We start from the raw sequence: 72089 nt of genomic DNA, 5'->3' as shown, positions 1-72089 counted from the left end.
CAAGTCCCTCACCTGCAATCTCTAACGCTACTCTCACAGTGGAGACAACAGCATGTGCTATAACGTGTGTGTGTGTGTGTGTGTGTGTGTGTGTGTGTGTGTGTGTGTGTGTGTGTGTGTGTGTGTGTGTGTGTGTGTGTGTGTGTGTGTGTGTGTGTGTGTGTGTGTGTGTGTGTGTGTGTGTGTGTGTGTGTGTGTGTGTGTGTGTGTGTGTGTGTGTGTGTGTGTGTGTGTGTGTGTGTGTGTGTGTGAGAGAGAGAGAGAGAGAGAGAGAGAGAGCGAGAGGGCTCTAGTACAACACAGTATCATACATACATATTCAGGTAACTTAATCCATATGCATTCACATGCACTTCTTTATACAATACATGTGTTGGTGCTTAAGATACATGAGGTGTATTTGCATACTGAAATGAAACCATAATGTAATGATATTTGCTGCACAGAAGTAGTTGAGATGGAAAAATAGGTCCGCACGCATAGGGTGATTTTTTTGGCCACCTGTTTTTTTCTCAATACTTTCTGTGTCTATTTTAAGATTCTGCCAGGTAACAGGCTGAAATAATGTCCGATGGGGCTCATATATTGAACTGTTTATTACACCTATACCGAACCTGAAAATGAAAATGAACTGAAACAGAAAAGAGTATACTATATATTTGAAAGAAAACCACATACAGAGACAAAACACATTTTGTCTTTCCAATTCTGACTCAAGGTATTCAAGCAAATGGATACTTTTAACATTCAAAAAACATTTTGACTTCATTCCTGGACAAAAACAGCAAAAAGGGAGAAACACTGTACGATGCAATGTTTTCATTCAGGCCTTAGACACATTTTTTCTGCCTTTTTTGTATAGAAAAACATGTTCATTCATTCACTGGACATAAATTCAGCCTGTTACCTGGCAGACTCCTAAAATAGACTCTTGAAGGATTAGGAAAAAATAGGTGGCAAAAAAAATCCGCTCTATGCACGTCAAGTTATTTTTCCCTCTCAATTATAAAAAGCAACACACAAAGACAAAATAATTGAGTTGCACGCCAAATACATGACACTTGACTGACGGTTCAAACAAAATTGACAAAAAAGATTCTACAAATTATACTGAAACACTGCAGCACAGCATACAATACTGCCATTCCCAATCATAATAACACTGTTCACAACAGAAAGACAGAGAGGCACAAAACAAAGTGCCAGCGATCCATCTGTGGCTGACCTTGATAAATAGCTTGAATAATCTAATACGCAGCCTGGTCATGTGACAGAGAGAGGAGTTTGTGCTTTTGGTGAAGAGAGTGAATCTGTAATTGAGGGAAGAAGCCTGTTGCCGTGGTGCCTGGAGCAGGGACTGATGCACTGGACTGCCATCTCAAACAGGTGGTGTGTGTGTGTGTGTGTGTGTGTGTGTGTGTGTGTGTGTGTGTGTGTGTGTGTGTGTGTGTGTGTGTGTGTGTGTGTGTGTGTGTGTGTGTGTGTGTGTGTGTGTGTGTTAGAGCAATCAGGCAAAGTCAGCAAAAATCATGTATTTTCTCTCACCCTTACGTTAGAATAGAATAGAATAGAACAAAGAATACAATATCATAGAAACCTTTATTTTCATTATACAATGTAAACAAGATTAAAATTAGCTTATCCTTGAGATGCATACACAAATAAGAGACATCCGCAAACAACACTCATCCAGCATTCATACCAATAAGTTATCAGCTTGAATCTTGCCAGTGTTTTATACAAATACCTTTATAAAATATATTTCACTGCTAAAATCGGCGTCGCACAGGGTTGTATTACCGTTACAGTTTTTTTCGATTGCTAAACCACAGTGGGCACAACTGGAGCGACAAGTGCAAAACTCTAACAACACTATGAACCGCAGCGGTTCATGTGGACCAAACTATAGCTCATTTTTCATTGATTAAACACAATTTTCAAAACTCTACACACCTATCTCATGGCTTAACCACAGCCTGCACAACACTGTGGATTTCCAGCACTTTTTTTCAAACGCTAACACACTACTGCCACAACTGTAAACCACACATTCAAAACAGAATGAATGCCTAGTGCATTTCAAACACTGCAGATTGCAATTTCAACTGAAACACTAAGAAGGTGTCTTGTTTTAGACTTGTTAGTGAACATATACAATATAAAGGGAAAGCTCAAAAATATATATTTATTTGTAAATGGACCAATGAAGACAGGTTGTTGGAGGTAGAAGAGTGGCAGTGAGAGTGTGGATGTGTGGAGGAAGACAGAGCTGTAATGTCTGATGAAATACAGTAAGGGCAACACTGATAGACCCTGTTGTGAATCATGGTCTCTCATTGAGAGAGGCAGGGTTGAGAGTGCAACCCAATCTGCAAAAATCTAAAGTTGCATCTGTAATATGAATTTTCCAGCAAACAAACAGCTTAGAGTTGCATCCTTACAGTAAATGACAACGTTACAGGATAGATTTCTGTATTACAATTATAGAATATTTACACAGATAAATACTACATTTGGAAATGTTTTCAATAAAATATTCAAAATGTGTATCTATTGAAGCAAACTTCAGATTTTCATTGCTTTTTGTTTTCCTAAAAAACTGGTATGTTATAAAATAAACAATTTAATGTGAAATAATTTCACCCTTTCATCAAAGAAAATATTACGTAATTTGTGTGAAATAACTCAAATTATTCAAACTGTAAAGATTAAAAGTTTGTAATTTGAGTATTACTCTGAGCATATTCTGAGTGACAGTGTGTGTTATCTCAATGAGGCTGGTTCATAGTGTTTGCTGCACTGAGCCTATTTTGCAGGTGAAGTGAACTGTTCAGCTCCAGTGACTGTTGGTAGTGCAGACTGTAGTTAGAGTTTTGCACATTGAGCTACAGTTGTGCCCACTGTGGGTTAGCAATCGAAAAAAAACTCTAATAGAAGGCAGCCAGCCAACACAGAAATGACATAATACTGTACAGAAAGGGAAGATGCAGAGCGTTGTTTGAGATGTTTCAGCTTCTGCTGTTTATTGGAAGCAAATCGCTCAGTCTAGCTGGAAATACTCTGGTCCAATCTGCCAGTTTTGATGTGTTTAATCGATTTGTCTGTGTGCTCAAGGTATTGCTGTTGATTACCGGCAGGATAACAGCACCTGTACAGTAGTTGTCTGTCTGTCTGTCTGTCTGTCTGTCTGTCTGTCTGTCTGTCTGTCTGTCTGTCTGTCTGTCTGTCTGTCTGTCTGTCTGTCTGTCTGGGTTCTAGTGGAAGTCATTCTGATCTCAACTATCTTGTTTGTGTTGTGATTAAGGGTTGTTGGCACTCTGGAATACTCACATGGCCAATTCTCTGCAGTAGATTTGCCAGTTTGTTTTCTTGGTACAGGTCCAGGCTCTGAACTGTAGGAAGTGAATTAAGGTAATGTTTAGTTTGGCACTTTGGTTTTTATCACACGGACATGACCGGGATGTGACTGTTTGAGGTGATTTTACAAGAGCACTACAACTCAATCCCCCAACAATAAAAGTTAGTTATTACCATAGTAACAACTATCCTTCCTGGGGTTCCACAGAAAAGATCAAACAAATAAAAGACAACATTACATGAGACTCCACAGATAATTCATTCAATTTAGTGCAACAAGTATACTTTATATACAAGTATATATTTGAGTATAAACCCAAGTAAATCATACAAACCTCAGGTTCAAATAAGGATTTTTCTAGCAAGATCAGTTCCGTGACACTGTTGCACTAACTAAGACCTGAAGAGAAGTGCCCCCATCATTGCAAAGTGCCCATTATCCATTAGACACACAGGCGATCAGGGAAAGCCTTTCAGCAGCTCCCCAGTGACTGAGTTAAACACTAAGCAGGAATCCCAGTCGTCTAGCAGCACAGGATTTAGACAGTATCCAGATGTGACCATGTCCTTTTCAGAGCATTGGTTTCTGGTCGGACTGTAGAAATACTGTGAATTCAAATGCACTTATAGTTGGACAAATCTAGCCGCTCTTTTTCCACAATCTTTATCAACATTGCAGTCGGTTGCATAATTAAATTGCTCTAGAAAACTAGGCTTCTGTTGCAGCTGAACATGAAGCTCTACAACACATTGTACACATTCAGACAGCAGATGGCAGTAGAGTTACTCTAATGGATTCGACCTTATCACAGTTTACTCACTGATCAACTTTGCTTAGCACACACACGCACACGCACACACACACACACACACACACACACAAACACACACACACACACACACACACACACACACACACACACACACACACACACACACACCGGTATGACTCACTGAAAAGAATCAGAAGAGAAATCAATGTTGAAAAATATTCGGGCCATACTCCATGAAGTCTTTCAAAAGATGGAAAATCCAGATATTTTGTAAATTGTTTAAAACTACCATTTGGCATAGCTTTCCTGATCCTGCAAAACGTTGTTTCCAAGACTGTATTTATATAGTGCTTTTGTTTGATCCAAAGTGCTTATTTCGGCCTCTCATTCACACTTTCACACACGCACTCACACACCAATGGCAGCAGGGTAGCATGGCTGACCAACCGTCGGGAGCAATTTAGGAACTTTGGTTTCAGTGTGTTGCCTATTGACACTTGTTGGCAGAAAGAGCCGGGGATTGAACCAGCAACCCTGTGGTCAGTGGATAACTAAACCTCCTGAGCCTGTGCTGCCCAGTTTAATGTTGGGTCAGTGCACAAAGTGTTTTCTCCATTGTGGTTAAAACCTTTGTGGTTTGCTAGTACACAAATTACAAGATATTTTATGAACGTGTATTAAATCATTTAAATTAGTTTAAGCGTACGCTACAGGTGAAGAATGTGTAGCCTCAATATTTAAGACATCATGATTTTAATTGAAAGTGAAAGGAAAAGAAAATAAGGCAAAAAATGAACGCGTATCTACTCGTATAAAATAAATTGGATAGCAGCTTAACAGGCATACTTTTGTTTTATATTACAGTTGTTTTCGACTGCTAAACCACAGTGGGCACAACTGGAACGACAAGTGCAAAACTCTATGCACAGCACCGGTTCATGTGGACCAAACTGTAGATCGTTTTGCATTGCTTAAACACAATTTTCAAAACTTTACACACTTATCTCATGGCTTAACCGCCTGCACAAGCCTGCACAACACTGTGGATTTCTAGCACTTTGTTCAAATGCTAACCCACTGCTGTCACAACTGTAAACCACACATTCAAAACAGAATGGATATCAGCATAGTGCATTTTAAACACTAGTGATTGCAATTTCAACTGAAACACTAAAAAGGTGTCTTGTTTTAGACTTGTTAGTGAACATACTGTATATACAGTATAGGGAAAGCTCAAAAATAGGAAGACAGGTTGTTGGAGGGAGAAGAGAAGCAGTGAAACTGGATGTGTGGAGGAAGACCTAGAAGACATTGAGCTGTAATTTCTGATGAAATACAGTAAGGGCAACACTGATAGTCCCTGTTGTGAATCATGGTCTCGAATTGAGAGAGGCAGGGTTGAGGGTGCAAGGCAATCTGCAAAAATCTAAAGTTGCATCTGTAATACGAATTTTCAAGCAAACAAAAACATAAGATTACAGTAAATGACAACATTAAAGGAATTGATTTCTATATAACAATTATAGAATATTTACACAGATACATACTACATTTGGAAATGTTATCAATAAAATATACAGAATATGTATGTATTGAAGCAATTTCTGATTTTGAATTATTTTTGTTTTCTAAAAAAATGGTTTGTTATAAATTAAACTATTTCATGTGAAAGAATTTCACTCATTCATCAAATAAAATATAACGCAATTTGTGTGAAGTAACTCAAATTATTCAAACTGTAAAGATTAAAAGTTTGTAATTTGTGTATTGGGGTTTGATGCCAGTGTTTATGCTCTGAGCATGTTCTGAGTGACAGTGTGTGTTATCTCAATGAGGCTGGTTCATAACGTTTGCTGCAATGAGCCTATTTTGCAGGTGAAGTGAACTGTTCAGCTCCAGTGACTGTTGGTAGTGCAGACTGTAGGTAGAGTTTTGCACATTGAGCTACAGTTGTGCCCACTGTGTTTTAGCGATCGAAAAAAACTGTAACTAATATAAAAGGTTGTTTTTGATATAAGTGACCTTATAAATAATGTTTATCTAAATCAGATTAATCCGACTATTCTAATACTAAATGTAAAAGGCTTACAAATCAAAATACCACAGCACAATGACGTGTAACATCCGACCGTGCAGTTGTGACTATGTGTATTTACATGTGTGAGGCAGTGTGAGACACAGAGCAGGCCAGGCCTATATATGCAGTTTAAAGGGGGCCACCTGAGGTGAGAACCTTCACTGCTCTAGAACTGAATCCTGACCCTGAAGAAAAGGTTATGGGGACTGGAGGTGTTACGTTGACCTTTAGTAAGCCCAGGTCTCCAACAAACCCAGTGTGTGTGTGTGTGTGTGTGTGTGTGTGTGTGTGTGTGTGTGTGTGTGTGTGTGTGCGTGCGTGCGTGCGTGCGTGCGTGCGTGCGTGCGTGCGTGCGTGCGTGCGTGCGTGTGTGTGTGTGTGCGTGTGTGTGTGTGTGCATGCGTGTGTTTGTTGCAGCGTCTCCCTTTGAAACAGTGGAGAGCCCTAAAACAGTCTGGATGCTATTGAATGCCTTTGTCTTTCTCCCATTCTCCCCTCCTGGCCGTGCTGTCTGTTTTTACTTTGTGTTATTCATATTCGTTCCATTACGACCCTCCCTCTCCTCCTCCTCCCCCCTATGTCCGTCCTGAAGCATCCCACAATGCATTGCGTCGAGACTGCTAGGCAGATGTTATCATGGAGCCATTTGAATTCTGAAGAAGGTGAAGAAATGTTGGACAAACTTGGACACTGAACAGAAAGCTAGAATACAATCCTCGAAACTGAACAATTGAACATGACAGACAGATAGATAGATAGATAGATAGATAGATAGATAGATAGATAGATAGATAGATAGATAGATAGATAGATAGATAGATAGATAGATAGATAGATAGATAGATAGATAGATAGATAGATAGATAGATAGATAGATAGATAGATAGATAGATAGATAGACACTTTTTGGTGGGATATATATTAAATTAATAAATGTTAAACTGTTAAACAACCAGCTTATTCTATAGATCCTGAAATCCTTGCCCCAACCCACATGACATAGCAGCTGGCTGAGAGCGGCCTCATCTGGATCTGCCATCAGTGGCTTGTTAAATGCAGTGTGCGCGCGGGGCGGGAGCATGGCGGCATGTGGTCCCACACAATCCATAATCAGACACTGGGAACTGTGCACACAAGCTGCAGGGTCACAGAGCTGTGTGAGTTTGTTTAGTGTGTGTGTGTGTGTGTGTGTGTGTGTGTGTGTGTGTGTGTGTGTGTGTGTGTGTGTGTGTGTGTGTGTGTGTGTGTGTGTGTGTGTGTGTGTGTGTGTACTTGTACAACTATTTTTGTGAGAACCAATTTCAGTTTTAGTCTTATGAGTGAGGACATTTCTGGAAAGTGAGGATATTTTCGGCCGGTTCTCACTTTGGGACAGGCCTTCAAAGGGCTCTTCGAGGGTATGCATTGGGTTTAGGTTAGGGTAGATGTATGGGCATTTAATTTTGAAGGTTAGGGTTAGGGGCTAGGGAGTGCATTACGTCAATGATTGTCCTCACAAGTATAGCCTTAAAAATGTGTGTGTGTGTGTGTGTGTGTGTGTGTGTGTGTGTGTGTGTGTGTGTGTGTGTGTGTGTGTGTGTGTGTGTGTGTGAGTGAGAGCATATATGTCGGCTACATGCCTATGCTGGACCAGACTGTGATATAGAAACGTTGTTCCCTTACTCTCTCTCTCTCTCCCTCTCTCCCCCCTCTCTCTCTTCCTCTCTCTGAATCCTGTCTATGTAATTGATCCCAGACTGGACATTTCAGTTGCCAGGAGCGATCCATATTGTTTTTATCTTTTAGACAAGCCCTCTACTGCTTCCAGATGGGGAAGTCCCTCCAGGGTTCAAGTTTGTTTTTGAAAAAAAAAGTAATGCTTTAATGTCTTTACCTTACAAAAAGCCAACGCAGCGAGGGGAGAAAAAACCTCCATGAGTGAGATACAGCCTTTCACAGCTTTGAGTCCCTCTGTGCCCATCATAGGGCCATGTACCGTTGATGGTTTGTCGTTTACTTACTGTTGATGTTTGTTTATGTGGCTACTGTATGAGTGAATGGAAGAATAACATTATTGTGCACCGGTGGTGACACCTGTCAGTGGTTTGACGTTGTGGAAAAGGTATGAGCTTATGGAACGGAGACTTGGCCGGTGCAGATGTGAGTGTGAGTGTGAGTGTGAGTGTGAGTGTGAGTGTGAGTGTGAGTGTGAGTGTGAGTGTGAGTGTGAGTGTGTGTGTGTGTGTGTGTGTGTGTGTGTGTGTGTGTGTGTGAGTGTGAAATGACTGCAATGCAAAAACTTCCACTGTATGCTGGTGTTTATCAAAACTGTGTATGCAATTTAACACTTCAGACTTGTCTAATATCACACAACACATCTACATGTGACTTTCACAGGGAAACTCGGATATTGTCCATTGATTTTTCAGATTTTGCATCACTTTTCAACTGCAACCAAAGAACTCTATTAGTTCTTAACATATTCTTAAAATCGAAACAATGCTAGGAGGTCCCAAAGCAACAGTTATATGGGAAAAATTACTAGACCGCTTTGTATGCAGTCACCTTTCCCACCCAAAAAGCTTTCGTGACCCCTTCCATATAAAATGCTGAAAGAAAACCACTTCCGAATGAGCGAGTATCCATTTTGGAAGCTTGTAAAGTAGCGAAAGGGAACAGAAAGATGGGAAGAATTAGTGTCTCGCTGAAGGTGGGTTTTTTACCTTTTGTTTTACATGAGGAAACATCTGTCACATGTTACAATGACGTGGTTTGAGATTACAAGGAAATGCCCAGACAAGTCAGTAATACAGAGGCATGTGAAGAAAAATGTTGTTCATTAAAAATGGCATATACATACATTATAATTATTATTATTTACACTACTGCACCTTTTAGTTAAAGCCTTATTCCATTGTTTACTGTTCTTGAGTATAGGGTCATTTAATTTTAGAAGCTTAATAGGAAAAGGTCTATAAGCTTTAAGTCTCTACTGTTAAAAAAACAGCCTCTGTGTAAAGCTATACTGCATAACATTTTCATGAATGTCGGTTACTCAGAATTCCTCATGGGGTCGACATAAATTACCCACTATAGCTTTAAGAAAGCAGCAGATTGATAAGCACCATTTTTCATCCTGAGTCACTGTGTTACATAAAGTGTCTTAACATCAACTATTAAGAAGTCACTGATCCATAACTCTCCTGTTGTGCAAAGAAAATATGAAAATATGAGGATAATTCTCTCCATATTATGCATCTGTTTGATATTAAATTCAACACAATATCTTCCTGTTCTCTTGTCTGCTGGCCAGGATATTTAAAAACATGGTGTGTAGGTTTTAATCCCGCAATCACTCATTCAAAAATGATTATGAAGCTTGAATGGTAAATATTGAATTCCTTGGCGTTATTTCACAGCAACAAATTAAATGTTAATGAATGTGTCGGATCAATATGGCTGATCCCCAGTTGTAGTGGATCAGACTTGAGTCAATAGACAGGTTGGGTTACACACACAGGCACAGGCACACACACACACACACACACACACACACACACACACACACACACACACACACACACACACACACACACACACACACACACACACACACACACACACACACATACACACACACACACATAAGCACATTCAGACTGTACATAATGGGAGATGGGAAGTGACTTGACATTAGCTGAGATGAGGTTCCATGAAGTCACTATAGATTATAGATACATTTATTCCTGTAAGGTTTGAACCCTTTCTAGTCGGAACACATGTTTTTATGTCAAGAAATTCACATTCAATACATCAATACATCATACTAATCAAAGCCTCTGGAAACCTGGTCTAGAATTATAAAAATCAACATACAATATCAAAGCTGGGTGTCTCATAAAGCTTTCACAAAATCTGATTGAAAATTGAAATGTTCAAAAATATTGTAAAACGTAGTTTAAAAATAAAAATAAAAAAATTACTGTCTAGACCGTCTGACAGGACTGTGTTGGAGTGGCTTTATCAAACGGTCTCCAGGGCAAAAACAGTCATTGTTTTTTATAGAACTTTCGGGAAGGGAACTGCCATGATTGGTTCAAAATACTTATTGTGTCATAAGAACCAGAGCATAGCCCGCCTCATCTAAACCGAATTTCTGTAAAGTTTATCAGACTTAAATGATAATATCTTTCTTTTGGATTGATAAATATGCCTAACTATTTTCAGATGTTTTGCTATCACGCAACTAACTCCCCAAATGACATACTGTAGTAAGAAAGATGTTTTTCTGGATTTGGGTTTACAGGGGGCTTTAAGTTGGAGAGGCACCTATCCGCATTTCAACCAGACATAAATAGCCTATGTTCAGTGGCACAGGCGTTAAAAGACTCCTGTTTATAAATAAATAAATAAATAAATAATGGCCACATATGAACGGCACGAGGGCTGAGAACAAGGCTACTGATCAGATAAATGATCGATCAAACGTAACATCATCAGGAAATGATAAAAACATCCCGATGGAGATTTCTATGGAGTGATTTTGCTTTAAACTGTACAGGGACGCGTTGTGGCAGTGACTCTTTCTTCAGTTTGAGCTGCAGCGTGAAGTGAAAACAAACTCAGAGTACGTTACAATTCTGACCAATGAAATGAGTTCGGGGCGTGGCCCCATCGTGGTTTCCGGTGGAGGTCCGTTTCTCCATGGGTCTGCAAATAGGTACTTTGCGAATTTGTGTGTGAAAGCCCAACTTTTGCATTTAAGAGAATGGAAGACGCTGTTGCTAACTTCATAGAATGTTAATGCATTTTAAACCCTGATTTTTTTATTTATATATATATGATAAACATAAAGTAAAATATTAAAATAAGACATCTTTGCATATTAAAACTTCATGTGGGATCCTCACACACTATGTCTCTGTTTGCACAAGTTAGTGGTGTGCTCATAAATGGCACACTGGATTTTTTTCTTTTTCTTTTGAGAAAAAAGAAGGATCTAAACCATGTTTGACAACTTCATTACGCAAGTGGAAACAAAATAGTAATTTCACTGTCATGTTTGAAGCATTTTTTTTTCAAGCTAATTTTTGGTTTTTAGTGAAGCGACTTAACATTTAACTTGTCGATGTGCCACAGTGCTGGCTTCTGTTGAGAGGGTTGAGATAATTTACTGTCTTATACATCTGGTGATAAATTGGATAATAATACAAAAGGGTTTCCCCCCAAATGCACCAGTATGAACAGTTTGAACAAGAAAATGAGGGTCGCAGTGACAGTGAAATATATTATATGACACACATAAAGACACACACACACTATATATATTCAAAAGCAATATTTAAACAGCAGTGTTTATATGCTTTAGCCAAGCCATGCCATACTGTACACGTAACATTACTGATCGCTTTGGAAAATCTAGATAGCCTATGTTAGATTTCAAAAATTTGAAATTAGAAAATTAAAAGTCAGGATTCAAGTCTCCCTACCATCAATAGCGTCTCTCAAACAACGTAATGATAATGGAAATGAATGGCTTACAAATACGAATTAGCTTTAACACTATGTGTTGTTTTTAAAATGATAAACAGATAAAGTGTGCAATGTTTTACCTTTGGACAGAGCCAGGTTTGTACCAATATCAATCAATCAATTAAACTTCAAAAATCACGATACACACTTAATAACGTTGTAGCACAACTTGCTAGTCAGTGTTGCCTTCAAATATTGCCCTTGCAGCTTTGTGAAACATGTCAAAGTAACCACAATTAAATATGTATTGAGCAAACCACTGTGTGAAACTCACTCTCCTGTAATATTATGATATTCTTAATTAAATGACAATTCAACTTGACAAGGCACTGCCAAAAAGAATCAAAAACGTGAAAGCCTGAGGTGCTCGATTATTACATGTTACTCAGCTGCCACGCTGTTAAACAATGAGGCCTGCTATGACAGACCACCTGCTCAGAGAGGTTTGTGGGTATTTGAGCTACTGTACACACTAAACAGCTGAACCAGGAGCAGTGTTATTGTGAGGTCCCGTGGGGAGAAGGGGGCTGGAGAAGGGGCCGTGTTTAGAATGGGTGGGTGGACCTCGGCAGTAGCAATCACTACTGTCTGTAATGACTGCTGGTTTTAATTTTGACAATTTTTTTTTTTTTTTTTTTTTATGATTTATTTTTATTTTGTTTATTATTTATTTTTTAATTAATTTGTATTTGTCTGTTTTTGTCTTGTGGTCTCTAGTATGTGTTGTATCACTTTGTGGTTCCATAGTAGTGTAGGTATGCTATTATACTGAAATAAATGTGATAAAAAATAAATTTATCAAATAAAAGAATTCCATGGAATAAAACCAAATAATGGGTGTGGAGCCTAGGCTATATCAGACAAGGTGGTCCTGTTGAAAGGGTTGCAGAGTTAGAGTTTGCTTTAGTGGCTGTAGTATACTAGTGGCATATCTCTACTTCCCGGATCCTGATGGACAGTGGTCAAGTCCTGCACTCAGTACATAAATACTCCACGCTACATTAGCCACCAAAGCCTTTCCATATGTTGTTTGCAGAAGGCCTCTGTGGTGCTCAAACTCCAATCCCCATCTGGCTCTTTGCAGGTCAGCTCTTCCAGGACTACACACACACACACACACACACACACACACACACACACACACACACACACACACACACACACACACACACACACACACACACACACACACACACACACACACACACACACGTTCCTCTGACATGGACCCGCTTTCGGCTGCACACAAAGGGGGGAGAGTGCCAGGGCGACTCTGGGCTCCTGGTGGTTTACATAGCCAACCTAGCATGTCCCAAGCTACACTCCAGACCAGCACACTGTAAAAAAAAAAACTGTACAATTTAAGTTAACTTTTTGCAGTGTGTCTGGTATGTAAGTTGAGAGGTGGTATTGTCTTGCTTTCTATGCCAACAATGTTGTAAATGAATACATTTTCAAAAAAAAAAGTACAAAAAAAAAAATGTTGGCCTCACACCAAGTGTTAACATTGTATCTTATCTGAAACCAACAGTAAAGCTTTTGCCAGTGTAGAGAGACAACTTCTGTTCAATTCAATGTGTTTTTTTTGTTACAATGAGTGTATAAATCCCCCAACAAGGAATAAATAAACACATTTGTTCCACCCGTCTCATGAGCACTTCATTCAAGTAAATTGTTTACACAAGCTGTTTTTTTTAATTGGGAACCAGTTAAATAATCTCCACCCATATGACATATTTTTTTTTTGTTTTCATTCAAACAAGATGTGAACACTAAACTTTAAACTGAAGGAATTGCTGTGATGTAAGTTTGTGCAGCACAAAATCTTCATTAAATCCAGTTTAGTTTGTACAGAAAGCTAAGCCAGATCCATTCAAAATGTATATAAAAAAGCCCAAACTGAGCAAACAGAGCAATGCATTTAAAAAATGTAAAAGTAAGTATTGATATATTATTATTTAAGAATATTTTACTTGTCCACTTACTTTAGCCACGGATGGCAAAATAAATGTACCGGTAATATATCAATGTGGTATAAATGTTCTCATCATACTCTTGGCAAGAAAATTATAAAAACGCTATTGCTTTGAATATGTGTATGAAGGTGTACGTACGGTGTATGATGCACTATGTTAATACTTATGTTCAAAGCAAATCATTTGATTGAACTATTTTGAGTATTGTTTCAATATTTTTCTATATTTTAAACTGTTGTAAGTGGAATTTTGAAACTTGTTGTGAGATGTTTTGATTCTAGCACACTAACTTTGAACTAAGATATTAGTTTGAAAAACAATTTGTGCATGGCCGCAGGACTAGAGACGTTATCCGTGTAGCTTTTCTGTAAAACAATATTTTGTGGCTGTGTCCTCCTGGGGCTCAGTCTGAGGAGAGGGGCCCCTTCCTGCTGCCCTCATCCCAAGGCCGGTGCTCTGCTGTGGGATTCAGGTAGAGGCCCTACGGGGAGCCCTATGCCGGGGCTACACACACACAGAGACGCAGAGACACAGAGACACACAGACACAGACACACACACACGCACACACACACACACACACACACACACACACACACACACACACACACACACACACACACACACACACACACACACACACACACACAAGCACAAGCAAGCACACACACACACCAGAAGGGAAATGAAGGTCATGGAGGTTGGGCCCCTGTGCTTTACGAGCACAAGCCCAGCTCACCTCCGCTCTGCCCGCCTGGCAGATAAATGATGATAGAGCAGATATATATAGTGCGCTGGCTAATATATGTTAGCCTGTCTGTGTGCAGCAGCCTCGCTCCACCTCCTCAATGTGTGGTCCCTACACTGATGTTTGGGCCCCTGGAAAGGTCCAGTCAACTTTCCCCCTTTACCCTATGTTTTACTCGTATCAATGTGTGTGTATGCGCTCATTCCTACATAAACACATACATGAATATGGAGAGAGACTATTTATTTGATCAATTATTAAAGGTGCAATATGCATTTTCAGGGGAGGGGGATTTGTTTACATTTGCAGAGCCTGTTAGTTTACAAAAAACATGTAATTCTTTGTATTGAGTAATTGAATAATCTTATATCAAAACTACGCACCTCACAGACAAATGATAAAGACACTGTGCGTGCAAGACTGGCAATAAAAAAAGGCATTCCATCCTTTTGTTATAAGTTAAAGCAGATATTTCGGTTCAAAATAAAGATAATCTTAGTAAGTTTCTTGGCCTCCAACACCATTGGCCCTAGATTGCTTTCCAACATTCTCCCCTTACGGTCACGACTGCCAACCAAAGAAAAAAACTACAAAGAAGAGGAGGAGAAGGAAGGCTCCTAGCTGCAGCCATCTTGAGATGTACGGGATAGCTTCACTATCAAATATGAGGAAGTCGCCATTGTTGGACCCTGGACAACTCTGATTTAAATAATGCACAAACACAGGGGCTTAAAACAGTGAAAATAAAAACAAAGTAAAGGAAAATCCGAAACACATTAGACGATAAGTAGAACCACACATCCGCACTGTAAGCCATCCAGCACTAACAACTCTTTTCTCATCCAGATAGATCGAATCATTGCGCTAGTAACACATTCCAATACAGGTGGTCCTCTCTCTGCGAAAATGAGAGGTTAGCTGGGGCTTTCAACAATGCCAGTGGTAATGACTGATCTAATCATAGGGCACGCTCATGGAACCCACCTGTTTTGCCATTTTTTTTTGCTCTCACATAAAGTTGCCAAGCGCTGGCTGGCAGTCTGGGGCGGGTGACACATGTTGGGGGTGGCAGCAGCAGTAATGTGTTACCCAGATCCCTATATAGTCCCATAGTTATCTGGGTCTGATTCTGTTCTCTCATCTGCTGCCAAGGACAAAAAAGAAAAAAAATTAAAAGAAGAAAAAGAAATTGCCTGAGTTTGGCCTCGGCCAGATCCGCTCAATGGGGCACTGCACCTGAAAGCTTTTACAGAGGCTAAGAGGGTCCAGATAAGACGCAACCTTCCCCCCTTTTGTCCACACACACACACACACACACACACACACACACACACACACACACACACACACACACACACACTAATCGACCGCACAGCCAAAACATTTTGTTTTTCAAACGACTCACATTTTCCAGTCGCCCTGGTCTTCTTCCTTCCCAATTTCTTTCTTTTTTTTAAAGTTGCGAGCAGCCAGGCAGCAAATCAGGCAGGCAGCCAGCAGATGTGGCAGGCCCTAGTGTGCAGGACACTGCAGCCCAAATAGAGGATGTGCTTCACCAGAAAAGAATTTGGTCATTTGCTCTCTCTCCAACGGGACAGGACGTACTGCAGGTCCCATTAATGACAAATCACACCCCGTCTCTCCTTTGTCATAGCGCGGCCATTCAAAGCTGGTGTAGCAGCTGCGGGACGGTGGTGCCAGCAGCCTCATTTTCCTGGCGAAAATAAAGCATTATATACAGTACATAATAAGTGATGGGGAGTAGTGAACTACCTGTTCTTAAACTAGTAGTTTAACTACATTTTGCAATATAGCTTGCAAATTGATAATACACAACCTAGGTCTGTAAACAGGTAGCGGATCATGAGGAGATGGTCACGGATTTTGACAAAAAGTGATTTTAACCAACAAGCGTTCTCCAGAGTCACTGGCAGAATCACATGTAACTCTCATTATTGTGTAGCTGCTTCATTTGCAACACACATTGGTCTTTTCATTCATAATCCCCACAGCTCAACAGTTTCCATTGCGACATTCTTCTTCTTGGCAATTTGATCAGAAACACGAAAAAACTATATGAAATGCGTTTTACTAGCTTGTCGTGTTTGCTCTGACACAACTTTGAACTTGAGTCTGCCAGTCCACTCTGCCCTCAGAAACCATGTTGTTTTATATTGCATTTTTATTACATCTGTCTGTCTTCCAGCGGCCTTCTAAATATACTCTCTCTTCCTCCTCTTCCTCTTCCCCCCAAAGAGCACTGAAGTTACTCACTAATTAGAGCCTTTTCCCCTTTAGTCTGGGTCTGCCTCCAGTATAAGAGCAGAGGTTTATAGGCTGCATGCAGGGCAGCAAAGCACTGTTCAGCCTAAGCCCCATGTCTCAATGCTGGCACCAGACCCACACATAGGCCAGGGGCACTGCAAGCAGCCACTAATGATACAGACTGTTGGTCTCATCCTGAATCTCTTGTCGAATCAGCGTTTTTTCCGTTACAAGAGATACTTGCTTGAGTGAGTGTCCTGGTCCGAAAGGCTTTAAGGATTTTGACACTCATATCCGTTATACGTGAATTATGCAACAACAACAAAAAACTCCATGCATTTTGAATGTCCATGTGCACTGCAACCATGATGTTTGTACAACTATACTTGAGAGGACACTCATTGACATAATGCATTCCCTAGCCCCTTAGCCTAACCCAAACCAACACAACAAAATGCCTAACCCCTACCCTTACACTAACCCTAACATACATTCTATTCATACCTTGACCTTCATATCTAGTGTTAACCCTCAAACAGCCCTTTAAAGGACGGTCCCCTAAGTGAGAACCGCACAAAATGTCCTCACTTCTAAGGGTCAAACTTGAATTGGTTCTTACAAAATAGTTTTACAAGAATACACACACACACACACACACACACACACACACACACACACACACACGGATCAGCTGATTGTATTCTTACTGCATATATGGGGCAATAATAATAACTCTCAGGTGTTGTTGCATCAGAACCAACTATCCGACCTCGCCGGGCCCTGGTTTCCATTTCACGTGAGAAGTGATGGAACTTTTATAAAGGCTACCTACCTCTGCCTATGTCGGTTTAATCAATAATATATGAAGCCATGGCCCTGTCACCCTACACCTGGACCAGACATGAGCCCATGCATGATGCAGTCATCAGGGGAGAACCAGACAGAGAGAGAGAGAGAGAGAGAGAGAGAGAGAGAGACAGAAGCAAAATGGAGCGACACTCACTGGGGAGGTGGAAGAAGCATTGATGAATAATTTAAATAGAATCCTGTGTGTAGTTTGAAAGTAATTCTGTCTTTCAGTCTCTCTGGATGTGCACAGCCGTGTGGACAAGCTTCTCACCGCTGTGATCAGCTTTAAAAAGCCTCCTGACTTGAGATTTCAAGTTGAAGTTGTTTTTTTTTTTTGGCACCGCAGGGTCTGAGGATGATTTCGTATTGCTTCTTGGTCGTTTTCTGGCTGGCTCCTACTCTTCAAGGTACATTTTTTGAATGGTATTGAAGCAGAATTGAATGTGTGTGATTGGCCTACACACGGTAGATCAGAAAATGATTCAAAAACAGAAGATAATTAGCAAATACAAAACTGAAGTCGGAACACTCAAATGTTCATTATATGTGCTGGTAATATATATTATATTCTTTGTTTCTAAATGATTACCTTATTTTAAAATTGAAATATAGCAAAATAATCAATGTTAAAAAGGTATGTAACGTAGGTGATAGGCTAATGATTCAGCCTACACGTTAGTGGTCCTGTTTAGTTTCTTGTTTATCTTTTGTTTTCAATGCTAGTATCATTAATTTAATGTTTATTTATTGTGTATTTAAGTCTTGATGAAGTGTATTGTCTATAAGTTGTAAAATGGCTGAAATAAACTAAACTAAACTAAAGGCTCATTGTACTTTGAGATGGATACGTTGAGATGGCGACATGTTGAGGCGAGTTACTACACACTGTCTCTTTATCACAAACTGCTGTCAGTATTATGTCAGATTGCTAAACGCAGCCTGAGGGAGAGACAGCCATAAAAACTGATCCACCATCACACAGGCCAGAGGCAGATAAACTACGAGAGCGTTTAATTATGTGTTGTTCATCCTCAAAGGGACTAGGCCGTCCATTCCCAACCAACTGTGAGGTCTCGTTAAAACGTTTTCTGAAGACACTAGGCCTACTAATAAACGAGTGCCAATATTGAGCTTTGTTGTTGTTGATGTGTCGAAAACAACTAGTTAGCGATTCTGGAGAACACTTGTTGTCCAAATCACTTTTTGTCCAAAACAGTCAATATCTCCTCATGATCTGCTATACTTGTGTATGCTGAAATAAAAATCCAGTGTTAAAACACAGCATAGGCTCTGTAAACGGGCATGTTACTATCGACATGGTCCCCCTTTGTTTACATACAGTTTCCAGACACAGTCTGTACAGGTAAGCGGATCATGAGGAGTTAATCACTGATTTTATTGCCCAAATAGGGACACCATTTCTAAAATGAGCTCAAGCTATACTCTATCTGTTCCACATATCAGTTGCATTCTTTATATTGGCACTATGAAGAACTGGATCAAATTAAATTCATTAATAAATAGTAACTGACTCCATCCATCTCTTGTTACAGGTCTGGAGATACTTGACCCCGAGGAGGTGGAATACATTCGCTCCAACGCCACAGCGACGGTGGGAGGCTCAGTCACTCTGGACTGTGGTTCCACCCTGCCCACCATCTTCATATGGGGCTTCACCAAACCAGGGAGCGATAGCAACGTAGCATTGGCCTATAACTACGGACAGGGACCCAAGCTGCAGGCTCAGTCCAGCCACCTGGGTCATATGGCAGTGGCCGTCAACACTTCAGCCCTGCTCATAGAGGAGCTCCACAGGCAGGCAGAGGGGATGTACACATGCCAGGCCCTGTATGACACAGAGGGAGGGGCAAGGGTCACTTTCTACTTCACCCGGCTGGATGTGGAGGAGGACTACTGATGTGGTGTTTTCTGACACACACACACACACACACAGACGCGCACACATACACACACACACACACACACACACACACAGACGCGCACACATACACACACACACACACACACACACACACACACGCACACACAGTTCCATTAGCAGAAAAAGTGTGCACTATTCTATTCATGTGTGTATTTTACTGCTCTAAAGAGTGTGGTTATCTGTAGTAGTATGTATGTAGCCATTCAGATAATGTTGGTGTTTTTTTGCCCAGGATGTTTCCAATATCTGTCCCTGAGATTTTCATGGAGGATTCAGTGTTAATACCTAGGCTGGGTAAAATGGTGTGTTGCTAGCTATGGGTGGGGACCCTTTGTTTACATACCAGTTTACAGAGCCTAGGCTGTGTATTAACACCAGATTGTGTTGAAGTGAAGGCAGAAATCTCAGAAGCAGATAACTCAGTACTTGGGCAATTAAACCCCAAATTACCAGACTAAATACTAGAAGGGTCAAGTGAGAAAATGCATTTTTTAAAACATTTTTTGTGAACATGCTTTTTAGCACTGGACTGGAAAGTTATACACACTACAACACTTTGATTGGTGAAAGACTGCGCCAGTGTCTCCGGCGATCTTTGTAGCCGTATAAAGTTACAATGCGTGACACCAACGAGACCTGAGGTTGTGGTGTCCATTTCAAATACTTCACCACGCAGTCTCTGTATTGTGTGGATTATTAAAACCATCTGGATGCTGGGTTTATTAGACAAGACTGTTTGTATTTCTTCTTGAAATATATTATTCCCTTTCTTCTTTATTCTATGATTTTTTTTTTCTTTAAGGGTATTAGACTGTACTGTCGAGTGTTTGTCACTTTTCAGAGCAGAGTGAAACATCTCAACTTTTTTTTAAAGCACAATACTGGCGGCTGCAAGATCTCATTCCTGTATGATTTCCGGGGAACATTTTTAGCTCCTATTGAAGTGACAGATACCTTGACAGAAATGCTTGTACTTAAAACAAATGTTCTGTTGAATAATTCATCAGTGTGAAATCAACACAGCGTTACTCGTACAGTATATTTGCACACAGATACTCCTGGATGATTAAAATGAATGTCTACAAAGCTGATTTATTGTTCAGCTAGTGCAGCTTTCAGAATGTATTAGGACTTGTGCTGTGAACACCTTTTATATCATTTCTGAAAGTAAGCTAAGCTCAACAGGTCTGACCTGTTTCTCCTCAATAAGACCATTAGTTAGTACAGAAGGATCTGTACAAAGAAAAAAGAAAAAAAATATATTAATTGTCTGATTTATGATACATTTTCTTCTTAAAAACATGCTAAAAAAGCATTTTTAAGACGTGTAGACCTACATAGTATTTTCTAGATTTATACAATGAAAAAAGGCTGTATCCACAACCACGATACTGTATGTATCCACGTAAAAACGTAGGACAATAATATGTTGAAAAAATGGAATTGCGATTTTCAACTCTGGCTTTATCCAACATCTAGCTTTTTGTTTTTAAGGAGCAGCAAATTGACTTACAATTAGTTAGATGTTGCCAAATCTGCATATTTATTCAAGCATCTGTGAAAATCTTTTTTTTTACAAACACTTGTTGTTTTAATGTAAGTAATCAGATGGCAACGTTTAATGGTGATGCTAAGGGCCAGTTTCACAGACATGGATTAAGCCTATAGTCCAAATGTCATTTTGAATGGAGATTTTTCCATCTATGGTACAATTTAGTCTACAACTAGGCTTACCCCATGTCTGCGAAACAGGCCCTAAATGTTTTACCCTATTCACCTACAATTACTCGTCTTAAGACTTGACACTGATGACAAATAAAGCAGATATCCTTTTGGGGAACGTATAGACTATTAGCCTTAAACCTCTTGGTATGAGCTCATCATTTCAACAGGGAAACCACTTGAATGGTGCTGGAGATCATCCAACCACAACATGCTTCACTTGTGGTTTGTGACATCTCAAGGATGAAAAAAAAAACGCCTAGGGGCTGAATCAAGCTAGTTCACAACACACAGCCCGATTCATAAGAAATGCATTAATTCATTCATTCATTCATTCAGGGGTGTGTTGGGGATGGGAGAGAGAGAGAGAGGGGGGAGAGAGAGAGAGGGGGAGAAGGAGATAGAGACAGAGACAGAGACAGAGAGAGACAGAGAGAGAGAGAGGAAGAATGGTGGGTGGAGGGGGGAGAGGAGAGGAGAGAGAGATTGGCGTTAACAGGTCGGATCTGCAAGCAAAAGGGGGCAAGAAATTCCAGTGCGGACAATGAGTTTTCTTGTTCCCATGGGGTTTTCCTTAATGAAGGGGTGTAGCTGCGTGGGTAGAGGGTGCAGGGCCGGGCCCAGGGAGGGAGCGAGGGAGGCAGGGAGGGAGGAAGGGAGGGAGGGTGGCGACTGATAGACGTGGGAGATGGAGAAGCAGATCGTTTAGAGACAGACCCTGTCCTTATCTCCTCCTCATCGGCCCGGCCTTGCATCTGTCACCATCCCCCCTCCCTCCCTCCCTCCCTCCCTCCAACGACCTTTCCGCTTTCGTTTCCATCTTCATTTCCTAGTCCACACACATTATTTTCTCCCTAATGGTGGAGAGAGAATGATAATGGGCCGTCCGATGAGCCACAGGATGGATGTAAAGCAATAGATGAAAGGAGCCGTAAAGGTGGAGTCAGCGATGATTTTTAGTCAAAATCAGTGAATATCTCTCCTAGCTACCTGTCCGTAATGTGTGTGCATTGGGTGGGGGGTGGGGGAAAGATCCAGTGTTAAGGCACAGCCTATAGGCTCTGTAAATAGGTCTGTAGATAAAGGGTCCATTGAGAAAGGGGACCCACACTGGTTAGCAACATGCCCGTTTAAAGAGCCTAGGCTGTGACTAGGCTAAGACCTGATTCTTTTTCAGTGCACACAGTACGGACAGGTAGCGGATCATGAGGAGATATTCACAGATTTGGATAAAAAAGTGATTTTGACATAATTTAAATCACTCTCCAGAATCGCTGACTTCACCGTTATTGTAAAATGTCCAGTTCTTCCATCAAGTGTCTGTGAATCCCGTTTATCGATGCACAGTTGAGAAACAAGATGAGATCAACACACACATTTAAAACACCGAAAATTCACAGAGCTGGTTTCCTGGGAAAAAGAACTTTGAGTTGAAGTCAAGTCAACTGCACAGAATGCGGCCGGTTCTCAATCAAGACTAAAAATAAAAGCCGGAAGAGGTTGTGCCACGCCTCAGCAGCACTGGAGTAGAAAGACTGTGTGCCAGGAATATCCCGTATTATACTAGCAGGGAGAGAGATGCCAGGCGAGCCAGGGCCTGAGCACTGGCAGCCCTATCTGGCGCGCACACACACACACACACACACACACACACACACACACACAAGCAGGCAGACACACACACACAAACGCGCGCGCGCACACACAGACACACACACACACACACACACACACACACACACACACACACAGGCAGACACACACACACACACACACAGGCACCAGGCATGGAAAGCTTTGAAACCGCAGTCATCCTCAGTGAAGCACGGCCAGCGCTGTCATCTGCCCAATGCAATCCTATCAACTCCAATCAGCCTGCACATCACGAGATTATTCTAAAAAACCAACAGAGGATTTTCAAGCCTACACACACACACACTAGCAGAAAAAAAACACACGCACACACACACTTTTTGTCAGCCAACACAGGCTGAAATCTGAGGAGAGTATATTACAACTGTTTTGTGAATGACTTATCTGTATGGTTCTCACATCAGGAGCGTCACATGGACAACTTCTGACTTCTGACGATAGAATTACTCACTTCAACACAATATCTTTCTCTTTATAATACACCACTGCCATGTTCTCTGCTCCAACTGGCATTCCACCCACTAAGTTCCCAGAAATCATGTAACGTTAGGTCATTAAACTAGAGCAGATGGCCATGAGTGTTTTTTCCAAATTTTTGGGATGATTTAAGAAGGGGTCAGTTCACCCAATTCACAAAAATAATTAGCCAATTAGCGCCTGGTGGCACACAGCCACACAGCCAATGGTTTCATATGCTAAGGTTTTGAGTTTTAAAGATTTTAGACTCCAACTCAGAGGGATATTTTGTTTCTACAGCCTTGTGTGTTTCCATGAACAATGTCCCTTTTACTCAGTAATTCACAGATGTCGATTTTCACTAATTGGGACAACTTCTTTGTCAGGAGAAAGACATTAAATACTCTTTCAGGGTGAAAAAAGTTTTTTTTTTTTTGGGGGGGGGATTTTGGGTAAACTGAACCTTTAAAAACATAAAATACCACATTGATGAGAGAATATTAAGAATAGCAAGATGGAGGATTTGCAGCAATTTTGATTTAGAACTGAAAAATAGTGGATCTTTACATCTCTAGTTTGTAAAAAGAGAATTTCACCTGAACAAGATACTTGTCTGTGTGACATGAAAACTAAAAGGGATGGAACTTATATAATATTCTATTATTAGCAGAGGAGGAGTTTGTTTGAACTTTTTGCCAAAAAAATATTTGTGTTAGAGGGCTGCTCAACACTTAACAAGTCTGTTTTAATGTAACATCTCCACTTCCCAAGAGGATTGAGGGCCAGTAGGTCAACAGTGCATTTTGTTCTTAAAGTGATGAGCTATCAAGAATTCACTGAAGCACAGCGCAGCAGTCTTAATGTGAACAGTGAAGGGAGTGTTCCAACCCCTCGTTCAGGGGTCACTGACAGGGGAACAGCCCATCACAAGAACCACATCAAAGAGCCCTGACAGAAATATCCATGGGTTTGGAAACAGGCCCCAGAAATTCACTATGCAGTTGCTTTTCTATATACTGGTTCCCCATACAACACATTTGTAAGGTTTCTCCTGCCATCCATGTACCTGTGAAATGCTATTTTTTTTGTCGATTGTTGTCTGTCTCTGTTCTCATTGCCCATTTTAGTTTGGTATTTAAGTAATAATTTATGTAATTTTAAATTTAATTTTATGTCTAATGTATTATATCCCCTAGCCCCTGAGTTGCTTGTCAGGCTGCCATGGTGAATAACAACTTGTTTCTAATGACTTCCCTGTTTAAATAAAGGTGAAATAAAAAAATAAATTAATAATGAATTGGTTAGTAGAAAAGACTTGAAAATACGTCCTCATTTACTCTTCCATAGCTTCTCTTTATATTATTACAAAACTTTTACACAGACAAATTGCTAATCTCCACACACATCTGGAGTGGGAACAAAACAACAACAAACAAAAAATAAAAAGTATTTCTCATCCAAAAAAAAAAAAGGCATAAATAATATAAAAGACAAACTTTTTTTCCTTTAAAACAACAGATACATTCATATGAAATAATATTTTACTACTAGAAAAAATAAATAAGTCATCTAAAGAGTTCGTTTTTTGATCTTCTTTGTTTTGTTTTTTATGAGTCCAACCCTCCAGTGGGATACGGTTAATGTCTTTGATCAACGTTAATGTCTTTGCGCTTTTGCTCTCAAGTCTTATTTTCCCACGCTGTCTTTCTCATCTTAGTCCATCAAACGTATTGTGTCCTTTGTCACCGTATCTGGCAGTGTCTTTGACTATCCCATAGCTTCCTTTACGCTGCTGATATATCCAAAAAAACGGTCTCACATCCGGTTTCTGTGAAAAACCTCCACGTGGGTGTGTGTGTGGAGGGGGGGGGGGGGTGTAGGGGGGCTGCTGCTGTGCCCGCTTAGACCTCCTGTGGCCCGGGCTGGATGAGTTCTCCTGCCAGGCTGCTGCTGGAGATCCAGCCAGGCTTCTCGTCACAGTCCAAGTCTGTTCCCATCCCATGTGTGAGGAGTGAGAGAGTGAGAGTGTGTGTGTGTGTGTCTGTTAGGACCAGACTGTCCCAACCAACCACAGGCCCCTCCAGGTCCACACACTCCAGATCCTCCTCAGCTGAAAGGAGGGAGAGAGAGAGACAGAGAGAGAGAGAGATTATTTATCATGCATACTAATGAATGATTGAACGATTTTTTTTATTTCTGACAACAAAATATTACAAAACAAAAAAAAAGCACAGAACATTTTTTAAAGATGGAGTCAGCTATTCTGCAGAACGAAAATCACTTTTTTTCAAAATCAGTGGATATCTTCCCATGATCCGTAACCTGTCCGCACTGTGTGCCTAGGCTCTGTAAACTGGTATGTAAACAAATGCTATACAAACAAAGGGGGGCCACCATAGCTAGCAACATACTACATATTACAACATCTATTTCATTAACCATCATTGACATGACTGAAAAGCAGAAGGAAAAACGTATTAAAAAAGACAAGCGCCGGTTCTGGAGAGGCCTACAGTGTAATTTATGATTTTTGCTGCATAGTTAATCTGCTCACAACATGGTAATGGGATTGGTCATGAGATATAAATCTACTTGTTTAGGCATGAAGAAGAAGAAACTGACAGTTCCATTTCAAAGTATTAAAGCAACAGTTTAAATATGAGGCTATAGCCAGGAGCAGGTTAGCTTAGCCAAACGAACACAGACACTGGAATCAGCTAGAGCCTGATTCGGTCCAAAGATTTTTGCCTTTAAATGATTCCAATTAATATTTTCTTGGCCAGTACAAGTGACTTCCTGGAGGCACAGATGGTTGGCTAGCAGCATCAGGGTAACAACAATCCCCCAGGAAGTTATTCAAGGCTGTTACGATATTAATGGTATACTACGCTAACCCAGAGTGGTGAAAATATCATCTCACTCAATCTATTTTTTGTCCATTTTCTTTTCTTTGTATTATCAACCCTCATGAGTCAACTAATTGGTGTTTTGATTCAAATATAATCCAAACACGATCAGGAGATTTTCCGAAATACATTTTGTTTCCTGTATAACAGAGAAGTGAAAAAAAGTAGACAAGAGAGAGAGAAAAAATGGTGGAGTATGAAGAAGACAAAATACTTGGAAAGATTATTGGGGACATTATATGGTATTAAGTCTCTGACCAGTATTGTCTGCTGGACAGTTTTCATTGTTCCCGACCAGACAGCAGGAATGTTGCGAGGGCGAGGACGAGGACTGTGTGTGTGTGTCTGGCTGGTGGTGGTGGTGGTAGCCTGTGTCGGGGCCCTGCTCTCCACAGTGTGTGTGGCTGTCTGTCTGCAGTGAGACCTGGCCTAGAGGCACCATCTCCAGCCCGTCTTGCCCCTGCTGCTGCTGCTGCTGCTGCTGGCACCCAGCCACACGGTGCATTAGTGGCAGAGTGCCGCTGGAGAAAGTGCCGTTGGTCTTGTTGTAACATCTGAAAGATGGAAAAAAAAAAATTCAAAAGTGGGCCGTGTTTTGTTAATAAGGTGCCCGGGCATTTCTCTGAGTGTTTCTGAGTCAGACTTAGCCCTACCATTGTGGTTAGTGTGTAAGTGTTCTCTGCAAATATATGTGAGTTTGACAAAGACACTCACACACATACACACACAGACACAGACACAGACACAGACACAGACACAGACACAGACACAGACACAGACACACACACACACACACACACACACACACACACACACACACACACACACACACACACACACACACACACACACACACACACACACACACACACACACACACACACACACACACAGACACACAGACACACACACAGGACAGAAAGAACTTGTGTTAATGCAAGACAATGAGGCCGAAACAAAGTTGTTTCAAGCATTGGTTAATTTGATATGTTTTGGTTATTAGGCTTCAATAGGCTACATGGGTTTGTTCATACTAGTAAAAATAAAAACGTCAAACATTTACATTTTGGTGTTTATTTCACTAAAACCTTGTCTGTTTGCGTCTGTATAGTTCTCATATTCAACCATCTTTATTGGTCATTACGTTTTTTTTTCAATACTCTGAACCAATAGTCTCAACTTCTGAAGCACTTCCACATCAACTTTTATTACAGAAGGATTTGTTCATAAACGCTGTTAATTGTCTGATTTGTGATAAATTGTATTCTTCGAAAGCATGCCCGAAAAAACTGAAACATAATAACAAAGCAGTGTGCAAAACCGTCACATCGCTAACACAACTGCAGCATTATGACACAGCTGCAAAAAGCGTTTTCAACTATTGAACCAGAGATAAAAGGTATGTTTGTCACTGCCTGTAAATAACTGTGACACATTGTGGTTTGGTTTTCTCTGAAGATCCCGAGCGTAGACAGTTGCATGCAGCGATATTAACCATATTTCCCACAAGTCAGCTTCTCTCTATCGGTTACGTGATTGGATCATGTGATCAAACACACACACACACACACACACACACACACACACACACACACACACACACACACACACACACACACACACACACACACACACACACACACACACACACACACACACACACACACACACACACACACACACACACACACACACACACACACACACACACACACACACACACACACACACACTTTCCCCATGGCAGCCCGAGGTAAATAAACACAGGGCTCATTAGGTCTGCTGGCTGGGTGCACACAGGGTAAACTGTGATGCTCGGGACCCTTAAGAACATAAACAGTACTAGCGGGGATGTGTGTGTGTGTGTGTGTGTGTGTGTGCGTGCGTGCGTGTGTGCGTGCGTGCGTGTGTGCGTGTGAGACTTTTGCTCAGCTGAAATATGAGTGATGTGCATTTCCCTGCGATAGCAATTAGGCCCATCGTTTTCTCACCAGAAGCAGCAGGTTGGTTTACAATGAGTTCCACACAGATTGTATGTTATGCTGCACACATATGTTGCACACCTAAAGTAGTATGATAATATTTCTACAGAAAGACACTAAATAAGTGTTGTTTAATACAAAAGGAGCTCTATTTTGCACTAAAATCAAGAGAAAATGACATCCACAAATGCAGTGCTATAACAGAAAAAATACGTTATTCTCCTCTTACCTGTTATTGTTGCAGAGGTTTTGACAGCTCATACAGTCCGATGTCTCTGTTTGGGGCAGAGCTGTGTACATGCCTCCACCCTGAAATGAAGACACAAAATACACCTTTAGCCAAAACCAATTGAATTTGCACGTGACAATTGTACATTATGGAAAATATGAATAAGTCGTCGATAATTATGCAAGGCAAGGCCAGGCAAGTTTATGTATATAGCATAATTCAGACACAAGGCCACTCAAAGTGCTTTACAGGGGCAAGATTAAAATACATAATACACATTAGAAAAGCGAATTAAAAGAAATAGAACATTCAAAAGCGAATGAATATGAGGTAGTTAGACAGGTAGTCTGGAGTGGGCCTGCAGCACTCACATTATGGTGGTGGTGCGGATGTGTGTGTTCACAGTCCCGCGTGCTGTGGGGCAGGGTGCCTTCGTGACTGTGTGTGTGTCCCGGTGTGAAGAGGCTGCCCGAGCCGTTGAGCATGCCCAGTCCGTTGGGCAGTTTATGGTGGAGGTGGTGGCAGCCCTGGGACATCCCGTAGCCCCCGTGGACTCCACCGTTGATCCGCCCCGACCCGGGAAGAGTGGTGTACTCTAGAACGTGGCCATTCATCTCCGCTGGCTGGTACAGGTAGCCAGGAGGGTCATACTCTATAGACGAGAGGGGAGGTAAAATGGTTAGGGTATGTTTCCAAATGCAGGAATGGAACTTGACACATTGTTTGAACTGCAATTGTGCTGTAGTTTGAGCATCTGTCAATACAAATAGATCTTTTAAAAATAAGAATGGTTAGGGTAAAGGCAGTTTGAATATCTGATCGAGTCTAGTTTAAAGGAATATTTCACCCAAACAAAAAAAAATGTACTGTGGTATCAAAGAAAGCTAAGTATTCAACCTTCATCCAACCTATGACCCAATCTATGTATAAGTTCATTATGAATTAAATAGTGTAAAACTAATTTGTCTGTTTGTAGTTGTTTGATTGCCTATAAACAAGTGGTTTATTTTTTTTTCTCCACACTATTTTACCCTTTAAATATGAAATAAATGTCTCCTTTACGCATCCGAAGAGCCAATGTTATTCTTTTTTTTAAGTGTAGAAAGTTACTTATCTTGGTAATGTAAAGCAGCTTGAGTTAACATCACATAATGCACTTACTGTATATATTTACATTTACAAAAAGCAAGTTGAAGACACTACACATGACTTTTGATATAGTACTGAAAACTAAGGTATTTAAAAAAAAATCGCATGTTGAGATTTATCACACAGAAAGTCAAGCACCTGTGACTCAACTTGAGCTGTGTGCCAAAATCTTTAAGCTACACAAACCCCCACACTATATTTACGGTTCCAAAAGGTCTGGTAAAGAGTCCATCCAAAAACGGCAAACCCTTTAGCAGGCGCTGTGGGATCCATATATGCATTGTGAACACTCGGAATAAGCTGCACGTGCTCACTGGGGGCCAACCATCTTAAACATCACAAAACTATAATGGAGTTAACCCTTTGTAGGTTCGCTGGTGCGGCAAGCTCATTTTAAAGTACAGTAAAACGAAAAAAGTGAAAGACGCTGTATGGTAGATGTTTTTTTTTTCCTTTTTTTCAAGATTTTTTTTTGCATTTTCAAGAGAGAGAGGGAGGATGACCTGCAGTGAAGGTCCACGGGTCGGATTTGAGGCCGCAACGAAGGCTGGAGCCGATATGGTACGCGCTATATCCACGATGCCACCAGAGCGCCCCAATAGATGGTTTTTAAACTCATTATCGTAAAGGAGTGTGAGGAGCATACTTCTTTTATGCTAGCCGAAAAATGCAACAAATATCGAAAATGCAATAAATGCTAGCCATGGTTCCCATGTGCCATGTATTTACGCTATGCATATCAATACAGTATTTGGCCGATCAGATGTGGCCAATCAGAAAAAGATGTAAAAGGGGGCCATAAAGATGTTTCGCTAAAGTGATCAATACATAATAAACAATAAAAAACAATGTTTTTGGAATGAAAAAAATGCAATACATTTTTTCATACATTTTGCTCAGCATCTGCATAGTCTACTTACTATCTGGGGTCTTTGTCGGCAGTCAACTCAGAGCAGCGAGGCACTGTATATTTAACTATTTGTTCATTTATCGCAAGTGATATTGCCTTCGCAACATTCACTAATATAACGCATATCGTACGTTTTCCTGATATCATACCGCCCTACAAGCCTTTGCTCATGACTTGCCTGTATATACACAGCTCCGGGAAAAATTAAGAGACTATTCCAAATGTTCAGTGTCTCTTGTTTTACTCTTTAGATGCATATGTTTGAGCAAAATTAACATTTTGATTTTATATTATAAACTACTGACTACATTTCTACCAAATTCTCAATGAAAATATTGTCATTTAGAGCATTTTCAATAAGTAATGTAGAGATAAAGATTTAAGAAAAATCCAGACTGGTCTATTACTTTTTTTTCCAGGGCTGTATATAAAGGTTAAATCAATAAATAAAAAACTGGGTTGGAACTCACTGTGCATGTTGTTTTGCTGGCGGTTCCTCCACAGACACATGGCGATGAAAGCAAGCAGGATGAGCACCATGACTCCCAACACACAGCCCACGATGAGGTAGAGCAGCCCTCCAGGGGAGCTGGGCGTCTCTGGCTGGTGGGGGCCGGGAGGGGTGACTGGGTGCTGGCTGGGAGAGCCTGGGGACTGACGAGCTGGAGCAGAGAGAGGGAGGAGAGGTTAGGTTAGATTAGACAACTTTATTGATCCCAAATAAGGGCATTTACTGTTTACCCCATCCACACAAACAACATCCAAAGTGTTACAACTCTAAGCTCCTTTAAATCAAATCTGAAGACTTTTCTGTTTCCCTTTTAACCTGTGATTTTTCTTTTATTTAAATGTTTTATTTCTCATTCGCTTTTCTAATGTGTATTCTATACTTGATGTATTTTAATCGTGCCCCTGTAAAGCACTTTGGATGGCCTTGTGTCTGAACTGTGCTATAGAAATAAACTTGCCTTGTCTTGCCTTGTCAAAATAAAACCCGATAAATAGACGAACATAGGTCATTGAAGGATTAGCAAGGAAAAGATAATAAGGATAAAATAAGTAGCGATAAAAAGAAATCAAATAAATAGCGATACAATAGATAATAAATAGACATTGTTACATGTATTATCATGGAAAGGTACTGACAGAAAAAAAAGTTATTTGAAATGACTACCATCTGAGTTTAAGAGGGACATGAGGGCCAGCCTGTTACCCTCAAGCAAAAAAGATAACACCAAACGCTATAACGCAAGCCATTGTTGCTGGTCTCGTAAAAACACAGGCACATATACCTTGTGTAATTATGTCAATCGTACCCGTCATTAAAGTTACAGCCTTCACAGGAAAACATGCCCGGACTTCTGATAAAGTGGAGGCTTTGCTTGACGTGTGAGTCATGAGTCTTGCGCGGTGCAATTGGTGTGTGTGTGTGTGTGTGTGTGTGTGTGTGTGTGTGTGTGTGTGTGTGTGTGTGTGTGTGTGTGAGTGTGTGTGTGTGTGTGTGTGAGTGAGTGAGAGAGACAGTGTGTGTGTGTGTGTGTGTGTGTCTCTGTGTGTTTTTCTTACCTCTGGTCTCACAGATCATGACGTTGCTGTATTCGCTCTCCCCTCCATCGTTATAGCACTGCATCTTGATGTCATAGGACGTCTCGGCCTGGAGATGACCAATCAGGTGCCAGTGTTTCACTCCTGAAGGCGGGACAAAGGGAAGGCAAACATGAAAAATCACTTCCTGAGTGCCAGTGTTGACTCACAAATAGCTATTCTCTTTATGTCTGAAACTTCAATGGAGGTAGTGTTTCTTTATGCACTCTCTCACGCACACACACAGGCGCACTCTCTCACGCACACACACAGGCGCACTCTCTCACGCACACACACACACACACACACACACACACACACACACACACACACACACACACTTCTCTCTTATTCCGTCAGTCCCACGAGGGCCCAGACAGTTGCTTTACTCTAGACAAGTTCCATATATGGCAGCTTCATGTTTGTCCTGGCTTGCCTCCAGTATTCACACACAAAGACACACACACACACACACACACACACACACACACACACACACACACACACACACACACACACACACACACACACACACACACACACACACACACACACACACACACACACACACACACACACACACACACACACACACACACACACACACACACACACACACACACACACACACACACACACTATTGCGTGCTCTGAAATCTCAGATGAGTTGAGGATCTTAAACACTCAAACAGCTACATTTCCATCAAATACGGCTAAAAAAAAGCCGCTGTTTCTTGCTGTGTAATGTATGTTTAATATATAGTATTATAAATCACTGCATATGTGCGACCTCTGTCCCAAAGTAGATTTGAAGTGTTTTAAGTGGGGACAACAAAACAAGCGAGTGGTGTAGTGGTTAGTGCTGAGACTGAAACATGTATATCAAATGGTACTACTAACATTTTAAAAATAAATATTCAACATTGATTTTAAGGTTAAAAAGCGGGAAACATCAATGTCAATCCAGTATGTATTAGATACTGGCTCAGTGACACAGCATTTAGATAATTAATTACATATCAAATGTAAGTAGGCCGTAAACACACATTGAATTGATTAAATTGCTATATAAAAACAGCTCTTTGTAACCGTTTGAACTCAATATATCCCATTTTAATCCTAGTTCTTTTCGTCCTTCACAGCAGCGCTCCGTGGCTACCCTGCCCTACAGACATTTGTCCCAGACAGTGACAATCGTGTTGAAAAAGCAGCTCGTTCAGATGTTAAAGTGCTTTTGGTTTTTAGTGAAGAAAAAAATAAGGTCCTGACTCCTGCCTTCCAGTCCTGTACCAGGCTCCACTGTTAGCATTCCACGCCGCAACCTGAGCCGCTCTCCTGTGGCCCGGCTCATATTTCAGCTCTCTGGCAACCAACCATTTATTAAAAACAGATTTCAGAAAGCCCTGCTGGACCAGAGGACAGCACTCTCTATAAATCAAAGAAGCAGAAATGCCCCTTTCCCCCCCCCCCTCTCTCTCTCCCTCTGTGTGTGTGTCTCCCTCTCTATGTCTCTCTCTCTCTCTCTCTGTCTCTTTTTACACACTACTACTACACCCCACTCCACTCCCAACACACACAGTATCCATTACACTTCCTAGTCCCTGTTTATCTACAGAGCGCGAAAGCTTAACATCCGGGACAGGACGGCGCTGTCCACAACGCAATCTACACCAGCTACACACTCGCCCTGCGTTCCAATCCCCATACTTCCTCACTATTTAGTATGGTAGAAAAAGATGTAGGATGTCTCAATACATGTGGGCAGATGCAGCATGCTGAAAAATACACAGATGCCCTACTACAATTCAATTGCTGCATACTGCATGCTAACAACATACTTTTTGTGATCAGCTATAATATGTAGAATAGAAAAAAGAAAGAATATGAGATTCGGAACATAGTCTCTATATGAAAGCAGAAACACACACACACACAAACAGACACTCACATTTGCCTTTCTCCACTTACCTTCCACCACAGCCCTCTTGTAGTCGCTGTCATTGTCGCTGTCTGTGGGCCGGTAGTAGATGTAGAAGCCTTGGATGGGAGTGTTGTTGTTACTCGTGGGACTATACTGTACAGGGGGAATGGATGGAAAAACAAAAGAAGATTAGGTTAAGACTGCAGCAATCTAGTGGGCAATTATTATTCAAAGAGGAACATTATCCAACGACTAATGGAGGGGGGGGGGGGGGGGGGGCGGGGGGGTGGGGGCTTGTTATCAGCACATGTCCAGGACTGCAAGCAATAGGCCTGTGATTGCACTGTCTGTCTGAAGTTCAGGACGTAATAATGAGACCGTCTGAGGTTAAGTAAATGTGGGGGGAACTATCTTTGTCCATCTGCTTTGAGGAGGACAAACTGCTTTGATGGGAACAGAATTTAAAACGTACACGAACAGGGGCCTCTGGGTTAGAGAGTTGCTTTAATCAGTACAGAGGCTCAATTCAAAAAGAGGCTTGATTGAGACGAAAAGCTTTTCTAAAAGACCCACCAGCAGGGGTTTAGGGTTAGCACAGGTGAGCCAGCTGTTGGCCTGTCACCGGACAGGGGCAAAAGGTGGATTTAAAAACGTGAAGCTGATTGCGGGGGTTCTGGGACTGTGTGTAAGTGACTGGGACAAATATGGTCGGTCAAAGATGAACCTTTTTTTTTCTCTTGCAAGTAGGTTTGTATAAAATCTTACTGCTCTTGTGCCATGTGACTCCTTTTAAGAGATGCTGCTTACTTTTAGGTCAAAGGAATTAAAAGGTGGAGTCAGCGATTCTTGGGAACGCTTGTTGTCTACATCACTTTTTGTCAAAATCAGTGAATTCAGTATCCCTTCACAATCCGATTCCTGTCCGTATACTGTGTCCAAAGCAGTGTTGAAAGCTTCAGCGATTGGTCCAAGCCCCTCTGTTTACTTAGCCGTTTACAGAGCCTAGGTTGTGTATTAATTCCTTATTTTCTTTTTCAGTGAACAGTGAACACACACAGTACGGACAGGTGGCCGATCCTGAAGAGATATTCACTGATTTTGACTAAAAAGCATTCGCTAGAATAACTAACTCCACCTTTTGTCTTGATGAGTAGTAATAACACCCAAAACTAAAAAAATATGCTTAGGTTGTTCAAAATAATTAAGAAAATGTCAGTGTTGTACTCACAGTCCATCGCAGCATGATCTGTGTGTCACTGATAGCGTCTGTGTTGGTGATGTGCGGTCCGACCACGGGCCGGTCTGCGATGCGCGGGCTGGCCTGGGGAACCTGGTAGGGCTTAGAGGTGATGCTGTGAGGACTCTCTCCATACAGGTTCATCGCAGCCACACGGAACTTGTAGTTGGAACCTGAGAAAGAAGAACAACGTTAGGGACAATGTTACAGTGCAGTGGTAGTGAGCAGTACATTTGTGTTTTTCTGTAGTGCCTATCAATATATCTTATGGTGCAATATCAGAATGCTTTAAAAGTGGAGTCAGCTATTCTGGAGAAATGCTTGTTGTTCAAATTCACATTTCGTCAAAATAAGTGAATATCTCCTCACAATTCGATACCTGTCTCTCTCTACCTGGCTTTACCTGTCTCTCTCTACCTGGCTTTACCTGTCTCTCTCTACCTGGCTTTACCTGTCTCTCTCTACCTGGCTTTACCTGTCTCTCTCTACCTGGCTTTACCTGTCTCTCTCTACCTGGCTTTCTAAACTGGGATGTAAACAAAGGGGTCCACTGTAACAAGCAACAAGCCAGTTTACAGAGCCTAAGCTGTGTAATAGCATCAGCTTTTTCATTGCACACACACACAGTACAGACAGGTAGTGGATTGTGAGGAAATATTCCCAGGTTTTGACTAAAAGTGATTTTGACAAAGAAGTGTTGTCCAGAATCGCTGACTACCACCTTCAACCATGTTAAGCCTATATAAGCTCTAGCTGCAATGCATGAGCCACTCTCCTGTGCAGCAGTGGAACAGGTAGCATACATCTGGATTAAGTTTCGATGATTCAAATCTTGACATAAGAAAATAAATATAACGTCCGATAAGCAAAACCGGGTCATGTCTCATGTTCATTCAAGACCTGTATATATTCTTTTTCAATTTTTCTTACTAGGTGAAGGATCAAGAAGACACACACGCACACAAACACACACAGACACACACAGACACACGCACACACACAGACACACGCACACACACAAACACACACACACACACACACACACACACACACACACACACAATAAGGCCCCTTTTTTATCTGGGCAGAGGAATCACGTCAAGCTCCACTGGACTGTAAAGAGGAGAAGTTATGAGCTATGTGAACGTCTCTCACCTGGGTCTAGATTGCGGACTTCCACAGAGAGCTTGAGAGGTGAGATGTTATCTGCAGCCACGACCCACTCTGTGCTGCGGCCGCGACGGTACTCCACTCGGAATGCTGTGATCGGAGAGCCGCCATTGGCCCGCGGTATCCATGTGACATACACCGAACTCTCAGTAGCCATGGAGATAGTGGGGCGATCGGGCGCCTCGGGAACTGCGACAGAAAAAAAAAAAATATAATAACAATATTTGAGTCGTCAAACTTTTTGGGGACTTTACTGGAAAACAACACACACAAGGATCTGGCAACCGTCATCGCAGCATACATACTCAAGTTAAAGGATGGATGAAGTTTACATAGAAAGGCGGAGGGAATAGAATAGACTCGACTGTGAAAGCGGCATGCCGTGGAGTAATGTGTACTTACTGCCTGGGCTCTGAGCCACACAGTTAGAGAGCGCAAGAGAGTGAGAGAGAGAGAGAGAGACAGAGAGAGAAAAAGTGAGGGAGAGAGGGGGGGGGGGTTAGTGGAAAGACCAATGTGAGTTTGAAGCAAAGAAGGCCTGCTTGTAAGGTGAATAAAATATTCACACACACAACCTCACAACCTCACAAACAAACAAACAAACAAACAAACAAACACACACACACACACACACACACACACACACACACACACACACACACACACACACACACACACACACACACTTAGATGTGGCCCTAAAGACGTGTGCATTCTCACAGCTTTCTGCTTACAGCATCTTTCATCCAAAGAGTCATTACAGGGTGTCACCTTCCCCTTACACTTGTTTGTACTCAGAGGACGAGAGAAACAAAGCAGACCACATCTAAACACTGAGCTCTTTGAGATCTATCCCACACAGTTCAGTCATGAACTCAACAATAGCTAGTATCCACATGACATAAAGCCTCGAAACGTTCTTACAAATGACCCACAAAAATAAATCAACCAGGACAGATACAATTAATAAACCAACATATATGTTCGTAAGTTATAGCTTCATGAAAACGTTTTGGTTATTCATTTTAATATATCTGTCCTTGTTAACTTATTGTCATATTCTTGTCCCTGATCTTGTATTGTATTTTTAAATGGATGCTTAATGTGGTCTATGAGAATTGTATGTGTTGGTTGTGCTTATGTATTATGTCATAGCGTTGCTTTCTTGACCAGGTCACTCTTGGAAAATACATTTCACCTTGTTTGAATAAAGGATATTGAATGTCTGCAGAGACACACACACGCACACAAACACACACACACACACACACACGCACACACACAACTGCAACAACACAAAAAACAGACAGTATACGATGGCTTCTGCACCTACCTCTGTCATGTATGACGACACCAAAGTGTGTGTTTGGCGTTTTTTCCTCCTGGACTTTGGGCGGCATGGAGATGACGGGAGGCTTGGAGGGATTCTTGTTGATGGAGGTGGTGCTCTTCTCTGATGGAGGGAGAGAGAGAGAGAGAGAGAGAGACAGAGAGAGAGAGAGAGAGAGAGAGATAGGGAGAGAGAGAGACAGAGAGAGACAGAGAGAGAGAGAGGGGGAAGAGGAAAAGGAGGGGATAAGAAAAACAAGGAAAAACAGGGTCAACAAGGCTATCAGTTCCACCAAAGGTCCATAGAGCAGTTCCGGATGTCGCCTTGGAAAATCTTAAAATTTCCGGAGCGGTTCAGGTTTTTTATTATCAGGGCTGGTTTCAGGTTCCCACTCAACTAGTTATGCTTAGGTGTGTGTGTGTTGCTTGGGTGAGTGTGTGTAATGTGGATGTGTATTCGATTTAACACTTTTTAGAAACAGACCATGTATGTGACAACTAAAGCTAATTGTATTTAATGAAAATAACCATTATTACAGTATATAGTTTTTATATCTTAACACAAATGTAGCTATCACTGAGGATATGAGGATATATATATATATATTTTTTTTAAGATATTTTTTGGGCATTTTTATGCTTTATTGATAGTGCCGAGAGAGAGGTGAAATGGGGCAGAGAGGGGAGTGACATGCAGAGAACAACCGCGGGCGGGAATCGAACCCGGGTCTGCAGCTGGGCCCGGCCCAGGAGGGGGGCGCCTTACCAACTGAGCTAAAGGCGCCCCCAATATGAGGATATTTTCTATGCATCTTATTATTTGAGGTTTTCATTTGTATACATTCTGAGACTTTAAAGGCTGATTTTGCTATTGTTTGGACTTTATATTGTTATGTTTGACTATTATGTAGGCAAGAAAAGTAAACTTAGTAGGCTCTGTGGAAAATGTTTTAAAACTGGCAACATGCAGGTCAGATACATTTTACAGAGAATAAATATTCAACAGTAACATTAATAAATAAAATTTTGATTCAAACCCAAGACCTTCTTGATGATAAGTCATATATTTCTTAGCTGGGAGGCATTGTAATGGCTAGTTTGGAGTCCTACCAGACATAAGACGTCGGGTTTTTCGACTCTTTGGCAATATTTTGGTCCAGGGCTATTTTGTAAAATAACCACCATAGGGATATAATCATATTTGTGGCTTTTGGCAACATTTTTACATATTTCTGACCAGGGAACATTTTGTCAAACCAAGCTGTGGTAAAACATTATTGGTAGTTTTCAAAACATGCGGTTGTTAGGATTTCTTTTTTTTCATTTGTCTAAAAAAAAAAAAAAAAGAAAAACAAAGTCGACGCCATTCACTGCAATTATGATACCGATAATAATTATTGTATTTAGGATTTTAATATCTGTGTGGTTGCAGGAGTCATTTAAATGAATAATATTCCCTCAAATACATTTTTAATCATTTTGTTTTGTTGCGTCCAGTTATCGTCAGCCTATCTCATCTGTTTCTAATTCAGTTATTAATCTTCTGTTGACTTAATTTATTTTGCTACGTGCTCGAGAGGCAGCTAGAAAAAGTCAGCTTGGTTGAAAGGACTCTATCCCACTTCCTCTGTCTGTCATAAATCACAAACAAGCGCAAATGTGCTTTACATATTTTTGGGGCTCTCATGAGACCGCTATCGATGGAGAGAGAGACGCGTGTTTTTAGCTGCTTCTGCGATAACTTTTGGTCCTAGATGTCTGTCCAATGTGAAAAATCCCAGGTCCAGATGCTCTATAACTTAGAAAGGCTGACACCAAAACCTGACTTTTACCGTTGATGTTTTAGGCAAGCGGAAATTTTCCTCTTTCTCTATAATATCTGTGTTAGAATCACAGGGCCTTTTCCAGTGGTGGGTTCCAGTGGTCAGTTATTCACAGGAATAGTGCAATAAACACTGAACAGCCCAATACACATAGGAATTAAAGGTAATAAACTTGCTGTTTTAACGGTGTGTTGTTTTTTTATATTAAGGCGAGACACTGCAGGTGAATAGGGTAAAATGTTTAACTTATAGATATCATCATGAAACTTTGCCAGTTTGTTTTGCATTAAAACCACATTTTTTGTATTATAATTTTTAGAATAATTAGGCAAATTTTGCAATATCTAATTATGCGTACATTTTTTCTTTTTCTTCATTTTATAAATAAAAAAAATGCTATGTCCCTGTCTTTAAAATACATTTTCAACATGTTTTTAAATAGAAAATGTATCATTTATCAGACTATTAACAAAATATGAACCAATGGTTTGTAACTACCTTCAAAATATTGCTACGAATGATTGTGAAAGTTTAATTGAATTGAGTGCTTAAGAAATTGAGAATTGGTTAAGAAGAGTATTGAAAAAACTATTAATATATTTTTATATTTCTTTCCCCCTTAAAAGGAAGTGCTATGTTTCATAAATCAGACAATTAAAAAAATACGATCAAATCTTTCAGTTATAACCTTGAAAATAGTGCCAAAAAATGACTATAGAAACTTTAGTTGTTGTGCTTTAGAAGTTAAGATTTTTGTTTCAGAGTATTGAAAAAAAATAGAAATTCTCGTCTTATAAGGAAGTGCTCTGACTAACCTTTGCCTGTGCGGAAGGTGAGCATGGCTGGCTGTCCCTCTCCGGCTGAGCTGCGAGCGACCATGAGAACCTCATAGAGACTGGAGGGCTCCAGCTCAGACAGCCTCAGAGTCTTCTCACTGCCGGGGACACGCACAGTCTGCCAGTTCACCACTGTTCCCAATTCATCCACCTGCCACACACATAGACACAGAAAGTCAAGTCACTTCTATATTATTTATATCCGAATAGCACATTTAAAACACCAGTAGTTGACCCAAAGTTGCTTTTTAGTCGAGATAGATATAATAAAAACTCCAAATACAATAGGAAAAGTAGAATAGAAAAAATAACATTAAGATTAAAACAGCACAAACCCCCAACACATGTCAGAAACAGCAGAGGTAAAGTTCTAAAAACAAAAGGGTAGAATTAATCAATCAAATAATTGGGGAACCTCAGACCTCAGGCAAGAGAAAAAAGGTATTGAAAGACGACCACACACACACGCGCGCGTGCGCGCACACACACACACACACACACACACACACACACAGAAAGAAAAACAAAATCATCTGTTGACAGTCTACAGTCTTCCAGAGTTCAGTCACTTTCCGATCCCATTTAACGACAGGGAACAGCTTCAGAATATCAAATCCCCTCGTGAGAATTCTGTCACAATTTCCAACTCCAGCTGAACGGAAGTTCCGCTGCCAACAAAGTCTTAACTAGTATCGCTGCCGTTTTATAGTCAGAATGACTTTATGGCTGAAGCAAAACACAGGCAAATTAGTTCAAGTCCTGGGCTGATACTCTCTTTATTTAATTAACTAATTACATTCGCTAATCCTCAGTTGGTTTACGCAAAACACACGAGGAAGAGGTAATGAAATTGATCATTAAAGGTCCCATAATATGCTTATTTTCAAGTTCAAAATTGTAATTTGGGTTTCTACAAGAAATAGTTTTCCTTGTATAGTGTCCAAAAAAAACTTTATATTTCTCACAGTACCATTGCTAAATCTCTTCTTTACAGCCTCTGTCTAAAACGCTCTGTTTTAAAGCCTGTCGTTTTATATTAAGCCCGGCCTTCCACAAAGCCCAGTCTGCTCTGATTGGCCCTAAATCTAACTGCCAGCTTCTTTCAGAGGTAACTGGGGTTGTGATTATCACAGTTGGAGATGATGTGATAGAAAGTTACATTAGTAATGGGGAGGGCCATGGCTTCTCCTGTTATGACGTCGTAAGGGGAGAGAAATCTGACTGAAAACAGGTTTCCAGAAAGGTGGAGAAATAGAGAGATGGATGTTTTTTTCTCATACATTGGGAGTCTCTAGTCACACCGGGGACCCATATAAATGTTTAAAAAAAACATAGAAAATTGCATTTAGCATATAGTTTAGCATACATGCTAGTTGTTAAATATGAAAAACATGGCAGTGTTTTTTTTTTTTTTTGCCCTCACCTTACGATATTTGACAAAGTAAGCGTTGATAGGGCTGCCTCCGTCCCGGCCTGCCCTCCACTCCAGGTCATACAGGTCGGGCTTGTGTGTCTGTGGCGGGCTGGTGATGATTGGCGCCTCTGGGGTGGGACGGTCCACGCTGCGCTCCGACGGCAGGCTGACCGCGTCCCCTTCCTCTTCAGTTAGGAATCTCTCGTGTCCCTCGTCACTCTGCATGGGGTGGAGGGACGGGGAAGGGTCCGGCAGGGTGCTGGCAGTGGAGCCCAAATGGGTGTCTGTAGAAGGGAGAAAAATCAGGCACATAATAGTTTATAAGAAAGCTGAAATAATATTTATTTTTTGGTTTTTATTATAAAATTCCTTGTTTGGTCATCATCAAATGAAAATGTGCAGACATGTTTTTTTTCAGGTTTCGTCAAAATTATTTTTATAAAAGCCTTTCATATATATTTTTGTTAAAATATAGTAATTATTTTGTCTCATTAGCGTTAGTAACAAAGCTTTATTTCAAAAATTTCTTTGTCTTGATAAAATTAATCTGATGAAAACAAATGTGCCTTTTTGGGGTAACATTAGTCAAAATTCAAATAGACAAAGATTGATTTTAGTATCAGAGAAGAGCATTTTTAAGATTTTATATGGACACTGAATGCAATTAAAGTTTACTACCAATCATATTTATTAAATATTGCAAATTAATTTTCATCTCTAAAATGTATGATGTCACCTTACTGCATAACAATATATTGTTTCATTCTTAAATGTTACTGAACAAGAGAGATGCACTCTGGTATAAGCTCTTAAAGATAGGTATCCAGGGTAAATTCCTTAATGTAGTTATCAATATGTATAAAAATATAAAATCATGTGTATATGTTAATGGGGCTAAATCTGAGTATTTTGCAAGTTTAACAGGAGTTAGACAGGGTGAAAACTTATCACCATTGCTGTTTGCCCTCTTCATTAATGACTTAGAGGATTATCTTTTACAAAAAGGTTGTGAGCCCATTACTTTCGATGATGCTGTGTTAGACAATTATATACAACTAATGGCACTTATGTACGCTGACGATACTATTATCATGTCTACAACTAAGAGAGGGTTACAGAAAGCTATAAATCATATGTGTGACTTCTGTGAGAAATGGAAACTAAAAGTTAATAGCGATAAAACTAAAGTTACAGTTTTTGGTTTTAGAAGAGCTGATACTAGTACATTACAGTTTGTCTGTAACGGTCAAAGTCTAGAGACTGTACATTGCTTTAGATATCTTGGTGTCATCATGAATTACAATGGCTCATTTAAAATTGCTATTGAGGAACTGCGTAAGCAAGCATTGCGCGCAATGTTCGCTTTACTCAACAAATGCAGAAAGCTTCAGCTTTCTGTAGATGTCACTCTGGACCTTTTTGACAAGTTGGTTACTCCAGTTATGTTGTATGCATGTGAAGTGTGGGGGTTTGAGAAACTACATCTGTTAGAAAAACTACATCTCAAATTTCTAAAGTACATCTTAAAAGTTAAAATGACAACCTGCAGTAATATGGTATATGGAGAACTTGGACGGTACCCACTATGTGTTACAGTTAAAAAAAGAATAATTGGATATTGGGGGAGACTGTTAGAAAGTAAAGAAAGTAAACTTAGTAAAATCATGTACAATCAGCTACACAGCCTGCATAGCAGCGGTGTGTATGCTTCACCCTGGGTAGCACAGGTGAAAAAGATACTGGATGACTGCGGGTTGTCATACATTTGGATAAATCAGAAGTACAACAACATTAACTGGCTGAAAAGAACTGTTGAGCAGAGGTTGCAAGACCAATTCATTCAGAAATGGCAGAGCGAGCTTACAAGCATGACTTCCTGTGACACATACATTGAATTTAAACAAGAGTTTAAATTAGAAAAATATTTGCTATATGAAAACCAAAAGTCCAGGCAGGCTATATGCAATTTGAGAACAAATAACACCAGAATACCTAAAGTCACTGGAAGGTACAAAGGGCTGGAACGAAGTGAAAGATCTTGCAACCTCTGCGATTCCAACTGTGTTGGTGATGAGTATCATGTATTTTTTGAGTGTAAAAATGTAAATGTAGTGTACTTTAGAGATAAATACCTGCCAAAATATTATGTTTATTTTCCATCTCACATAAAATTGATTTTGCTTTTGAGTTAAAAAAAACCAGGGGTTATTGTTAAAACAGGCGCCTTTCTGAGACATGTATTGCCATTGTTTAAGTAATGTTTTTGTTTGTTTTTGTTTTCTTGCCGTACACCATTGTTTTGTTTTGTAATGATTTAATTTGAACTGTGTGCTCCATGCCATGTGCTATGGCCGTGAGCCTTAATAATAAATGAAATGAAATGAAATGAAAAAAAGATTCTATGTAGCACACTCAATTTCCTTCATAAGATAACTACAGTGTCCCTGGACAAAGCACGCTGTAATACAAACTGAAGCAATGGCAAAAATGACGCTCTCAGTCAGTGACTCACAGAGGTTTGCTGTACATCATATCCAACAGAGGACATCCAACCAGTGCTGGAAAGTCCTACATTTGGAAGAACAAGCCTCTTCTTACTCTACTTAAAATAACAAGAAAAACCTGGATCTCTAGCCGCGCTGCATAATCATGCTTTGTTTGTTTTTTTCATTAAACCTTCGCCACAGCACAAGAGAGGTCCACCTGGGCAAATCTTGCCGGCCGGGAGTCTTATTATGGCTGACACCAGTTTGGCACTGGCCTGGGTGGAATTTTTTTTTTCACAGACGTTTTTTGGAAGGGAGCACACAGCCCACAAAAAGCAAGGGACTGCTCTAACTCCCAAAACTTCACCACTGAGGGCAAAGATCCCCATACTTGAATATTAAAAAGCTAAACAATTGAATAAGGTTTGGTTAAAGCAGTGAGGTTTTTGCTTCAGGGGGGATAAACTGCTAGGTCCCGGTTGGGTCCGTTTTTTGGGGGGCCAGTTTTGTGTGTGTGAAGCAACCGGTTCATTTCGTTAAACAAACAAGGCCCGGAGCTGGTAACACTAGACCTGATCCTAGGACTGTGGCCAGCTGCCACACATTCCACACGCCGACCATTAAAATACCGGGTTGTATCAAGACCCCAGTAATATATCCACTACATCTACGCACTCTTTAGGAATATCATAGTGCTCAGATGTTAATAATACAGGTAAATAAACCAATATCCTGTTCACAAGCTCACATACACACACACACACACACACACACACACACACACACACACACACACACACACACACACACACACACACACACACACACAGAAGACTATCAATGATATGTTGTCTTATTATTTTTCTTTGATCGTTTTTGTTCTTTATAACACTATGATATTTTTATCCTGTGGTTGAGGCTGCCTGCACTGTATTCATTTGTTATCTTTGTCATTCTGTACATTTTTAGTTGTGCAAATAATACAAATAAAAAAAATAAAAAATGGAAAACTACTCTGCACTCCACCAATGACTCACTCCTCAACCCGGCTCACTGATACGGGAGGAGGCTATTAGGCCCGCAGCATCCTTCTCCCCTCCTGATGGAAGGGAGTGATATATCTGACGTAAGTGATACCACACCTGGACCGAGATTTAGCTGCCAGGCCCTTCCCAGAGAAAGGTCAGTGCATTAGCGGTGAGCACATGGCAGTAAATGGGACAGTAAATCAGGGAACGAAGAGCCTCAAAGTTTGGACAGAGTTCAGCCCCATTCTGGAGGACAAAGGGAATGTGTTTTTATATATTCCTGACTGACTGCCTGGAAATCCCAAAAAGCTGGAGCAACTATACTGATTATTTACATTGTGTCCATCTGTTGTTGTTGTTGTTTTTTCCCAATCTGTTAATCATTTGGTTTGGAAGATGGCAGTAAAAAGGGAGAAAAGTCCAAGGTGATGTGTTCTTTTGTCCTTGGGTGGATACCTAGTATTTTCAGTTTTTGATGGACCCGAGGCATTAATAATAACTATATAAAAATAGCATTGTTTTCACATAATGACAGTCTAGTTTGCTATTACATGTCACTTTTGATCATCAGAGGAAAACTGGTGCTCTTTCATGATTATTTTAAAGTTCCTTGTAGGAGGTTTGAATACGATTTGTATGGATAATCCCAATTGACTCATTTCCCGGAAGTCAGCTAATTCACTAATCATTTCAGCACTCGTTAGAAGTAGGCCTGCAACTATAAGCTTTGTCATTTTGGAAGCAATGGAAAAAAAAACAGCACCGTGTGTGTGTAGATGGGTGAAGGCCAGGGAAGAAAAAAACAGCCAATCACAAGACAGAATTAGGGGACACCAAATCATCCCTGTCGCACATCCAACTCCAGTGGATGAAAGCAGGGTGTTGCCGTGGCGATGGAGACAACAACACCAAACAGTCAAAAAACCCAAACATATTTCAGATTGCGCTCTGTGATTAATTTTAACAGCGGACTAAGTTAACACACATCAATGACAGTGTTTACAGTAAACGCAAAAGGGCATTTTGATAAGCGCTCCTGTGCCTGGCGGTACCTTAAAAAAAAACTGAGTGAACACAAACTGACCTCAGGACTGTTTACTTCTCCTGCTGACCATATCGTGGCTTATCAGCTTCACATTCTATTTATGTGTAAAGTGTGGTAGACCTGCAGCCAAAGATATATTAAATCTCATTTGTCTTCCTGTGGTCTGTGCGAAGGGGGGAGCCAGTGTTTTGCAGTGCGCTGGGCCCAATCCTGTCTGATCTGTACTGACTACTCCCTAACATGTATGTACCACATGTAGCAACGTTAATCATTCTGTAGATAGAAGGGGCGCGCTCAGGAATGGGGCCACGGCGGAGTAGTATGGCCTGGGGAGGCTTGGGGTTGTGTGTGTGTGTGTTACTACACGTGTGAGTGTATATGTGCGGCTGTGTGTGTGTGCGTCTATGTTAGTGTGAGTGATACTGTGCATGTGTATGTGCATCTGTTTTGCGTGCGTCTGTGTGCGTGTGGGTGTGTGCATGCCTGCTTACGTGTGTGTGTGTGTGTGTGTGTGTGTGTGTATTACTGTACGTGTGTGTTACTTTGTGTGTAACTGTGTGTGTGTGTGTGGGGGGGAGGGGGGGGGGGGTTGTGATGTGTTAATAAATAAAAGGCAGTTGTGTGTGATGTTGACAGCTGGGTGGTCTGCTCCTCGTCATAACCCTCCACGGCTACTCCTTACATTCCAGTGTCCGGGGCTTATCCCCGACCGCGTGCACAAAGCTCACTCTCACGCTCAGGCTCAGTTCAAGGCTCAGGAGGAGGGCGGCCTTGGCTTAAGCCTCTCCTACTATACCAGCCCTTCAAAAAACACTCACACACACAGGCGCGAAAACAGGCACGTGCACAGACACAGACACTCGCACACACACACACACACTCAAAGAGTAAGGACTCTCTGCAGATACTGCACTGTATGTGCAGGCCCACAGAGATTCCACCTGGTAAGTATTGTTAAAAGCAGGGTTGGTCATTTTATTCAATATACACTTTTTGCTAGATTGTTTGAAATGTTCCTTACACACAGAATACAACAGTAGCATAATTGTTGTAACAGTTTCAAATCATGTGGAATTTCTCACTGGGTTGCCATTTGTATCAGCAAACACATGAACTCTGCCAGGATCTCCAGTTTCAGCGTGAATACTGTTAGTTAGGATCTCAGTACAGAATGAGTACAAGTTACAGCATACAGTGGCAATGCAACAATGGATCCCCGCTTTGTGTCTATTGAAAGGGAAATTAAAGTTGAATATTGGAAGCTGTACTGTTAAATACCTTAATCAACTGCAATTGTGGTTGCATGTACGTGTGTGTGTACGTGTGTGTGTGTGTGTGTGTGTGTGTGTGTGTGTGTGTGTGTGTGTGTGTGTGTGTGTGTGTGTGTGTGTGTGTGTGTGTGTGTGTGTGTGCGTGCGCGATCTGGCCACTCAAATGTAAAGATTTGCAGATTATTTGCGTTTTACATCCATGTTATTGAATATAACCCATTGCATACCTGATTGCGTGGTAAGAAATCCGTATGACTGTGCCGAGCTAATGCCATTGTCCAGCAGACACTGGAACACGCCCTCGTCCCGTGATGTCACTTCTGTAAGAACCAATGAGGATCCAGAGATCTGAAAGCGTTTTGATTGGACGATGGGGTTGGTGTTGAACAGCCAGGTGATGTTTGGAGAAGGGCTTCCTTTTGACAGGCAGGTGAAGGTAGTGGAGGAGCCGGGGGAGACGAACTGGTCGCTAAGGCCGTCTAAGATAGAGACAGGCTCTGTGGAGGAGAGGGAGGAGAGATTAACATCACCGTGAAGACTGCTGTAAACTGTCCACACATCCAGACAACCTTTGATTAGTTTAGTTTGATGACATAGATACATAACATGTCATCTTAACTCGTTTATACTCGATACTGTAATTTTAAAAGGTGTAATGTGGAACCATTAGCTTTATACACTCACCTAACCTTTTTTACATTCTATTATATTTATATGTTTATTTATAAAAAAGTGTTTCATTATTATAAGTATAAATGTATGTACGTTATATACATATTACATATAGACACATATTACGGCCAGAAGTTATGTCGTCGCCATACATGCTATTTTAGAAAATTTGTTTTTCAGTATATTTTTTTTAAAGATATTTTTTGGGCATTTTTATGCTTTATTGATAGTGCAGAGAGACAGAGGTGAAATGGGGCAGAGAGGGGAGTGACATGCAGAGAACGACCGCGGGCGGGAATCGAACCTGGGTCTGCTGCTGGGCCCGGCCCGGGGAGGGGGACGCCTTACCAAAGTATATATTTTTTTTAAATCTTTACACATTTTCATTTCCTCATCTTAATAATTCCACATGTTTACTCCTTTTACAGATATACATTTATTCTAATCTTTATCATTGTTAACACAAACACATTCCCTTTAGTTCTCCGTCTTACCTAGAACATTCACAGTATAGTTGGCGCTGATCACGGTGCCCTGTTCGGTCTCGGCTGCGCAGGTGTAACTCCCTTCATCTCTGGTCGTCACAGTAACAAAGGCCAGGTTGTTGTGTTGTGGTTGGGTAGAATGCCCCGGTGTTAACTCTTTACCGTTCTTTAACCATTTCACTGCTGGAGCGGGACGTCCCGTCACAACACACTCCAATGTTAGAGGTTGAGACTGTTGCACCTTGATGGTCACTGGGGCGGAGGGGTACACTATCCGCACTGGAGCGGGGGAGTCTGAATCTAAATATGCAAATGAACAAGGTTAGTTAGACAATAGCAGAAAACATACACAAGCAAAAAAAAAACAATGGAAGTAAAAACAAATTTGATAATTCGAATTATTAAAAATCAAGGTCTATTGTGTATGTATCTGTACTTTCATTTATGTCAATTTACTAGAACTTTTTAATTTTTTTAGACTGAGAACTACTTAAATAGAATTTTGGATTATGCCTTGGTTATGATTGTACTTTATTATATATTCTTTCCCACAAAACAAATGAAAGAAAAAAAAAAACAGATCTTATATGTTGTTCGACTTACGTTTCACTGCTAGCTTAGTACCATGAGGCTGCATGACAGTTTCCCCGGTGATGGGGTTGAAGGCACCACATCTATACATGCCCTGGTGCTGGGAGGAGACAGAGATGATCTGGAGGTTTCCAGACGGAAGAACTAAGTAGTCATCTGGAAAGAAAAGAAAAGGAAAGAGCAGTTTCAGAAAAAGCACAGAATCAAGACTATAGTATGTAATGTGTATTACAAAGTTAACAGGTGAACCATAGGGGTACTAAATGGTTAAATTATTAATTATGATATATGTGGTTTTACCATGGAGATTTTAATAAATGTTGTAAAGTTTCATAAAATTCAATGGAGAAACCATGAAAAGATAAAATAACTACATGGAAAAGTTCCTCTTTGCCAACTCTAGTGAAAAATATTTTTAATGTTGCCAGCAATCGCCTACTAGCAGAAATATTAACAGTATACATACTAATGCATGCCAAATATTTTCTTTATTTGCTTACTAACCTGTTGACACTTCTATCCGCTCCCCCCGTACTTTTAGCCTTGGCAGAGCCGGGGGAACGCTGTGCGGTAGTGGACACTCTATGAGAACAGTGCTGCCCTCCTGCACCGATAAAGACCGCCGTCGACCCTCTTCATATTGTGATATTTCTGCAGTGACAAAAAAGAAAACAGACTAGTTCATTTATATGCAGGAGAATGTAGGATATTCAATATTTGATATTTGCTGAGTATCACAGCCAAGAACGGAGGCGACCTGTGCTACTCGAGCTAAATTGTTTGCGTTGGATCACTGGGTTTGTTTATAGATGCCGTGTGTGATACTATTCATGCCCTGATATACAGTCCCACATCAGGGTCGACCCCCTTTAGTGTCCCAACAGCACGCAGGGACATAACACACTAGACAGGAAAGCCCCAGGCTCATTAAGGATACCCGGTCAAGAGGCATTTGGACGGGCGCCCGAATTGAAAAAAACTCCAACTGCTTCCTTCCCCTCCGCCACTCCGAGGACAGCCATTCTTTTCAAAGTGTTCAACACTCACAAAACGGCCTTCCTTTTTTCTCAAGGCAGCTTCCTCCGTTTCTTCACCCAGACACTTTGAAGTGAGAGAAAAGAAAAGGGTTTATTCTCTGCATCCGTACCTGCTATGGCCACACGCGCGAGGCGGCTGGCGATGGCTGGCCCACGGTCTAAGCGTGCCAGACATTGATAGATGCCAGCGTGGAGGGGAGTGAGAGAGGAGATGGTGAGAGAGCCCTGGTCCACATCCACACCGGGCAGGGTGTCCCGGGACAGGGGAAGGCCTCTGAAGAGCCAGGAGACCACCGCAGAGGGAGGGCTCACCGAGCAGCTAAGGCGGGCCACGGAGCCTTGACTCTGGACCAAGGACGAAGGCTCAGAGCGGAAGGAGGGATATTGAGCTGGTGAGGAGAAAAACAAGGTTAAGAATTTTACTCTGAAGCAAAAATCGCAAGTTCTCTCTCTCTCTCTCTCTCTCTCTCTCTCTCTCTCTCTCTCTCTCTCTCTCTCTCTCTCTCTCTCTCTCTCTCTCTCTCTCTCTCTCTCTCTCTCTCTCTCTCTCTCTCTCTCTCTCTCTCTCTCTCTCTCTCTCTCTCTCTCTCTCTATATATATATATATAACGCCTTAACTATCAGATCCAATGCCTAACAATTAGGCATTTGGTATTCTGTCCCTTATGAACTGCTGGGAGTAGGAGCAGTACTTACATGAGCAGCTGATGAGCAGGGCCTGGCTGAGGCACAGCACAGTGGACAGGAGAACCCTTAGGCCACTGGCCATGGTGCACTCTGACCCCTGCCAGCAGCCGTGATGCCCCGCAACCACACACACCCTTGTCTGATCAGCAAACCTGCAAAAGAAGACAAGACACACACATCAAACAGGAGCTCTGCACGGACACATGACAGCGTCTGCACCAACAAAAGGAAAAAATGCGACAGAATTAATTACTAAACAAGCTTGAGAAGGGATTTTGGAGGTGGGAAGAAAAAAAAATCAATTAAGTTCCAAATGAATCCCCGTAGCCTTACGACAATCCTTCTAATCTTCACGACACATCCTCTTTACACACTCCTTGATCTCCACCTCTCCCACCCCTTCTCCTCTGACCCCTCTTCTTCTCGCCCACTTCAGGGTCTCCACGGAGGCTGGAATGTCTATACACCCCCCCTCTCTGCCTACCCTGTCTCTCTCTCCCACTGGGGTGGGGGGGGGGGACTGGACCCCTGGCTGGGATCCCCCGCTAATGGAGTGGAGCAGTTGGAGAGACTCAAGTCGCCTCCAAACTCTTAATATCACCCTCTTGTCACACTGTGTTGCTTCCTCACAGGTTCACCGTAGCCTGAAGTGTGGGCGCAGACACACTGGAGGGCCACGTAATTAGGAGCATTCCTCTGTCCTTTTCAAACCCCCCCCCCCCCCGCCCCCCCTCCGAAATGCAGCCACCTCCTCCTCCTCCTCCTCCTCCTCGCTTTTTTCCTGCTAAGAGTAATCCGGGGCAAAGCTTTGATCCCTGGTTCCCGGGTCGGTAACCAGGGTTTGAGCCTGAGGCCGGACGGGACAATGGGCCGTCCAGCTGTGATATTCACACTGGTGCTTCGGTGGATTCGCTAGACGTTACAGCGGAAGGGCTGACCGGGGGCCGAAGGGTGGGTCAAATTAAAAAGGATGATGTCTGGTAGGTGGGGGGGGGGGGGGGGGGGGGGGGGGCTGGGATCGGTGAAGCTGAACAAGGTTTCTTACCCAGTCACACTTTCTTACCTAGACATTGTTTCATCTGCTCCACAAATCAAGCAGGTCAATTTCTTTGGCCTCCACTCAAGTACTTTAGTGCGATGCCAGTAGGTAACAGTTATGTGCACTGCTACAATGAATGCTATTTTTTTGTATTCTTTATCGATTAATCAGTTGATTTCTTGACTAAAGAAATTGTGAAATTTCCTGACCAACAGTCCAAAGCCTAAAGACATTCATTATACAAACATATAATCCAGAAAAAGAAGGAGATTGTCACATTTGAAAATCTTAAAGAAGCCAATGTTGAAATAATCCAAAATCAAAACTATTGTTGATTAATTGTTCCTCTTTGATCTGACCAATGAGACACATATGCTTTATCCACTGCTCATCTTGCTACTTCTCTCTCTCTCTCTCTCTCAGAGGGGAGCATCTTGAGGAGGAGGAGAGGAGAGAAGAGAGACAGGAAATAATAAACTCTCCCAGCTCCCGGCTCACGCCCCCTTCTCACCCTGCGGTCAAAGGTCGGGGAAGACCAGAGAGAGAGGGTGAACCAGCGGGTGTAGGGTGGCCCTGGAACTGCCCCCAGAGGTCAACACCAGCTTTTTGGGGTTTCATTCACTCACACACACACACACACACACACACACACACACACACACACACACACACACACACACACACACACACACACACACACACACACACACACACACACACACACACACACACACACACACACACACATTCAGTTTTTCTACACACTTCAAACAAAAACAGGACGAAAATGTGCTCGCAAGAAATAATAAAAAAATCAATCATGCTGCTTGTTTTCTCAGTGGTTAAAATGTTGCCTTGATTCAAAAAACAATGAACAACTGTCATTTTGACTTTAGGATCAGAACACACTACATTATGCATGTGGTGTGCTCTTTGCATTTCAGGCTCCAGTGTTGAGTTTGAGCATTCTCTGTCAGGCGGATCAAACCCACATCTTTGCAGGCTAGCGTTTCTCCATCCCACGAGTTGCAACAGGCCCCTGCACACTGCCCCCATGTCATCAGTGGAAACTATCTTTCTCTCTCTGCCGGAATAATGATATATAATTACAATAATAACAACAGCGCTATAAAAAAAAATGCACAGCCAAGCTACGCGGGCACACATTGGCACACACGATGAGAAACCGGAGCTGATTCTGTAACTCCCTCTCTCTCTCTCTTCCTTCTTTTAACCAGTTACTTGCTCCCCCAGTGGGCGTATATAGCGGTCGGGCACCGCAGCTCTCGACTGGGTGCCCTTGTGTAAACACACACACAGCTGCCTATCGGGCCCGCAGATCTGGCGCAACAAGGAAACACAGGGGCATCATTCCTGCCTCTTATCTGTTTGGCTTTCCACTGACATCCGCCACCATGCAGCCGCCTCAGTAGAGACAGACACTGTGAGACATATCTTGTATCCCCCATCACAGAGAGAGTTGTGTCCTGATGCTGGCAGCAGCAGCAGCACCACTGGCTGCATGGAAAAGGCAAGTCCTGCTTCCTCATGAGCAGGCGCCCAGACAAAAGCTGGAGGAGTTATTTTGTTTTATTTTTTTTTCAAAAAGTTAACATTAAGAAGAGAAACAAATACAAAACATAGCAACGGATGAAACAGGCATGCTGAGGTTAAATTGTGTTGGGTTAAGGTGCGTTTTTTTAAGGGTGGGGGGAATTTAACTGAATAGGTTTGGCTATACAAGTGTTATAATTCAGGTCTGATTTGGAAGTTTTGATTTGTCGGATGAGTTTACTGTTATATGCTCATCTATATCAAAGTGTTATGACATTGGCTCACCGGCAACAGATTCTGGAGGAGTCCTTTGACAAAGGAGAAAGTCCATGTCAAGTTTAGTCTGATCGGCCTAAAGGAGCAGTCTGTCTCGGTCCAATTTTGATCTGTGGCTGTCTGGCCCAATCACTCCCTCCCTCACTCTGTTCTCCCTCTCAGAACTCCAGACTATACTACTTGAAGGAAAAAAGCATACCGCGTTCCAGATTTCCTCCTCCCATCCCAAATCCGATCTTGTGTCACTCTCTGTTTTTGCACTTATGTTGTGGATGCATGGCCATTCTCAAGGCGAGATCGTCCAGCTATAAATCGAAGAGACATCCTGCGTAGAAAACAGACTCTGCGCAGTTGAAAGCTGATATACAGACACTGGGACAGTTTATGAAAATAAATGAGGTTCGTGTCAGTGAGTTCAAGTAGAAACGTTCCTGCGTTTTTTTACGGGAGTGGGGGATGACCAGTGTGTGTTTGGCGAATGTTTGACTGACACCTGGCTTAGGTGTGTGAAAGCGAGAGAAGGCAGTAAGTCCTCATGTGTCAGACAGCTTGTGTCCCTCACTCAGTCTTTGTAACTCACTGTTTTTCCTATTGAATCTGACAAGCTCTGTTCCAAAGGCATCAATAGTAGAGGTATAGTGTTGAGAGGGCCAGGCAGCACCTTTATTTATCCATGTTGGGAGACAGACAAAACTTAGACACAGGACCACAGCCATACATCCCCTTGAAGGACAAGAGGGATCCCCGGTGATGACACAGGGGAAAATAAACACACTGACAGGCTACCCTCAGGGAAGGGAAAGGGGTTTGAGTTATAGGGGGGGTTAGCACCTGCACTTCTTGTTGGCCTCCTCTCCGCAGGAACTACTTAAAGCTCCATCTGCCTGCATGTGGGGCTGGCCCATATCCCTGTCGTATTGGGTAAACAGGGACAAAAGCAACGCGGCGGAGCATCAAAGACCTGGAGGGCAGAGCAAGAACAGGTCACAACTAGTGCTGCTGACTGAGGCAGGGGGCCTGGCCTCTCCGCTTCAAAAGACTGCACAGCTGAATGAAAGCCAACGGCAAACATCATAAAGACGCTACAATGCTGATTGGATAAGACGCGCCAATCCCGACTGCTACGTCGATCAATAGCAGAGATGTACCAATCCAATAAACAAGATAAGTAAATCCTTAAAAGAAGACAGAATTGTAACAAGTTCGTGGAAAACTGAATAAAGTTCAGACTCGGAGTCGGAGAAGTATTTTCTGGTATGATGGTCTAATCTGACCTGTGAGCTGAAGCTGATTCACATGCTATAATATACCCCAAACCTGCCCGCACTCGCCCCACATCTCACGGACAGAGGATCTGCAGCACACACATTCCTCAGAGCTCTAGTGTACACACACACACACACAAAAAGAGAGAGAGAGAGAGAGAGAGAGAGAGAGTGATGGACACACAGAAAGATACAGAGAAAGACACACACAGATACACACACAGGAGATGTGAGATAAATTCAAAACAGGAAGATGAGAGGCAATGGGGGGAAAGCATACAAGAGTAAAAAAAAATGGAGAGAAAAGTTCTCCGGGAGAGGAGTGAAAGGAGATGGGGGTAGGAAGAGGTGAAACATTCACTGGAAAGGTGAAAAGCTGCCAAGCCTCAACAAACTTCTCCTCCCTTCTTTATTTGGCTCAGAGATAGAGACATACAGATAATGGCTGAGCGTGTATCCACCACGTCGGCCAAAAGTCCAAAAAGGACAATTGATGATTCGGCCTGCCCTGACTCCTTTCAGCCCGGCCCAGAAAACTTTTTAGAAGATCCTCCTGAGAGAAGAGACTCTAGAGGACCATTATGGTCTTCTTCTGTTGGTCTGGGTGAACCCACTGAGGCCGCCCGGGGGCCACAGAGAAAACTAATGAGAGGAAAACACCGGGCCTCTGGTAAGGCCTAACTCTGTCTGATTAAAGACTGAGACGTTATTAAAAGTGGGAGAGTCTTAGAGAAGGGGAGTTAGCTAAAGAAAGGGAGAGAGAGAGAGACATGATTTGGAATCAAATAAGGGACTTAGGAGGCGAAGGAAGAGAGGTCCTTGTTGTTTTACAATGGGAAGTAAGGAGAATATCGCATTCAAGAGGTTTAGTCAATCCCTAATATAAAACCACTGCCCTTGTCTGAAGCTGAAATCCTCTGGAAAGTTAATGTAAGTCTCTTAGCAATAAATCATGTAAACTAAGAGTGACCACAGAAGACAAATGGGATTCATCTTCAAGGACGGTCCGCTTTCCAGACACGGCTACGTCTTAGTGCGTGGCTGGGTGTCTTCTGGAGGACAAAGCCTGAGCAATCCAGGAGACGCAGGGTGACGGCAGGGACAAACGGATCCCAGAACCCAACGACATCACACCGCAGCCCTGACGACACCGCCGTCATGTGGGATCAGACCAGAGGAGGAATGAAAGAAGAGGCCCCCGTGGGATCAGACAGTCACATCCCACAAAGCCATGTTTACCAAGGACACATATTACCCCCCCCTTCCCATTACCCTACACCCTATACCCTACATTCCCCCAACATCTCCCTTCAACAGAGCCCAACCCTTCCAAAGTGCCAGGGTCCGGGACCTGGGAGACAGCGCTAATTCCACCCCCAGGCTTGTTGGCCGAGAATACAAACAAGAGAGCTGAGAGGGGAGAGAATGCGAGGGAGGGAGCTACAAAGTTTGAGACAGAAGGGGTAGAGAGAGGGGGACTGAATGGTACAATATGTAAGACCCATCTTAATTGGAGATTGTTCTGTAATGTCTTGTTTTTCCCTGGGAATCTGTGCGAGGGGAGGGACCAGAGGGTGTGAAGGTACGCTTGTTTCCCAAGGTCCTGAACAGCGGGATTAACCAACGGGGGCGAAACTCAATAGCGGCCTTGGACACTGGAAAAAGATCTGCAGGTATCGCCACCATACAAGGCCACCTCTAGACCTTTTTCTGCAAAGCGCATGTAACTAACAACCCTTCCCCATTGTTGGAGCTCTCTTGGGCCCTTCCGGGTGATTTCACAGGCCTTTCAGGCCACAAGGGGAACGTCTGCTCAGACGGAAGAGGTAATTCTGATGGAAAGGAGGTATGCAGAAGAAGAGGGCCGTCTTGCCTGCAGGGTGTGTTCTAACACTGATCTCCCAACGTGTGCCAAGAGTCTGATTCATCACGCCAGGCGAGAGGGGAGCTGGGATAGGGGAGCTGGGATTGTGCAGCCGTGGCACTCAAGCAGAGGGAGGCCACAGATTCACATTCCTCAATATCAGCCTTGATTAGGAGAGATGATGGGAAAACCAGTGATGCAGGGGAGGAAGAAATTATCAAGTTTGCCAAATGCCTTGAAACTGTCCACCTTCTCTGGGGGAGTCAGGACACTATCTGTGTCTGTAAGAACGGTTGTGTGGGCTGTGAACTTTTGGGCATGCAGGAATCTGATCCAGCTGTCCCCACCCCTTCTCCCCTCTGCGCCGTCTCTCGTCCCTCCCCAACTCTCCTGGATTCCATCACTGCCTATGTCTCTACGGCAACAGGCGGCGAAGACGCAGACAACATATTCTGCTAAGTCTCCCCCTGATGGGTCCCTGGCTGCCGACCAAAAGTACTTTCAAACTAAAACATGTATATTAAATAATGCAATTCCAAACATGTGCAAGAAAAACAACATGACAGGCTGTCCAAACAGATGCTAACAAGAAACTCAGTTTTGCAAAGTCATTTTTTTTTATGCAAACAGAAATAAAACTGAACTCTTTCAGGGTGTTTGCCAGTTCTTTGTTTGTCTCTTAAGAGGCGTGAGAAAGAAAGTACACACAAGAGTATTTTCATTTCTCAGAGTGATGAATTGACTCTGTTAATGTAATGGATGGCCGTGCATTCACAGGGACGAGGGGGTGGGGGGGTTACAGGACAGAAAGCCTTGACTCCACAGCCAGACGGCAGAACAAAAACAAACAAATGTAAAAACGTTAAAATATAATTAGTCTTCTTAGCCAGTTCCACAAATCTCTTGGATAAACCCAAACAAACTAACCAGCTCCCTTGTACGTACACGTTTGAGGACCCAAAGATAAATATACAGTCCCAAACAGAGTGTGCAAATGCTTTATTTAGTTTGTCTAAATGTTTATCCGTCTCGCCTTGTAACACTCCATGCTTGTTGTGCAGCAATCGAGTGATCACAAAACAAACTTGGTGGTGATACGTCAACACACAGATCATCTGAGTTTCCACATCTGGCTCTGGATCAAATCGTAAAAACCACTCCAACATATTTAGGGTCCAGGCGGCTTATTGCTGCAGTGTTGAAGGTGAGAGGAGCTTTTGGCAGATGACGTAGGGCACTGACGGCGCCAAGAGAAACACAACCTTGTTACAACAGCAGAACATAGCAATAATATAGAAACCATGGTGTATGCTTCCTCAAGTGCATTCTTTGTGTAGGTTTGTGTGCGTATGCTACTGTGTAGGAGCACCGCAAAGAGATGACAGTGATTTATTTCCTGTGATTAAAGTCAGTCAACCCAAAGATGGGTTTTCATCTATCTAAGAAGAAATACATCCAACAGTACGCCGATGGTCCACAACATTCCCAGAACAATGCAGAAGGCTTGACCAACCATATGTTCTACCCTTCTGACTTAAATTCCTCCGCTCACTTTGAATATCTCTTATAAATTAAGGGTTCCATCGCTTCCTAAGGGAGCAGGGAAGGCCCAGAATGGCACCCACAACCACAGTCCCAGACAGGCTGCAGCAATACCCACACTGCCTCACACTCTGATCTGGGAGAAAAACAGCCCTTCAAACAAGTAGCCTGTTTGTCAGCCGGAGGGGAGTGCCAGCCACTAGTTTTGCCTTAATATAGTCTTGCTGATCCTCGAGCTGGCTTTTCAGCAGCGCACACATTCTGGTTCGCAGAAAACCCATGTCAGATGTGACTTATTGGTTCAACATTTGAAATAGAAAGCTGTGGTTACTCACAGCTTCAAGAAGAAAAGACTCCAACTCTTGGGGCCCACACCGAGGCGACAGACTAAGACAGGAATATTTAGTAGGGACAGTTTCAGGAAGGAAAAATAAATGAATCTTGCAAACAGGAAGACGCTGAGGATGCAAAAAAATTCCCCTTACAGCTCTGAAATACTTTGCTGTGAGAGCTGTCAGCAAGGGTTCAGTTCATAAGTTCACTCCCTGAGATCTTCCCTGGGGCGAAAGAATCATTAGGAAAGCTACACAAGACAAAGCTGCGGAACAATGGGTCTCATCATGTATTTTCTTGACAATTATGAGGAAAATTGTTGCTTTTGGCAAGGGGCAAGGATTGTGTAAAACGCCATGTCAAACCTTCCTGAGAAACTTTGTGTTCCGTCTTGTACAGTACATGTGCCGTTCTGCATCATGCTAAAGGCACATATAATATTGCAAGCCGAGCACATGAACGATAATTAACACATAATAAAAGGCAACAAACCTCAAACGGTAAGGGCAAAAAAGACTCGCAACGGCTTCAATCAACTCAGGACCAAAACCAAAGTACTTTGTCGTATGTAGTCTTTCGTTCTTCACATGAAGCATACCGGCAACATTTAAGATTTGATCTGAATGTACAGTAAAAATAATTTTTCCTATAGTAAAAAAAAATCATAGACTCTATCAAAGTGTGTCCCTAACTACAGTATCTAAGCATTTCCAATATATGAAACCGAATGGACAGTGTGTTTTTCCTGAAAGCGTCGTGTGAGGTATTGGTTTACATTCCCTTATCATATTGAGAACACAGACATATATATTTAGCCCGGGCTTGTAGTTTCATTACATTAACAGAACACAAAACATCTTCAGAGAAGAAGCAGACCTCCTGCCTATCTCCAGCCCGTACGGCTTGGTCCCGCTGCATTTCAGTGGCTGGCTTGAAACATCTGTTTCTGCTGCTCCAAAAAACTGTTTGTTTGTCTTAACAATTATGCCCCGATGTTTCTCATTTCATTTCTCAAATCTCTCGAAAGTCTTTATCCAGTTTCGGGTCCTTCAAGGTTCTGAATTTGAGAAACTCAATACGACCATTTGTTGAAAGCTGGTGTATACATTGGGCTACAGTCAGCTCACCTCTTGACATTTCAGAGGGAATCGTACCAGAGGAAGCACGAGGCCTATCTATAACCTGCTGGAGTAACATGCTTGCATAGTAAAGCGAGTCGGTGGCGGGCTGTTTGGATCATCTGTCAGAGGAGTAGGGGGACATTGGAGAAACAAGGAGGGGGTCCCACTGGGAGACAAACGCGTTGTGTAGTTAAAATAATGACGGTGTGAGTTCAGAGCAGATAAGAGGTGCTGCTAATGACAGCTTCACATAAACAAGAGTGACACCTTCAGCTACCGGGTCCGCCTTAACTACCACAACAGAGCGTCAATCTAACCAATTCAACTCACAGCTCAATCTAACCAATTCAACTCTCGGAGACCTAGGGTGCAAAGCAAAGGTTTTTGCTGTTAGCATTGCAGCTGCAGGGTGCAATCACCAACACAGCAGGCCCAAGAACTCAAACTCTCTCTCTCTCTCTGAACTGCACCATCTTTCCCATCGACCCCCTGAACTAGCTGCTGGGTGTTGTCAGTCAGCACCCCCCGGGCTCCTTGAACATGGGGGCTCTTTGGCATGCTGCCCAAAACTCTGCTCTGTCCATCTAATGAGGGACAGAGCTCTGGGCCTGTCCTTGACGAATGGGAGCTGAGGCTTGCAGGGTAAAGGCCAGCGTTAGAAACTTAGGAAAAAAATGCTGCAGTATGACTCAATCGCTGAGCAATGAGAGTAAAATGAGGGTGATGTGTCAGAAGTTCAAAACAAGCCCGGTTGTAGTTTGGGAATAGTTGCCTGGAGGGTTAAACATTGACCATACAACAGTGAGTCCACTTAATGCTACTTTATTATACTAAGAAGTTGAAATGGATTAGCCGTCAGAGGTTAAGGAAAATGAGTAAAACTTTATTAGCGTTGTTGAAATATTGTAATGATAATGATGGAAAAGTTGGGTGGAAGCTCAAAATTTCTTATTTTCCTCTTGTTTTATGACTCTCAAAGAATTTTTCTCAGCCAAAGGTTGATCCTTCGGGGCAAGAATATGAAACCATCACAGTGTGAAACCAAATAAACAACCACACCACATTGTGATTTAGGTTTTTATGTTCACTTCCATTTTGCTTTAGGGCCAGGGCTGAGGTTTATGCTGCCTGGCCTCAAATCTGTATACGGCCTACGAAACGGGAGAATGTGGGTGGTGCCCGAAATATACTTAGATCACCAATTTGGACACACCCTCTCCCATCCAACAGACATTCATTCATTGACTTATCTGTCAATGAAATTTTTTAACAGCTGAAAGAAAGGCTTAAACTAACAATTACTCATCTGTTGACTATTTTAGGATCTAAGGACAATCTTTTCAAAGCCCCAAAAGGATTGCTTCGAATCGCCGTCTTTTTCTTAACAGACCAAACCCGAAAATAAAATAAAAAGTCTTAAAAATCACATTTATGAAACCAAAAGCAGAAATGTTAGGCTGTTAGTTCATTGATGACTTCAAATATCAATGGCTTATCAAAAGTAGTTGTTGATTTAAATGTCTGTCAATTAACTGACCAACTTATCAAATCAGTACTGAGAAAGTGTTTCGTAATTTTACGCCAAAACTCACATACGACCTAACTTGCTGGAAAACCTCACTGTTACTAGGGTGTTACCTCATGTGCTACCACTCAACAATCATTTGTCATTGTTGGAGCGTATGTGGCTCTGTGATTATAATACTGCATCAGAAAAAAATCAAGAGAGCCATTATGAGAACAGGGGCTGGTATCATTACACGTGCTTACATTCAAATTGGCCACTTAACATAGTTTCTCCTACAGCAACATGTGTTTATCATTAGCCAGCACCCTAATGGCTCAAACATTATTCGAGCTCGCTTAATGGCATGGCTGTGCTTTGTACGGGTCTGTCTGATAAGAGCAGGGGCCACTAATGGTTTATTAATTTCCATACCAGTCACAAAAACAAGAGAAAAATGATTTTTTGCAGTCTCCGTCCAGATTTAACCACATTCCCAAATACAAAGTTACTGTTGGGAAAATCCTGCACAGTAACAACATGGTCAGAATGATATACTAAAAATACTCCAGTGGTCCTTATGATCAACTTCAAATGGACTAGCTATTGAAAAGAAAATTACATGATGCCATGCTCAGAGCTGAAACATTCCCAGCAACAAAGGGGGAACAACTTTCTCCACAAGCTGACCAGAATGCAATGCAGCCAGTGCAGTAGTAGTTAGAGCGAGCGAGAGAGGTATTCAAAGAAATGTGGGAAATCATTGAGTCTATTAAGTGAAAATGAGGGAAGGTCGAAGCAAAGTAACCACAGAACATAGAGAAAAGAGATTAGAAAACCTTACTAAATAACAACTCCTTAAACAGTATCAGTATCCGAACGTGAGGGAGGATTTTGCCTGTAAAGTGAACGCAGTTGGTGTCCGTGCCCCAACACCAAAAAGAGCAAATCTCTCTCCAGCCCTGTTGTCAAAAGCTCACCCCAATATTAGGGACCGACTGAAAGGGTTTGAAAAGGCATCGGAAGTGTCTTCTTGCCCCCCTCACCGACGCAACAATGCCCAAGCGACTGTTTGAACTTGAAAGTGTTTTATCGGAGAGCAGCCATGTGTGTCCCTCTGACTGGATGTCATGCGTTCGGGGAAGGATTCAAGACTTTGTTCTTGATAACTTTTAAGTGTTCAGTTTTCAGAGGGTTACCCCTATGTAACAAAAGCTCCCGTGAAGCTCTGATGATAGGGGTGAGCAGCAGACAGAGGAAATAACTTGAAGGGGGGGGGGAGTTAAGGAACTTGTCTCTGCAGTCACATCATGAATATATCATTTGTAGTCCAACATCCTTTTTATTTGTGCTCTGAGAGACTTGAGCAAAACTTTCATTGATAGTGTATTTACAATGCTCAACATTTGTATGGTAAATGGACTTGACTTATATAGCACCTTCTAGCCGATTTTCTCAGCCCCCAAGCGCTTTACATATCTTACCACATTCACCCATTCATACACACACTCATACACCAATGGGAGTAGCTGCCATGCAAGGCGCTCTCTGAACCATCGGGAGCAATTTGGGGTTCAGTGTCTTGCTCGGGGACACTTCGACATGTGGCGGGGAGACAGGGGATCGAACCTCCGACCCTGCACTCCAGAGGCGATCTCCCTGCCCACTTCGCCACTGCTGCCCACTGTATCATCCAGTATAGTGCATTATATGTACTTAAAAAAAACTGTTTAGCAAGATAGTATAAAACTTAACTCTTACCTTATTTTTGATAAAAAGAAATGTCATTTTAACAATATTGATAAATGTGAAAATTCACCTTAAAAAAAGAGTCCCAAAAAACTATAAAACTATAAAGTTTGGAGTTTTGATCCCCAAAGTTCCTTAAGTGCAGTGGTGCAGATCACAACACAGCGAGACCTGAGTAGAATAAGCTCATGCACACACTTGCACAAACTCAGTCCTGAGCTGTTAGTCAGGGATTTTTTTTGTCTTTTTCTGTACCCATCAAATATGTTTCTTGTTATTTTAATAATTCCCACATTGTAAGGAGTGTGATGCTGAAGCAACGAGTGAAAGTGAGCCAAATGTGAACAAAGCAAAAGCTACATTCACACATCTGCATCTTTTCCTCTATACAGTAAGTGCTTTTGAAGACTCCCCCCTTCCCTTTATAGTGTGTTTTGTTACTACACTAAGACTACAAAGCACATTACAATGACACCTTCTTTCAAACATGCAGGTGCAGTTCCATTATAGCCAATGCTTTGCACAGTAATTTGGCAAACTGTAGAGCAATATTAACATGGATTTACCAAACCAACATTTAACACGCCCCCCGGGGAATTTATTTAAAACAATAAAAGGACGTCTGTCTTTGGAGAGAGGGGGGGGAAACCAAACACAACTTTAAATAGTAGTCTAAGCCACCATGTCGCCTGCACAGTGGCAAATGTGGCAGAACGTTGGCTCCTAAGTAGATTAATAATATGCTACAAGTATAACTTTAGTACAAAGTAATTACTCACATAAATCCCCAGTCCATTTTATGACTGCGACACCAATGCGTCAACCAACGGACTGAAATATTTGCCATTTCTAAAAATGTTCTTTCATCCTTCAAAGCGCAGAGAGAGAGAGAGAGAAAGAGAGAGAGGGAGAGAGAGAGAGAGAGAGAGAGAGAGAGAGAGAGAGAGAGAGAGAGAGAAGCAGCCCGCAGGCCATCTGTTTTCATACTGGGACACTGCTGCCTTCCAGGGATGTTTACCAAACAAATATGTAGCCTATGTCTATTCTTGAGTTGCATTCACCTGAGGGACAACAGATCTGGGGCTGTGACAGAATGCACAAAGATGACAGATAATACACACAGTAATAATGAGAATCCGAATGCCTCGGGCTAGTGTATTTCAGCAACACACAAAGCATAGCCTAGTTTCAAACACAAATAGGTTAATGCTCTGTTGTATGTTTGAGGATTTTATGTCGCTGTTTGCATATAATCCAGCTATCATCTTAAAAAGATGAAGTCTGAAGTCTACACAGTAAAAACTACAGTAGGCAACATCATAATATGACACTTTATGAAAACTAAAACCAAAAAAAGTGATGTTGTCATAATACGGTAGCCTAAATTGGAGACTAAGTAGCAATATATAGGCTAAGTTTTGTTATGTAGGTTAGAGTCAGAGTTTTTGAAGTGCGTGCAAGTGTAGATAGTAGACCATGTTTACAGTCAAATGGATGTCATGGATATTCACTCATATAGGCTATTCTTCATATTAATATATGCGTACACGGGCGCCCTCGTTCACCAGACAGCCACATAGGCGATAGAAGGGTTCGTACCGCCGCTCCGTGCCGCTGCTCTCCACTTTCACCAAAATACAAAAGTTAACAAAACACGGTTATGTTAAGGAAACACACTAAACTCGCCTGCGGTGCTTTCTGCTTCTTTGAAATACACTTTTTTCTTTCAGTAGGCTACTTCCAAACACTCAGTTGGCCTGGAGCTCACAGCGAAGCCTCCCCCCGAAACCCCAACCCTGTACCCGGCTAGGCAAACACCAGCCTGGGACTCCCTTACGTCCGTTCTTACCTCTCTTACAGGAGGGCAAAAGCTGCGATCCGTCGGGTGAATATTCAGCAGCAAAACGCATTCTTCTGAAGGCAAATCCGTACGGGGCCCTCCATTAGACTCGGGCTCAAAGTGCGAGACGACGGGAGCAACATGAAAACAGCCGGAGGTTTGAAGGGGGGAAAGAGAATTTTCAAGTCCCGCAGAGCAGCGCAGGATTGGGGGCCAAGGTGCGACAACTCCCCCTGGTCTGAACTCTTGTGGAGGTAGTTTTCCCCTTTGAAGGAGTTTGGAAGTCCGCGTGTTCGTATAAAAGTCACACACTATCTGAGCCAGTCCAACCCCGTTATTGTAACTTCTTCTCCGTCTCTGTCTCTGTAGTACTACCGCTGCTGCCTCTTCCACACACACGCATCTTTGAAACCCAGTGTTGAATTGCTCAGCAAATCATGGCAGCGGCGAAGGCTGGTCGTCAAACCAGGAATGTCCCAGCCCCACTACACTATTAGAGAGAGAGAGAGAGAGAGAGAGAGAGAGAGAGAGAGAGAGAGAGAGAGAGAGAGAGAGAGAGAGAGAGAGAGAGAGAGAGAGAGAGAGAGAGAAGGAGGGGAGGGGGGAGATACAGAGGGGGTGTTACCCTTATAGACTGTGTGCATACGAAGTTTTACAATCTGCCGAAAAAAGAAAAAACTTCCTTCTTCCTCAGATCAGCGCACACTCACCTGTGTGAGACTCATTGTTATCAGGAAAGGTAAACCAAGCCTGAACACAATCCTCCCTTTGTTTAAATACTAACGTTAGATATTCACATTGACATCCCCATAATAAGGGATTCAGTTGGGTCCTATAAATGTTTTTTAAATGAGTCTTTGATTGTTTTGTATTTGAATTTTGATTGATTGATCAACATCTAATCTACAGGTTGCACTGATTCAAGGGATACATGTTAGAGTGACTGCTTCACTGACCCTTTGATAATGCAGGGCACCATTAAAAAGTAGCCTACGCTACATTTTAAACCCTCATTTTAAAATTGTGACAATTAAAAATATATATCCTGTGTTTTCTGAACAGGGAAATAACATTGAATATGAAAATTAGAATTGCTTTCTTTGATGTCCTGTACACCGTCTCTGTTTGCTTCAATTCTTTTTTAAATCAGGCCTTCCATGAGCAGAATAACAACAGTCCAACGTCCTCACCAGTTTATATTTTTTATTCCTGAGACTACATCTACCTGACTGACTGCAATAATGTTTCCACAAACCTCTTCAAAGCCTTACAGCTAGTTCTCTCTTCCTTCCAGTGGAATACACTGTGCCTTGTAGATTACACCATGCTCTCACTGGGCCCATTGAATTGAATTAAAGTTATGTGTGAGCGAGGGAAGGAGGGAGGGAGGGAGGGAGGAGGGATGTTTGAACAGCTAATAGCTACGGGTCATTTTCTGGCATCCAACCTGTTGGTTGGATAGTGGGCTTGGAGCTATTTCCTCATCTCTAAGGTGGAACGCCTTTACAGTGGTGAGGGGGTAGAGAGAGGGAGAGAGAGATGGAGAGAGAGAGACGGATGGAGAGAGAGAGAGAGAGGGTGAGAGAGAGAGAGAGGGAGCTGGGAGTGTGAATCGCTCATCTGTTGTGCGTATGGGCATGAGTAAACAGCGTAATCATCTTTTGAGGCAGTAATTAGGTTCTCCAGCGTTGGCAGGGCGATGGCCTGGGCTGGCGGTGCATGGCGGCGGGCCCACCCTGCTCCAGACAGCAGGTGCAGCTCAAACCAACTGACAGCTGAAGGTGTGATCCAACCTTCCAGAGGCCTCAAGGCGGGTCAGGGCCAAAGATAACAAACAAGCAAACCATCTTACACGTTGTCCTTTTATAATACTAATTTCAGGTCTTAAAAATGCATCATTTTTAAGAAGAATATACTGTATATCACAATTCTGAAAATGAACAATATATGAACCAATCCTTCTGTTATGACCTTCGGAATATGACTAAGAATGATTTTAGAAGGTCGGGCTGTTGTAAGTGCTTGAGAAGTTGAGACTTTTGGTGGTGAAAATTGAAAAAAAAAACTCATGTTGAGATAATGGCCGTTCAAGATGATTGTATGGGAGAAATATACGAAAGCAAACAGACAAGGTTTTAGTCAAATGCACATACATGTATATTGTGGGCCTTTTAACTTATACCAGAATATGAAAAAAGACGTGTTTTGGAGTCAGGAAAGACAAAAATTTCAAATTCAGTGTGAGGCCTTCAAGGCTGTCAAGGCCAAAACTAACAAACCAGCAAAGCTCTGACATATATGACAGGGAACATAACATCATGGAGGAGGTGGGGGAGACGAGACTGACGAAGGATGGATTCCTCTCCGCTCTGTTTTCACTCACAGGAGTTGGACTGACCTGTGGTTTATTTTATCCGTCTTCTTGTCTGGTCTGAAGGATGCCAGCTTTCTGCCTGTGTGAAGGATGGATATTTATTTTCAACTTTTCAAGCTCTTTCTCTTGGTTCTATCTATCTATCTATCTATCTATCTATCTATCTATCTATCTATCTATCTATCTATCTATCTATCTATCTATCTATCTATCTATCTATCTATCTATCTATCTATCTATCTATCTATCTATCTATCTATCTATCTATCTATCTATCTATCTATCTATGTATCTATCTATCTATCTATCTATCTATCTATCTATCTATCTATCTATCTATCTATCTATCTATCTATCTATCTATCTATCTATCTATCTATCTATCTATCTATCTATCTATCTATCTATCTATCTATCTATCTATCTATCTATCTATCTATCTATCTATCTATCTAGCTATCTAGCTATCTATCCATCCATCTATCCATCTAAATGTATAATGATGAAGAAAAAAACAATAACCATACTCAAAATATATTAATATATAAATGCTCTCTTTCTCTCTCTCTCTGTCCCTCTCTCTGTATCTACCTCTCTCTCTCTCTCTCTGTCTCTCTCTATGTCTCTCTCTATGTCTCTCTCTCTCGCTCTCTCTCTTCCTTACTTTCTCTCTCTCTCCCTCCCTCTCTCTCGCTGTCTCTCTCTCTCTCTCTCTCTCTCTCTGTCAGTATCTGGTTGGCGATGGCGACCGGAGGCTGTGGGTTCAGAGGGGGGTGAGCGAGGTGATTGGACACAGTCGCATGTGAAAGGCCAGAGAGCCGCGAGTCCACAGGGGAGAAGGGAGAAGGGTCGGCACACAAAGGGCCAGGGAGGGAGGGAGGGAGAGAGGGAGGGAGGGGAGGGGAGGAGGGGGGGGGGGATGGCACCGCACCGCTGGGAACCAAAGCTGACAGCACAGACACTTCTCATCCAGACCATGGGTTGGGCTGTCTCTGGACCCCTGGGGTAAATACTCACTTATCTGAGCCGAGCTGCCAGCTACACAGCAAGCTGAGAGCACAAGCAAAAAAAAATACCATAAGCACACAAAGCAAGCAGGTGACCTCTGGCCCACATTTAACTGATATAAGGCTTGTTTTCCATTGGTCATTATCAGCCCTGATGATCAAATACCAAATAGATTGCAACACGTTTAGCCGATACAAGATTAGGTGTTTGATGATCATGCAGAGGCCTGGCAAGAGCACACACTGTAACCAAGACCCATAATGTAATAAACAAAGGTAATACGCTAATAACTTGACATCGTATTGCAATTTGGTTAACTTATGTCATTATGAAGCGAGCACAATATATTTCTCCTCATAGTGTCATATGTTGTATTACATTATAGATGTATATACAGTATATAGAGATACAATAATAACAGATTAAATGGGTTAACAAATATGGGTAGGGGTGTAAAGGGTTTTGAAATGCATACACTCTACATTGAAGCACTTACCTATTTAATATGCAACTTAATGACTTTCTCTATAGTCTTACTATTATGGGCTCTTTCAAGGCGGCGAAAGAAGAGCAGTTTACACTTTACAGATTAAGAAATACGGATTTCCTCGCGTGAGACGCCCTGATTGCAAAGAGGGAAATGGCAGTAGAGCTGCTAACAAGGGCTTTGTGTTCTAAAAGTCCTCAGGCCTGGATTGTTTGGAGTTGGTATACTTCCAGCTTGCTTGTCCCTTTTGCTGTGAGGATAATAAGCCTGAGACTACTGTCAACAGATCTGTTTATGGCCTGTAAAAGCAGCCCGGTGTGGTGTTGACTCTGGCAGCAGGGGCCTGACGGAGCCCTGATATCCAGCGCTATTTAAAGGCACTTTCAGATAACAGGAGGAACGTCCCTCTGTTGGTTTGAAGCCAGCCAGAGTTTGTGGATTGGTCAGCAGGACGCAAATACCAAAGGTTAATTGTTAGGCATTAGATGGGATATTACAGGTGAATAAATATACAAATGTGGCACTATCTAACTAAATATGAATACATTGTCAAATTTTCTTAAAAACTAAAATGTAGATGTTGGATTAAGCCGGAGTTTATTTTATTTTTAGAACATATAAGTGTCCAAAGTTGTTACGTAACATACATGAATCAAAAGATACTATGTACATGGTATTGATAAGATATGAACAAATCCTTCTGTAAAATTCTTCAAAATAGTGGTTAAAAATTATTATGGGAAGTTAAGTTGATGTAAGTGCTTTAGAAGTTGAGTTCAGCGTATTGAAGAAAAAAAAACGTAATGTTGAGATAATGGCCGTACGTGTAGATGCTGGGTGTAAAATACCACAATTAATAACTTTATTTTTCTGGAGAGCTTAAGCATACATAACGACAATTATGTAAACTTAAGAACTACACCAAGGACATTTATTTTGCATTTTGTGTAGGTTTGTACAAGAAAAGGAAAACTTTGCATGAGCGAAGAAATATATACGACAGTGAGAAAAAAATTACAATATTTTACAACATAGACTAAATGGATTTCCCCTGTGAGGGCTGTATATCTCATGACTTAGACAGGTGTGTGCAATAAGCCTGTGTGTGTGTGTGTGGGTGTGTGTGTGTATGTATGTATGTATATGTGTGTGTGTGTGTGTGTGCGTGCGTGCGTGCGTGTGTGTGTGTGTGTGTGTGTGTGTGTGTGTGTGTGCGTGTGTGTGTGTGTGTGTGTATATTTGTGTGTGTGTGTCTCTAGGCTTTACTGTGAAGGCACCCCTCTCCATCTGGTTTATGCATCACTGTGGTGGGATCATATTATCCATCGTTGCCTCTCTGGGATTTTCATCGGCCTGTAACATCTCGCTTATTCACACATCTCTGTTGGTGTGTGTGTGTGTGTGTGTGTGTGTGTGTGTGTGTGTGTGTGTGTGTGTGTGTGTGTGTATGTCTGTGTGTGTGTGTGTATGTTTGTGTGTGTGCGTGCGTGCGTGCGTGTGTATATATGTGTGTGTGTGTGTGTGTGTGTCTCTAGGCTTTACTGTAGCACAATCATGAGTGCTTGTCCCCTGACACTGTAGTAACCCTGTGCGTCCTCTGACAGCCTTTAAAGCTCTCTCCTGTCTGATATTGTGCCTCTCTGAGAACTGTGCAGGGCATGCAACTGTCTAAAAGGCCAGTTTTCAAATTGTCAATGTTTTGCTTAAGAAATCCACAGCGCAATGATATATTGTATATACATTGCTACTGCTTTGACTGCTGTTAAGGAACAAATAAGACCATAAAGAGAGCTAAATCCTACTTTAAGACGATTAAGACAACGTTTTTGTAGTGAAAAGGATGATACACAATGCTGATATGTTAACAAAAAGTATCTATTTTCAAGTGTTTTGTGTACAGTACATGTGAATGTGTGTAAAAAATTGTTCTTCCGTTTCCACTACCTGTGCATAAAAGCAAATGACAATACGAAAAAGTTGTAGAACACCTGTGGCAGTTTGTGTCGTTACATTTATTTTGCAATGGAGTGAAAATATCTGTGATCCAAGTGCACAATTCCTTGAGTAAATGTTGCAAAATCCATCATCAACCACTGTGCATTTTTTTGGAACGATTTCAAGGATGGGGAAAGCCATGGAAAACTCCCCTTGTGCTTCTCCTCTCTCTCACTGCTCCTGCACTATATCACGTCCACCGCGGCCCAGAATTTATAACAGATTCCCAACATCGTACGGACGTGTTGTTCCGGTCTCATCCCCTAACAGGCGGATCGGACACACACACACACACACACACACACACACACACACACACACACACACACACACACACACACACACACACACACACACTCACACACACACTCACTGACATGAAGATGTCATGATAAAGCATTGGGGAGTGAGGGGCTGTATAGTGGGTATCAGGGGAGCACTGGAGGCAGGAAGAGGCCGAAAAGTGAAATATCATTCCTGCTTAACATTGATGTTTCCTCCGGTCCCAAACGGCTCATGGTGACCTTGTGATTTATGGAGCAGTCAGTAGTGGTGCTGCAGGAGCGCATCAGAATACACACAGTCACACACACACACACACACACACACACACACACACACACACACACACACACACACACACACACACACACACACACACACACACACACACACACACACACACACACACACACACACACACATATTTGTATACCAGACTCTAAGCATAAACTTAAGATCGCACACATGTTAGGAGCTGGTACCTTTGATGTGCATTCAAATCAATGTGGTGTTTGAGAGAATGTTTTCCAGCTGTTAAAGGTGCAGTCAGCGATTCTGGGGAATGCTAGTTGTCGAAATCACCATTTTTCTGTAAAAAAATCTGTGAATATTTCCTCACGATTACGTTACCTGTCAGTGCTGTGTGCGCTGAAAAAAAAAAATCCAGAGGTAATACACAGACCTATAGGATCTGTAGACGGGTATGTTAATAGCTACGGTGGGGCCCCCTCTGTTT

General features: G+C 41.9%; 1 protein-coding gene across 1 annotated transcript; it reads right to left on the bottom strand.

The window, feature by feature from the left end:
- Positions 1–24681: 24681 nt before the first annotated feature.
- Positions 24682–65592, bottom strand: cdon (cell adhesion associated, oncogene regulated). The gene is made up of 19 exons (XM_080053773.1): positions 65217–65592; positions 51130–51272; positions 50544–50822; positions 49901–50047; positions 49409–49552; positions 48815–49105; positions 47876–48145; positions 41828–42102; positions 40384–40555; positions 37750–37869; positions 36402–36605; positions 35238–35419; positions 34057–34162; positions 32071–32193; positions 30975–31166; positions 28817–29097; positions 28446–28525; positions 26493–26788; positions 24682–25438 (listed from the first exon to the last, which is right to left on the bottom strand). Exons 2-19 carry the CDS (start codon positions 51200–51202, stop codon positions 25230–25232), a joined length of 3444 nt encoding a protein of 1147 aa, XP_079909899.1. The 5' UTR covers positions 51203–51272; positions 65217–65592; the 3' UTR covers positions 24682–25229.
- Between the last annotated feature and the right edge of the window lie 6497 nt (positions 65593–72089).

The sequence above is a fragment of the Ammodytes marinus genome (assembly GCF_949987685.1).
Source record: "Ammodytes marinus genome assembly, chromosome: 3".
Taxonomy (NCBI): Eukaryota; Metazoa; Chordata; class Actinopteri; order Uranoscopiformes; family Ammodytidae; genus Ammodytes; species Ammodytes marinus.
Note: the sequence above shows the minus strand (reverse complement) of the source record. Positions and strands in the feature narration are given on the sequence as shown.

Excerpts from the sequence above, each read along its gene's own strand:
- cdon (XM_080053773.1), bottom strand. The coding sequence starts at position 51,202 with ATGGCCAGTGGCCTAAGGGTTCTCCTGTCCACTGTGCTGTGCCTCAGC. Across the intron at positions 50,823-51,129 it reads CCTGCTCATCAGCTGCTCAT|CTCAATATCCCTCCTTCCGC; the intron begins GTAAGTACTGCT and ends TCTCCTCACCAG. Across the intron at positions 48,146-48,814 it reads CTATACTGTGAATGTTCTAG|AGCCTGTCTCTATCTTAGAC; the intron begins GTAAGACGGAGA and ends TCTCCTCCACAG.